The following is a 60,948-nucleotide window of genomic DNA, read 5'->3' on the forward strand; positions in this document are numbered from 1 at the left end:
GAGAAGTATAGACAAAGTCCCTGGATGGGAGGCTGGTTTCCATGATGTGCTGGGCCGTGTCTACAACTCTCTGCAGTTTCTTGTGGTCCTGTGGTTTCTTGCCGTACCAAGCTGTGATGCATCCAGATAGGATGCTTTCTATGGTGCATCGATAAAAGTTGGTGAGTGTCAAAGGGGACATGCCAAATTTCTTTAGCCTTCTGAGGAAGTAGAGGCGCTGGTGAACTGGTGAGACTATGCTATTCTGAAGTGGGTGACATAACATACATAGTACGATACATCGGAATTTTGTTTAATAGTGTTATATCTTAGATTGAACTTGAGCTGGAACAATTCCTTTTTAATTATGGTTATCTGAAATTCTCTGAACATTCCCTAAATAGAATTGCTTCTCTGTAATATGTGAAAGCATATTTATAAGCTAAGTCTATTGAAGTAAATGATTCATAGTCCCTTTTAGGATCTAATCTTTAACTAGCAAAGTGGCAGTTCATTATAACAACATGTTATAGTATAATAAACAATTAAATCTACTGGACACAAGACAACAACCAGGCCTTCAATTCAGTATTGAGGAGGTGGTACGTGCCCTCACACTCCTGTCCAGGTGGGTCATTCTCTCTTGAAATGAAACGTTAAAACAAAGAACATAAGAAATAGGAGCAGGAGGAGGCCATCTGGCCCATCGAGCCTGCTCCGCCATTCAATAAGATCGTGGCTGACGTGGTTGTGAACTCAGATCCACCTACCTGCCTTTTCCCCATAACCCTTAATTCCCCTACAATGCAAAAAAGAAATATTTCCTTTCACAGATAAAGCTTTGGCACTCTTCTGTGTTTCTTTTTCACACTTTGTTATTTTTTTGAAAATAAAGCTTTATCGTTGTAAGCCAACCCTCCCCGGAGTCTCTGCTTACTTTGTCCGATTATGGTAAAGCCTTTTCAGACTCTGCACTAAGTGCTGACTGCATCACTTGTTTCTGGAAAACATGTTTAAAGGTCAGGTCTTCTCTGGGATCTCATGGATCAACTTGAAGAATGAAATTCTGACTGGGCAAAAATTAGCCCTCATCAACGCCACTGAAGCAAGTTTCCATATTTCATTTCAATATTGAACGAAGCCATTTGGCCCATCATATCTGTGCTGACTCACAGAACAACCCATCCCCAGTAACCTATTTGCCCTACATTCCCAGCACTCCCCAGATTCTATCATCCATCTACACTAGGGGCAATGCACCATGCCCAATTAGCCTATAAACCCAACAATCTTTGGGGTGTGGGAGGAAACCAGAGCACTTAGGGGAAACCCACATGGTCACGGGGAGAACATGCAGACTCCACACAGACAGCACCCAAGGTCAGGATTGAACCCAGGTTACTGGAACTTTGAGGCAGCAGCTCTACCAGATGGACCACAGTGCTGCCCAAAGATTGGCCCAGAAATTCAATCAAGTGGTTGCTGTCTTATTTCAGAGTACAAGCATAAGAATCAATGTTTCCCAGTACACAATGTGCCAGTGAGGAATTCTGGTCAAATCAAGTTAATGCATAAATTCTCCAGAGAACAAATTGTCCAAATTCTGGTAATGTAGATCATCTTTTCTTTGCAAAGGAAATTCTCTTGATGTCATTCCAGTACAGGAGTGTTGCCAGCAGAAATGAGTAATTGTGGTTCTAAGCCTGTCTGTCCTTGAGCAATCACTGCCCAATCAAGTTTAATGGGGCTGCTTATTTGGTTAAATTGGGCCTTCCTAAACAGGAACCTGACTCATTTAGATGCTCTGTAATTTATTAAATTGCCTCCTCTTCATTTGACCTTGCTGCAAACCACCAAGGAAGGATGTTAATGTGTTGGGAACAGTTCAGTGAATGTTTATTGGACTAATGCCTCAAATGGGTAGATTGCCTTAAGAGGAAAGGTTGGACACATCTACACTGGAATGGAGGGCCTTGATTGAAACATCCTGAGTGGTTTTGATAGCATGAATAAGGGGAAGATATTTCCTCGTGAGAGAATCTAAAACTTGGGATCGCTGTTTAAAAATAAGGGATCATTGAAGCACAGGTGAGGCAAAATACTTTCTCTCAGAGACCTGTGAAACTCCCTTCCACAAGGGAGGAGGAAGCAGAACATTTGTATATTTATTGAGGCAGAAGTAGATAGATACTTGAAAAGCAAGCAAGGGATGAAAGGTTGCTGAGGTGAATGGGAATGTGCAATTGATGTCACAATCACCAAATCACATTCTTATTAAATGGTGGAGCAGGCTTGAGAGGCCAGGTGGCCTATTCCTGCTCTGGTCTGTATGTTCATGTCTTCCACTGTTCCAATTGTGAAGCTCAGGTACACTGCCCAACCATACCCACCCAACCAACCTCTAGATCTTGATCACGCCTCAACCCATCCCCAACAGAATTGACACCTGTTGACCACCGCTCACTGGATCTCAACCACCAATCAAAGGCCTCTGACTCACCATATTCTCATACTTGACCCTTGCTTCAAACCAATCCACCATACAACCTGACATCCCAGGCCTCTCACCCCTTGACGGCAGCAGTGATTGGCTGCATACTCTCCCTAGTAAAGCAGTGATTGGCCAAGTGGCACCCCAGTGAAGCAGTATTTTGCTGTACACCCTCCCTAGTCAAGCAATGATTGGCTGAGTGGTCCCCCTAGATGAAGCAGTGATTGGCTGAGTGGTCCCCCTAGATGAAGCAGTGATTGGCTGAGTGGTCCCCCTAGATGAAGCAGTGATTGGCTGAGTGGTCCCCCTAGATGAAGCAATGATTGGCTGAGTGGTCCCCCTAGATGAAGCAGTGATTGGCTGAGTGGTCCCCCTAGATGAAGCAGTGGTTGGCTGAGTGCCCACACAAGTGAAACAGTGATTGGTTGACAGACCCACCCCTAGTGAAACAATGCCCCGCAACCCCTACTGAAGCAGGGATTGGTTGAATGCCCACTTAGTCAAGCAGTGATTGGCTAAATGCTCTGCTCTCCTCTCCCCATTCAAGCAGTGATTGGCTGAGTGGACCCCAAGGTAAAGCAGTGATTGGCTGAATGTTCTGCCCCCCCCCCCAATGAAGCAGTGAGAGGGTGAATGCTCCCCTCGTGAAGCAGTGATTGGTGGAATCCCTCCTCTCCCAGTGATTGGTTGAACCCCTCCTCTCCCAGTGATTGGTTGAACCTCTCCTCTCCCAGTGATTGGTTGAACCCCTCCTCTCCCAGTGATTGGTTGAACCTCTCCTCTCCCAGTGATTGGTTGAGTCCCTCCTCTCCCAGTGATTGGTTGAACCTTCCCCCTCCCGGTGAAGCAGCGGGCGGCTGGGTGGCGCCCCCTGGCGATGCAGGGGGTGGGCGAGGAGCTCCCCCTGGTGGCGCCCGCGCCACATCGGCGGCGCGCCTCGGCGGTCGGGAGCGCGCAGGGTCGGCGGCTGGCAGTTTGAGGCGAGCTCTCACCCCGGCGTTGCTATGAGCTCCGAGCGGTCAGCGCCGGCCGGCTCTCCCGCTCCTCCCTGCTCGGAGCCCGAAGGAGGGGCCGCCGACTACCGCGACTGGGTGCGGCGCAGCTACCTGGAGCTGGTGTCCTCCAACCATCACTCGGTGCAGGCGCTGTCCTGGAGGAAGCTCTACCTCAGCCGGGCCAAGCTGAAGGCGTCGAGCCGGACCTCCGCGCTCCTCTCCGGCTTCGCCATGGTGAGTGAGTCCCGGGGGCTCAACCCAGGCACACGGGCTGCCCGGCAGCATCCACTGATGGCGCCGTGACCCGACACCTTGGACCACGGCTCCTGCTCGGGGGGAGGGGGGGGGTGGAGGGAAGGCGGCGTGAAGGAGGAGCGGGGGGATGGGGGGAGGAGGGGGAGGAGGGGGAGGGGGGAGGAGGGTGAAGGAGGAGTGGGGGGAGGAGGGGGAGGAGGGGGAGGGGGGAGGAGGGTGAAGGAGGAGTGGGGGGAGGGGGGAGGGAGGAGGGGGAGGAGAAGGAGGGGAGGGGGGAGGGGGAGGAGGGGGAGGAGAAGGAGGAGTGGGGGGAGGGGGAGGAGAAGGAGGAGTGGGGGGAGGGGGGAGGGGGAGGGGGAGGAGAAGGAGGAGTGGGGGGAGGGGGAGGAGAAGGAGGAGTGGGGGGAGGGGGAGGAGAAGGAGGAGTGGGGGGAGGGGGGAGGGGGAGGAGGGGGAGGAGAAGGAGGAGTGGGGGGAGGGGGGAGGGGGAGGAGGGGGAGGAGAAGGAGGAGTGGGGGGAGGGGGAGGAGGAGGAGGAGTGGGGGGAGGGGGAGGAGGAGGAGGAGTGGGGGGAGGGGGAGGAGGAGTGGGGGGAGGGGGAGGAGAAGGAGGAGTGGGGGGAGGGGGAGGAGAAGGAGGAGTGGGGGGAGGGGGAGGAGAAGGAGGAGTGGGGGGAGGGGGGAGGGGGAGGAGTGGGGGGAGTGGGGGGAGGGGGAGGAGGGAGAGGGAGGAGGGAGAGGGGGAGGAGGGGGAGGGGGGATAGGGAGGCAGAGAGATGGGATGGGGAGGCACAGAGGGGGGGAGGAGGGGATGGGGGAGGCAGAAGGGGGGATGGGGAGGCACAGAGAGGGGGAGGCACGGGGGGAGGAGGGGATGTGGAGGCACGGGGGGGTAGTGGAGGCACGGGGGGGTAGGGGAGGTACAGAGAGGGGGGGAGGAGGGGACGGGGAGGCACAGAGAGGGGGGGAGGAGGGGAGGAGGGGACGGGGGAGGCACAGAGAGGGGGGGAGGAGGGGACGGGGGAGGCACAGAGAGGGGGGGAGGAGGGGACGGGGAGGCACAGAGAGGGGGGGAGGAGGGGACGGGGAGGCACAGAGAGGGGGGGAGGAGGGGACGGGGAGGCACAGAGGGGGGAGGAGGGGACGGGGAGGCACAGAGAGGGGGGGAGGAGGGGACGGGGGAGGCACAGAGGGGGGGAGGAGGGGACGGGGGAGGCACAGAGAGGGGGGGGAGGAGGGGACGGGGGAGGCACAGAGGGGGTGAGGAGGGGACGGGGGAGGCACAGAGGGGGTGAGGAGGGGACGGGGAGGCACAGAGAGGGGGGGAGGAGGGGACGGGGAGGCACAGAGAGGGGGGGAGGAGGGGACGGGGGAGGCACAGAGGGGGTGAGGAGGGGACGGGGAGGCACAGAGAGGGGGGGAGGAGGGGACGGGGGAGGCACAGAGGGGGGGAGGAGGGGACGGGGGAGGCACAGAGAGGGGGGGGAGGAGGGGACGGGGAGGCACAGAGGGGGTGAGGAGGGGACGGGGGAGGCACAGAGGGGGTGAGGAGGGGACGGGGGAGGCACAGAGAGGGGGGAGGAGGGGACGGGGGAGGCACAGAGAGGGGGGAGGAGGGGACGGGGGAGGCACAGAGAGGGGGGAGGAGGGGACGGGGGAGGCACAGAGAGGGGGGAGGAGGGGACGGGGGAGGCACAGAGGGGGGGAGGAGGGGACGGGGGAGGCAGAAGGGGGGATGGGGAGGCACAGAGGGGGAGGGGATGGGGAGGCACAGAGAGGGGGAGGGGATGGGGAGGCACAGAGAGGGGGAGGGGATGGGGAGGCACAGAGAGGGGGAGGGGATGGGGGAGGCACAGAGGGGGGAGGCACAGGGATGGGGGGAGGCACGGGGGGAGGAGGGGATGTGGAGGCACGGGGGGGTAGGGGAGGCACAGAGAGGGGGGAGGAGGGGACGGGGGAGGCACAGAGAGGGGGGGAGGAGGGGACGGGGAGGCACAGAGAGGGGGGGAGGAGGGGACGGGGAGGCACAGAGGGGGGAGGAGGGGACGGGGGAGGCACAGAGGGGGGAAGAGGGGACGGGGGAGGCACAGAGAGGGGGGGAGGAGGGGACGGGGGAGGCACAGAGAGGGGGGGAGGAGGGGACGGGGGGGGCACAGAGAGGGGGGAGGAGGGGACGGGGAGGCACAGAGAGGGGGGAGGAGGGGACGGGGGAGGCACAGAGGGGGGAGGAGGGGACGGGGGAGGCACAGAGGGGGGGGAGGAGGGGACGGGGGAGGGGGGGATGGGGGAGGCACAGAAGGGGGGAGGGGGGGACGGGGAGGCACAGCAGGGGGGAGGAGGGGACGGGGAGGCACAGAGAAGGGGGGAGGAGGGGACGGGGGGGCACAGAGAAGGGGGGAGGAGGGGACGGGGGGGCACAGAGAAGGGGGGAGGAGGGGACGGGGGGGCACAGAGAAGGGGGGAGGAGGGGACGGGGGAGGCACAGAGAGGGGGGGAGGCACAGAGAGGGGGGGAGGAGGGGACGGGGGGAGGCACAGAGAGGGGGGGAGGCACAGAGAGGGGGGGAGGAGGGGACGGGGGGAGGCACAGAGAGGGGGGGAGGATGGGACGGGGGGAGGCACAGAGAGGGGGGGAGGAGGGGACGGGGGGAGGACAGGATGGGGGGAGGACGGGACGGGAGGAGGGGATGGGGGAAGCACAGAGGGGGGGGAGGAGGGGATGGGGGAAAAAGGGGAGATGGGGGCCAGATGGTTGGGTTGAGGAGGGGGAGTCTGGAGCCAGACAGTTTGGGGATATGAGGGGTCGGGACCCTTTGAAACAAATGGAAGCCAGGGTTGTCCAGACATTTGGGGTTGAAGGGAAGCCTTGCCAGACATTTTGGGATAGTAAGAAGATGGGGGTGGCGGTGGTTAGACATTCTGGAGTGAAGGGTAGGCAGTTGGGGCTTATGGGGAGGCAGGATCACATTTGAAGAGAGGGAATGGAGTTAGACTATTGCAGGATGAAGAAAAATTGCAGACATTTGAGGGATGTGGGGTGTGATGTGGGAGCAGACATTTTATGATGGCTGGAGATGTGGGGCCAGACCTTTAATTGAGGGAGGAGTAAGCAATGGAAGGCAGAAGGTGAAGTGTACCTGACACAGTTTGGGATTGACTGTGTTTACCATGTGAATGTTATTTACTAGCAGGTGAATTATGCTCTAATAGGTTTCTCCTTAGCAGAGAGCACAGCAGAATTTGTGCCTGCGAAAAGTGGAAATATTTTCTTTAAAAGAAGCTGTTATCTTGTAGACATGTGCACCAAGAGTGTCTGAGCTCCTATCAGTAATCTAATGAGAGAGATCACGTTAACCCTTCTAGTGTTCTATAATTTGTGGATCAACATGATTTTATCTGTTGTGATATAGCACAATCATTTTTAACTCTTTATTAGTAAGGGTGTCAAAGGTTACGGGGAGAAGGTAGGAGAATGGAATGAGAGGGAAAAATAAATCAACCAGGATTGAATAGTGGATCAGACTCAATGGGCCAAATGGCCTAATTCTGCTCCTGTGTCTTATGGTCTTAGCTCTGTTCTGTTGCACTGGTATCTCCTGTGATGCTTGCTGCCAATAACATGATAAGCTATACTCAAAACAAAACTGTTAATCTGATAAAAGACCAAATGAGTTAAAGTTTGCGGTCTTGCAAGTGGCTTGGATCTTGACTGAAATGAGATTTATCCTTGCCTGTTGACATGTGGGGCCTAAGAGAGCTGCGATGTGTTCCAAGCTTTGCTTAATGCTGTTGCATTGAAGGAATGTATCCAGCCACTTCCATGTTAATCAATCATTTTAATTTGCTTTTACTTTGAATTGTATTCAAGCAACCTCATGGTTCTAGCTTTGTAAGGGAAACATGGTATATGAGCAACATTTTCTCATTTCTACCTTTGTCAGGCTGCAACTGTACTTGAAGCCTGGTTCAGAATTCTTTTGCTTAATTTACACTAGAAGTCTGAAAAGTTTGGGGAAGTGAGCAGGGACTGTTGCTATTTCTATTTCCTCCCGCACCCCCCCCCCTCCCCCGACACCACCCCACCACCACCACACTCTCTCCCTCTTCCTGGAGCCCCCCTCCCTCCATCTTGGTTGCCAGACTATCTGCCTTTGTTCATTCCGACCTGTTCAGTCTTGGAATGTTTAAAGTTGTGTTGGCAGGTGACATTTGATTTTAATTGCTTTTCCATTCTGAGGTGCTTTAGTGATCCTACTTCCAAGGTGCAGATTTTGTGCACCAATGGGTCACTTTGTAATGGCTTGCCTTGGCAGCCAAGTGGGTTTGCTCTGAGATTGTCTTGCAATGACTTTTTCAGAGCATATAAAATGATCGGTCGTTCGGCTCTTGTGCCTGTTCTGCTATTCAATAAGGTTATGGCTGATGTTTGACTCAACAAAACTTTCCAAAGTCAAAATACGGTTTATTGCCATAAACTTGTATAAATGCTGGAGGGGACTCTGAGGGACAGGATCTACCAACGTCTGGAGAGACAGGGTCTGATTTGGGGCAGTCAGCATGGCTTTGTGCGTGGGCAGTCATGTCTGACAAGCCTCCAAGTTCTTTCAGGAGGTAACCAAGAGGGTAGGTGAGGGTAGGGCAGTGGATGTTTTCTATATAGACTTTAGCAAGGCCTTTGACAAGGTCCCTCATGGCAGGCTGGTCTGGAAAGTTGGATTACATGGGATTCAGGGGAAGGTAGCGGATTGGATTTCTAATTCGCTCAGTGGTAGGAAGCAGAGGGTGATGGTCAAGAGTTGTTTCTCAGACTGGAGGCCTGTGTCTAGACCTGTGCCCCAGGGTTCATTGCTGGGATCTCTGTTCGTAATTTATTTAAATGATTTGGATGTGAACGTACGCGGCACGGTTAGTAAGTTTGCAGGTGATACTAAAATAGGCAGTGTTGTAGATAGTGTAGAAAGTTATGAAATATTACAGGGGGATTTTGATCAGCTGGGTATGTGGGCTGAGGATTGGCAAATGGCCTTCAAACGAGATAAATGTGAGGTGTTGGATTTTGGGAGATCAAACCAGGGTAGGACTTATACAGTGAATGGTAGGGCTCTGGGGAGTGTTATGGAACAGAGGGACCTTGGAGTGCAAGTGCATAGTTCACTGAAAGCGGCATCACAGGTAGATACGGTGGTGAAGAAGGCATTTAGCAAGCTGATTTTCACCAGTCAGGGCACTGAGTATAGGAATGGGAAGTCATGTTGCAGTTATACAAGACATTGGTGAGCCCGCACTTGGAGTATTGTGTACAATTTTGGTCACCCTGTTATAGGAAAGATGATATTAAACTAGAAAGAGTGCAGAAAAGATTTACCAGGATGTTGCTTGGGCCTGAGTTACAAGGAGAGGTTGCATAGACTAAGACTTTATCTCCTGGAACGTAGGAGATTGAGTAGTGACCTGATGGAGATATATAAGATCTTGAGGGGCATAGGTGGTGAAAGCGCACAGTCTTTTTTTTTCCCCCAGGGAGGGGCTGCTAAAAACAAGAGGGCATAGCTTTAAGGTCAGAGGCAAGAGATTTAAAAGGGACATCAGGGGCAGCAGCTTCACGCAAAGGGCGGTGCGTATTTGGAATGAGCTGCCAGAAATAGTGGTTGAGGCGGGCACATTGGCAACGTTTAAATGCCACCTAAATGAGTACATGGATAGGAGAGGTTTGGAGGGCTGTGGGCCAAAGGCAGGCAGATGGGACTAGCTCGCTGAGCAACACAGTCGACGTGGACCAGTTAGGCCGTAGGACCTGTTTCTTTGCTGTGTGAGTCTATGCACAAGTACATGTGTGCACAGGTGCAATGCAAAGCTTACTTGCAGCAACATCACAGGCACCTATGAGCAGCATTCACAAGAAAAATATCAACTGTACGCAATTTTTTACAAGAAAGAATACAATTAGAACAAATAAAACACTAGTATACTAATCCTATACTGATCCCATTTTCCTTAGTTCCCATAATATCTAAAAATCAAGTCAAACCCTGCTTTGAAAATAGTACCTGTGTCTCCACAAGTGGAGAATTTCAGTGATTCGATGCCCTCCGGATGAAGAAATGTTATCACATCTCAGTCCTTAATGGTCAACCTCTAATTGTATTATTGTGACCTCTGGCTCTAGACAACCCAAGCAGGGAGACATTATCCTTGGATTTTCCCTGTCGAGCCCGGTAAGAATGTTGTTCGTTCACAAGGTCACCTCTCGTGCTACTTGTTTTCAGAGCATGAGGGCCCAGCCTGCTTAATTTTTCCTTGTATGACAAGCTTGCTATTCCAAGAAACAACTTGGTAAACCTTTGTTATACTCCCTCTATTGCAAATATATCTCAGGTTGCAGCTCTACCTACTGGGGCAAGACACCTTGATTCCTGTATCCTAATCCTTTTGTGATGAAGACCAACATACCTGCCTAATTGCTTGCTGTATCTGCATGTTAATTTCATTGATTAGTGTACAAGGACACCCAGGTCACCAGAACCATTCAGTCGTGCATCATTTAAAAAATACAACCCCTTTCTATTTTCTCACATTACGTTCCCTCTGCCACATCCTCATCAATTCACTTAACCTGTCTAAAGCATTATAAATGCAGCTTTAATTCTTCACTATGACCACATCAGATCTGACCTTGGTTTAGTAATGTTGACTCCCATAGGCCCTTCATTGAGTGGGCTTGGTCAATCAGAAGCCAATGAAAATATTTGGTTGCATTCAACATGCCACATCATCACCTTTGTTGCCAGAAACTCTAAATGTGATGTGCTTTCATGCAGACAGTAGGGCAGTAATGCAATCCACAGCCTCACTTCACTTGTATCCTTTATAACCTGCAGGTAATATGTGAAATTTAGCTTTCATCTGTCTTAATCTAAGAATGTGTGCTTTCGTTACAAGGAAATTTGGCAAGTGAATTATTAATTTGTGTATTTTTTTAGTAACCACAGTATTAAGAAATCCTGCTTGTACATCTTGGACAATTTCTGTCTTGTGATAAATCTGGCAAAGTTTTAAACAGGTAGAAAAAAATACATTGAGTTTATTGTACAAGTTCTTACAATTAGTGTCTGTTGAACAAAAATTGCTTTCTCATATTCTGAGGTGACCTAAAGTGCTTTGCAATGTTCATCACTTAAAATGTACTCACTTCTATAATGTGGACAAGCATTTATGCACAATGTGGTTCTACAAATGATGATAGTGATGAATAAGTGGTTTCCGTGGTGCCTGGAGAATTCCTCTTCAGATTTTTTTTGCATCTGAGTGGCCTTGGTTTTGCATCTCATTGGAAATCCGCTTGGCAACAGTAAGTCAATCTGGATAGTCTGAAGAGTTCATCCATCTCTTAGCAGCAAGTGGTTTCTATATATTGGCATCAGGTGCTGAATCACGATTCCTTTTGAGAGAAATGCATAGTAAGCTAAATTGCTTAGAGATTTAATTCTCCCTAAAGGTGTAGTGGAATGGTGTTAATCATAGACTCCTGGGGCATTGCCTAAGGGAGAGATTGTAGTGGAACAGTGACAGCTTAGGTCACTGCCTGACTACATGAAAAAATCATTTGCCACTGAGACCTTGGTTGCCACCAACTTAGTGTCACTTGTGCTTTGCAATAGAAAATGTGCCATCTAGACCTCTCTCCCAGTCATGGACCTGATTGGGAGCATTTTATCTGTCTTTAAGATTTTCTTGAACCATGAACAATGAAGGCTTAATTTTTCTAATTATTGTCAGAGCAGTGGAATTGGTACGATGTGGAGAAGAACAAAGCAGTTTAATATTTGGAGAAAATGTTCATAGACAGTAATATTTAAGTATTATCAATGATTACCCTACTCTGTGCCCATTCTGCTTGGTTCTCAAAGTTGAGTTTATTGTCAGATGCACAAGTACATGTATTCGCAGATGCAATGAAGAACTTGCAGCAGCGTCACAGCTACATAGCAGCAGCTAAGCAGCATTCACAAGAAAAATGTAAATTAAACATAAAATATACACAATTTTTACAAGAAAGAACACAATTAGAACAAAAAAAATGTCCATTGCAGTGCAAAGTGGTCAAAGTGTTGCTATACTGAGGTAGCAATTAAGGTTGTGCCAGTAGAATATTTGAAAGGAAGTAGCTATTCTTGAACCTGGTGGTGTGGGACTTCAGGCTTCTGTACCTCCTGCCCCGTGGTAGCTGTGAGAAGATGGCATGGCCTGGATGGTGGGGATGTTTGATCTAACACAAAGCAGCGATTTGTTCTTGTGAAGTGACGCTTAGGAGGTTCAGTTGAGATACCTTAGTAATCTCCAAATTTAAGCCAAATGTTAGGTATTTGAGTAAAAGGGAATGTGAAAAGAGGCTCCCAATAGCACAGGTGCTGTGAGAAATAGTTAGCATAACTGGAGAACTGAAAAACTCTGGAAGATAAATGAGCATGGAGGGAAGTTATTTTCACAAGGTGAGAGAGAATGGAATTTTGATGGTGTTAAGTAATTTCAGCTTCATATTAATGCAAGCTTTTAACCTTGCATGAATTGAATTAGGCAAGCTGTAGGAGCAGGCCCAGTTTTGTGTAATGGCTGCCAAAGGTTTCGCCATTTGCTGAGAAATGGCTTGCATGTCTCTCATCTCTTCACCTTAACAGTTCTTCAGCTGTGCCTTGTTCTGCATCAAGATCTTTTACCTTGCAGTCCTCTAAACTGATATTCAGTGCCAGAATATTAAATATCTGTAAACAACCTGGGATGATTTCTTTCTATGGATTGTGTTGATGTTAGTTTGTGAAAGCTTAGGGCTACCTAGTTTATGACCCATGAATAAACTCATCTGGAAACTCATAAGCAACTTCCCTGTGCGTGATTTGGAATTAAAAGTCTCGGTTTTCCAAATGGTTTTATTTTAGCGGCAGTAGCAACACACTGTTTGCCAGCAGTTGCACATTTAAGCTAAATTGGATACAGTTGATCAGATGATCTTTGCTGGTGTTTCCACAGAGCCTTTTCTGTGTCCACCAATCTGAACCCGCCTCAGGATATTTAACTATATTTTAGGAATTAAAATGTTGAAAGCAGATGAAAACTTGCTTAATGAACATCTTTTCATGGGAGTTTTCAGACCCAAGTGGAGTCATGGTACCTCACAGCACAAGACTTTTGAGTCTTTGGAAAAAGGGCCCAATTTAGTCTGATGCTCCAGCTTTCTCCCCCTAATCCTGCATTTAAGTACAGGTCCTCCCTAGGTGATGCATGGCCAACTAATGTACAGTTTGTACATAAGACTGGGCCTTTGGGAGACTGCAGGATGGATTTGCCAGCTGCTGTGGGTCTGCAGGCGTCTTCTGCTGCCTGGGAACTTGGATCATTGCCGCATTACTGACTTGCGAACACTTCACAGGAACAGAACCCTGCCGTAACTCGGAGAGGACCTGTAATTGCTAAGTATTCTGGAATTCCATGCGAATGATTTAATTGTCCTAATTTAAATCTACTGCATAAAGTGACTGTGGTGCCAGTCGATTGTTTGAGCTTTCACGGGCCAGATTGTCAGGGTACCTAGTTTGTCAATGATTCGGGTAGAAACAGAAGTTGTCAGATCTTTCAATTTATTAACCTGAGAGGTACAAAGTGCTCAAAATGTGATCAAATGAAATGGAGCTCAGTCAGTAATTGAAAGTGGGGAAAAAATAGAAATGTTTTTGATTCCAGAAAATTTACAATGGCAGTGCTAAGTTGTAAGAATATTTGAATTGCACACATGTCTCTCTCTCCCCCCCCACCTTTTCTAAATATCCATTACACTCCTGAGTATGTACAGTTATTCCCAACAGATCCAGTCTTGTAGCTGATGCAACCAATGTAACTTCACCACGATTCCCATTTTCTGAAAATATTGACTCATGCTTGGCTGCAGTTCACTGGAACTGGATCCGTTGCAACACATCACCATTTAATCTCTCCAGTGCGCAGCCACATACAAATTGCTTACCTTGACAGTCTGCTCTGTAAAAGCCCAAACAACCTAGAGGATTGGAAAAGATTGTTATTTGTAATGTTGGCTTTTCGGTGGGTATGAACTATACGTTAAGATGATGGAAACACTGAGACAATTATTTAGTCAGAATAACTAGATTTGAATGGAAATAATTTAGACAAGGATTAGGCTTTATACATGGACATTACTTTTATTTCTAAGTACTTTTTATGATAGGTTTGTTTGGCTCTCATGGATGAGACTAACTCCACAAACCTTTGAGTGTACTGTCAACTTATAATCAGTTTTGGTTTTGTGCCTCAGTTAGCAAACAGCAGACTTTGTTTGACAACAGCTGATTCATACCAAAAGCTTCTTTACAGTCTAGGGTGGACTAACATGAAACCTAGTTTAAAGTGTAAAATATGAAGCAAATACATTAACTTTCAAGCAGGCTCATTTGGCAGCTACTTCTGTTCATATGTTCTAATGTTTAAGTAACTAACCTAAAGATATTAAAAGGAAGTGTTTCTGTGAAATGAGGAAACAAACTGAATATGTCTAATTTAAGCAATTGTTAAATAAATGTATCTATATTGATCAGTTTGTAACTTTATACTGTCAAGTTCTTTGTTATGTGATCTCTTGCCATGATTGCCAGAGCAAGTATTAATTGTTTCTTTGCAATGTCCAAACTGAAAAATTATTGTTTGGTCATAGGTGTGGCTGTGGTAACACCATGCACTAATTTTAATAGTAAAAGTACGTTGCTTGCCTATTTGGTTTAAAAACAATCTTTCTAAGTGATCAAGAAAGGCACATACACTCTTCTTGTATTAATATTTTACCAACAATTGCACAAAGTGCTGAAATCATAACTTCAAAGATATGGTATGTTCTTCACTTAATTACTAATTGGAAATATTACTAATTGGAAATGTGTTTATCCACAATGGGAATCCCAATTAGGCATTTATTTAGTGTGTAGGACTACATCTCTTTAACATAATGTTCGGCAGCCCATTCTTGTACAGAATTTCTACCTGCTCTAGCACGTAGACTTTCCTACTGCCCTTCTTTACTGAATATTGCTAATTTTTTTTTTGAGTAGAGGTACAAGATCCACGCTGCTCTTTAAGAAGAGCACAAACATTTCCTAGTGTCCAGGCAACACGCTTCCCATAAGCAACGCCACCAAATGTCATCGTAACCCACCCATTTCACTGAAGTCATCTGGGGAAGGATGTCTTCCATGCTTGCCTGGTGTGGCCAAGTGTGATGCCTCGGCGATATAACTGGCAACTGAATGACCTGGCAAAGTTGTGACGTGCTGTTTGCAGTTTAGATTTCAGTCAAACATCACCATTCCTAGCTAAGTAGGACTTAAATTATCATAGTGTCATGACAAAAGGTCACAGTTTTTATAAAATGTCAAAGGTAGTGAATGAGTTGTTTTCTCAGCACATAAAGAAATGAAGACACTATAAATCATAGAATCATGACAATTTACAGAACCGAAGGAAACCAGTGTGCCCATAGTGGCACTGCTGATTCTTTAAAAGGGAATCTAAATTTCCCATCCTTAAATAGCTGTCTAGCTCACTTCCATACTCATATTTTGGCTCAGCTTAGCTTTTCAAGTACTGTGTTCTAGATCTCAGCTACTTAATGAACAGAAATTTTATCCCCTCCTGTCCTGGTCATTTGACACTGATTTTTATTCTGTGACCTAAAGTTATTGAGCTAATTGCTAGAGGCATTTTTTTCTTTATTTACTCTCAACGTCTCTGATGTTAACTTCTCAAACTTTGATCCAAGGAGAACTGTCCTAGTGCTTTGAAATGCTCCTTGTGATTAAAGCCTACCATCCCTGGTAACATCCGAATAAGGTCCCTTTGCATAATTCTTCAACTGGGCTACAGACACAGGTTTGTTACAATAATTATCAGTCAGTGAAGATCCTTTGGGTGTGAAGGTTGGGATCCCTGTAAGTGAATTGCTCAATTAATATGGTTTTTGATATGTAACTATCAATAGTTCACCCTAGCTTTTTAAATCTCAATATGTTCTCCAGACACAACCCAAGTTTGGCAGGGTAGGATCTATGCTTGTATTAAGGGAGGTTTCATAGTTTGTGGATATTGCACATGAAGCCATTAGATTTCTTCTCTTGATAGAAGCTAGATGGATTGTGGAGCCTATTTAGAATAACAGTGTGAAGAAGTGGGATGTAAACGCTACTTATCTCTGACACAGGCAGCCAGTAGAACTGAGCAACAATTGCATTTGGCATTTCTAAGACATAGGTGCAGAAATTAGGTCAGTGGTGAGCTGTTCTTGCATATTACATGGCTGCCCTGGTAGTAATTTGCTGTAAAAAGCTGGCTTAGTCCTCAGCAGTGAGGCCTCGCTCAGCGACAGGGCCTTCAGTAATGTAAACGCTAGCACATATGTTCGGGCAGTGGGGGCCCAGAACAAGCCCTGTCCACAACAATCTGACTGCGGCTCTCAGAAGCTTTGCTCAAAAGCATTCAGAGACCAATAAAAATTAAAACAAAATGGAAAATGTTGGATGTACTTGATAGGTTGGGCAGAATTGCTGACTTGATATAGGCGTGGCTGTCATAAATCATGCACTGATTTTAGTTGGAAATGCATCATGCATGTTGTAGGTTAAAGATACGTGTGTATTTGGTTAACACATTTAAGTAAAACAATCATACTGACTTTTTTTTTAAAGTGCACAATCAGCTTTTTCTTATGAATTTTCTAAAAAAAAAATGTGCAGTGTATAAACCTGATCTATGTGCCCCAGGTTTCAAAATCACAATAGAATTAAAGGGACAGTTAAAAATCCTTCCCTATTTAGCTGTCAGGTCAAGCTATCTCATAACAACGAGCTTGACACTTTAAATTAGAGAAAGAGTTGATGTTTCATCTTGATTGTTCATTAAAAAGGATAACTCTTTGTTTCTGTGTCCAGAGATGCTACCAGACCTGTTGAGTATTTGCACCACTTTGTTTTATTTCAGATTTCCAGTATCAGCAGTATTTTGCTTTGGTGGTGGACGGTCTTTATAACTTTGTGCCCCTATTTTGACTACGTGAATCTAATTCTGGGCTCCATTTGTGAAAAATACCACAAGTGGCTGACAGCAACTTTAGGATTTCTGCAGATGCAGCTGTCAATATTTCTCTGCAAAGTCTGAGACAAAGTGATTTTATTAGCATTCACAATTTTCAGTATAATTGCTAAGATGTGTTAGTTGTAAGGACAAGCTGCAATTAGCACACTGCTATGTAATGAGATTCTACTGTTCCGGTTTAGCTGCAGTTCTTAAAGTCACTCTTAATTAACACAAGTAGTGTTATTTGTAGTAAAAGATAATTCAGAGGTGCAAAGCAACAGTCAAAATATAGCACCAAACCCCATTTGCGTAAATCTGTGGTTTTATTTCAAAAATATACTTTATGCACAATAATACATGCAAGACATCAGAACAGGTCTTCCTCGACATTCATTGTACCGTCAGATCAATATATTCTCTTACAGTGCATTAATACCACTCATGTTTCATCCTTAAGCAAAATGTTCTTGAAATGTTGAGAGGCTGCTGGACAGGCCCAGCCCCTCAGTGTCCAGTGGCAGCAGGACCCTTGACTGTGGTCCTTCCCCACAAAGCCTTTGCAGTGGCTGCACCGAGCTTCCATGCATCTCTCAGCCCGAGCTCCTGCACCCTAGAATGTGCCATCTTCCAGCAGCGGTTGATGTTTGTCTCGATGTGCGTCAACCCTGGGAGCCACCCTTGGATCAGAGTCCTCTTGTCCTTGTCAAAGACCACTGTGCCTTTTTTCAGGCCGCCTTGCATACAGTCCACAAAGAGGTGGATGATTGGTCCCATCCTTGCCACAGGCATCTCAAGGGCAGCATGCGGTGAGAGAGAGATTCCGGCTGAACAGAAAGGATCTGACAGGGAGGGCCCTCTCTGCCAGCCAAGAGAGGTCTTGGTGCTTGTTTGAGAGTTCTGGCTATAAAGTAGTCTGCTAAATGACTAACAGTCTGCTTGGGAAACCATCCCACAGGATTTAGTGTGTCCATCTCCTGCAGGACATTCAGAGCTGACCTCTGCCTGATGGATGTGATCAGAGGTTTTTTTTATTGCAGAAATTTTTGTATGAAGGACAGGCAGTGTGGCAAAGTTCAACCGAATGGAACATTGTGCAGCAACAAGACAACGCCTGACCTTCAAGTCTGGGGACAGGTAGAACCTTAGCACGTAGTGGCACCTGGTGTTTGCATATTTTGGTTCTACGCACAGCTCGATGCAGCCATACACCAAGGTGGCCATGAGGACGAGAGCCATGTTCTGTGGAGAGTTGTTCATCCCTACCCAACATATGCGGTGCCCTCTGGATCTCCGGATGAAACGAAAGATGGCAAAGGAGGCTAGCACAGCACAGGTGTGGGGTAATGGCCACACCTGTGCCTCGCACCTGATGACCAGGTCCTTGCCTGCCGTTGGGACAGACTAGCAATTCCATGTTCCCATTTTCTGTTTCACCTCAGCTATTTGTTCCAGCCGTCTCTAGCCACGCGCCCTGGCTCCACTAAGCCTAATTCCCAGCACCTTCAGCTAGCTGGACCTGACAGTGAAGGGAACAGAGGATCAGTTGGGCCATTTGCCAAACAACATGACCTCACTCATGCTGCAATTGACTGTGGCCCCTGAGGCCAGTTCAAACTGGTCGCAGATGCCGATCAATCTCCGGACCGATTGTGGGTCTGAGCAGAAGACACTGGTGTTGTTCATCTACAGGGAGGCTTTGATCTGTGTGTCCCCACTGCTTTGGATCATCATGCTGCTTATACCCATGTCCTTCCTGATGGATGTGGCAAAAGGCTCAATACAACACATAAACAAGACAGAGGAGAGCGGCAGCCTTGCCTGACTCCAGATTTGATGGTGATGTTTTCTTTTCCTGCTCCCCCACTGACTGCACCATTGATGTCTGTGCAGAGAGGTTATAATGCAATATATGTTTTACAATACAGTCAGTACTTGTCTTTCTTTACATTCGTGATCAAGTCAATACATTCATTGTTCCATCAAATTAATACATTCTATTTATAAAGCATCAATGCCACTCGTGTTTCCTCTTTAAACACTTTACCCATCAAGCGTTTGAGAGGATGTTACACAGGATCCAGTCGCTCAGTGGTGGCAGTACACTAGACTGCGGTCCTTCCCCACAAAACCTTTGCAGTGGCTGCACTGAGGTTCATTGTGTCCCCAGCACGTGCTCCTGCATCCTGTCATTTTTCACTTATTTCAGAAATAAACTTTATTCCTAAAAATATATATACAAGAAATACAAAAGGAGTTCATCGCTTTCTTTACATTCATTCTGCTGTCTGGTCTACACATTTGTTAACCATCTAGTTAACGTATTCTATGTACAAAGCACCAATGCCACTCATGAGGTCCCTTTGGACAATATACACCAAATGTTTGTGGGACTATTACACAGGACACAGCTCCTCAGTGTCTAGCAGTGGCAGGACCTTGAATTGCAGTCCTTCCCCACAAAGCCTCTGTGTTGGCTGAACCGAGCTTCAGTGCATCCCTTGGCACATACTCCTGTAGCCTGGAATGTGTCAGTTGGCAGCATTCCCTTACGGACATCTCATTGTGTTGGAAGACCAACGAGTTTCAGGCAGATCAAAGTGCATCTTTCACTCAGTTGATGGTGTCCCGGCAGCACTTGATGTTTGTCTTGGTATGCGTCCCTGGGAACAGCCCATAGATCAGAGAGTCCTCTGTTACCCAGCTACTCAAGATGAACCTCAAAAAGGACGCTTGCATCTTGCACCCTGGAATGTGCCAATCGGCAGCAACATAAATGACAAGCTTGGGTGGTGTGTGTGGACTTGCTGTTTCCCACACTTAATAGTATATGTGAACAGCAGACATTTTAAGAACAAGCTAGAAGTATGTTAGTTGTGGCTATTATACTCACTTCTGACTTGGTGTTGTGGATTTAATTATCATTTAAGAGACTTGGGCACAGTATCTCATCTATACTTTTGAGATACTAGGCTGCAAATGCAACAAAACTGGCAAAGTATGCCCTTGGGTGGGTACAGCATTATTTCAAAGATGTACTTCCTAACTCAACACCTTTAAAGCCATTTACAGTATCTAGTTAGTGCCTCACTGGTGGGTCCAAATTAACCATTGGTATTATAGTACTTTCCTGTCATTATAGGTACTATAATTTGATTTGTAGATTTGATCTTTGTTTTAACAAGGTGTTTTTCCTTAAATTCAAGTAATCAACTAATTGGGCAACTTGTGTTGAGCCTTGAAATCTTGCAACTGCAATGTTTCCTGTCAGCGCTGCCTTCCTATTTTAGTCATTAATTGTCAGAACTTACATTTCCTTCAGATACAAGTTGCATGTATTAACATTTCAATCCAGCTGCTTCCTCAAGGGGTCCTCTATTAGGAAATCCTGCCTGTTTCATCTAGAGTAAGTGTAGCTACTTCATGTTTGAAGCACTGTGAAAGGATCAACACCAGTTTTAGACCACTGAAATATGATTTGTTAACAGAAATCACTATTTCTGTTCAATTGTACGGTTTAATGAATATTTCATTGTACTCGCATTGCTGCAATTTTAATTTCAGTTGGATGTATGTTTGAACCTCGTACTTCACTTCAGTTACTTTTATTGTAGCAGCTTAAAATTGCTGATCAGATGGTCATTCAGCCCACCTCATCCGTACTAGTCGAAAAAGAGCTATTTGACCTAATGCCACCTTCCAATGCTTGATCTGTAGTTATGTAGGTTGGGGTCCTGCAAGTATACGGTCAGGCACTTCTTAAATGTGCCTCTATTACCCCTTCAGGCAGTGACAGCCAGGCCCCCAACTGCCTTTGAGGTTGGTTTTTGATCCTTCTGTTTGGAGAAATTCTTCTTTCTCTCTGTCCATAATTGGACATAACTAAGTTAAGTATTGCTTCAATCTGTCAGTTCCTAAAAAAAAAAATGACCCCAGCCTATCTAGTCTTTCTTCATAGCTAAATTTTTTCAGTCCTGCCAATGCTTCATTAATCTCCCCTGCTTCTGCTCCAGTGCTATCACATTTTTTTGTAATGTCTTGACTGGTAAGCTGAAGGCATACAAATGTTGCACATGATTCTAGCATAACCTTCCTGCTCTTGTTTTCTATGCCTCAGCCATTATGGAAGGTATCCCAAATGCACCTTTAAACACTCTATATGCCTGCTACCTTTAAAGATCTGTGGCTGTACATTCAAGGTCCTTCTGTTCCTCCACACTTATCAATATCTTCCCATTTGTTTATATTTCCATGCCTTTTCATACCTTCCCAAATGTATTACCTCAGATCTTTCTGTATTAAATTTCCTTTTTCTCAGACTAGACCATCTCTATCCTCATGGAATCAAAAGCTTTTCTCCTCACTGTAAACTACATAGCTAATTCTTGCATTGTTTGCAGACTTATTTATCATATCTCCTACATTTCAATCTTAAGTAATAAAGGTGTACAACAAAAAAAGGAATCAAGTACCGAGCCTCGTGGATCCGACTGGTAACCACTTTCCTGTCATAAAAACATCTAATGACCATTACCCTTTGTTTCTTACCACTGAGTCAGTTTTGCAACCAATTTGCCACTCTCCCTCAGATTTCATGAGCTTCTATGTTTTTGACCAGCCTGTCATGTGAGACCTTATCAAAAACCTTGCTAAAATCCACAAACTGCTTCAAATGCACTACTGTTCCCCAACCCTACTGGTTACTTCCTCAAAAATTCAAATTAGTCAGATATGACCTTCCTTTACCATATCCATTCACACAGGCCTTGATTAATCTCTTTCTCAATGGTTTATAGTGTTCTCTTAGAATTGATTCCAATAATTTGCCCACCACTAATGTTAAACCGTCATTATGGCTTAACAAAATGATCTGTTTAAAGGACTCAATGTATGGAGCTATTCCTTACTTTATCAGGTAGTAACTTTACTGATTGAGCCATTAAGAGGAACTTTATTGCTCACAGTTTGCCCCCTCCATGCCTCCTGTGGAAAGCTTCATTTCATATCCAACATGCTCTCCTCTCCAGTAAGCCAACTAAGAAAGTGAAATAAAATGATCCAAGAAATTTTCAGTACAGCTTGATGTGGTCTCTGCCATCCTGTGGTACTGTAAATTATCTTTTATGTACAGTTATAGTGCAATAAAGTCATGTATTTAACAGGGACCCCTATCAAGAAATCATCTTCATGCTGAATATCTGATACAGAAGTTTCACTTTGGTTGAATTGCAGTGGTGAAGGAAGTTATTTATTTCTATAAAGTGAGATTAACAGGTGGCTATGTTAAACAGAGCTAAGATGTGTGATTATGTTCTCTCACTTCTATAAGTAGTCATTTTCAAATAGTGAAGATATACAGAATTTGGTTGAATGGATCCCATTTTGTAATATTTTCTCTCTCTGTGGTTTTGGGTCACTATTGAACAGTTCAAGAACTTCCAATGCTTTTAAGGTTAGGTAGCAAGCACTGCTTCACCTCGTCTCTCTTTCCCCAAAATGTGGATCTCCAGAAAATTGAGATTCTTAACATTTCCATTAAGAATGCCAGCTCAGTCATTAATAAATGAATTGTCATTCTTAACAGTGATGAATAATTGAGTTAAAGGAATAGCTATGAGAAAACTTAGTTCTTAATTAGTTCAAGTGCTTGACCCCAGTGACGCACTAGGATTAATCTGATTTTGTGTGACACAACCTTTTCAATACTAAGTTTTGTTTAACACTATTATCTAGCTGTGTTGGCAAGCCCAACTCCACTTAGTCTTTGAGCACTGACCATCCACATTCCCACCTTACTTGCTACTGCTAAAGCCTAAACAAAGTTTCCATCATCCTGAGGACTGATGTGCTTAACTTGCTGCCTAATAATTTTCACTTGTAGCTTTCATCAACTTGTTCACACTTCTATGATACACCTGAATTGTTACACATCCGTCACCTTGTTCTTGCCTGGATGGGCATCCTGTAAAATATATTTGACTTAATCACACCACTGACATCTGCTCCAGAAAAACAACTTTAACTTTTTTTTTTACTTTGTTTTCAGATCTGTCCATGGCCTTGAGTGATTTTCTGTGGTAATATTTCCCCTACAGTCACCTTCCGTTCCCCTAATACCAGGTTACCTGTATTCCCAGCTTCCTCCACCCCTTACAACAGTGGACATTGTTCTGTCAGTCAATATCTCTTTGCCATTTGGAGCTCAGTAGCCTATTTACCTTCAAAAGTTCCTTTGACCATGTCTTTAATGTCTTCCCTTGTTAAAATATTTTATTTCATTGCACAATATTGAATATTTTAAACCTTGAGAGTTCTAAAGCATTTTCTTGAGAGGAAGAATATGCTACAATTGCAATGGTGTTTTGCTTTCAAGATGAATTCAGGTATCTGTGTGTTACGGGGTGCTCTGTATAGTGCACTTCTACGTGCCTACACCATTGAAAAGCTATTCAGGAAAGATCAGCAACCTGGAATGTTAACTGTTTAAATCTCCACAGACACAGCTTGTTGAGTATTTCCAGCACTTTCTGTTTCTATATAAGATTTCTAGCATAAGTGGTTTGCTATTATGCAGGGTACCTTCCTGCTTTTTCAGTTTTAATGTTTAGCTGTCCCAACAGCTGGTTGCATATGACGTGGGTTTGACATATAGTGGCATAGCTAGTGGAGCTGCTGCCTCAAAGCTCCGGTGATCTGGTGTTTTGAGGCAGCAATCCTGCCCTCTGGTGCTGTCTGTCTGCAGTTTTCACTCACTGGGAGTTTCCTCCCACATCCCAAAGACTTGCAGCTTGTTAGGTTAACTGGCTGAATTGCCTGAGTGTGTTTGTAAGTGAGAGGTTCTGGGGGAGTTGATGGGAATGTGGGGAGAGTAAAATGTAATTAGTGGATGGGGATGCTTAATGGTTGGTGCCTACTTCATAAAACAGAGGGCCTGTTTCTATGCTGTGGACTCTATGATCTTTATGATGTTACATGAACAGTGCAATTGCAGTACGTACATTGGTAAAGGATGTACTTAAACAGATATGTCCTGGCATGCTTAACTCTACAAAAAAAAATTATCAACATTTCTTACTAAATCCAATTCTGGTTTAACTTAATGAGATTCTCACTTTGTCCTATTTCTCTCACTTGGGTTGAGTCTTGTTGGGTTGCTATCCCATGAGTTGGTATTTTACCCTCAGCTGGTCACCCTTTGTGTGTAAACCTCAGAACTCGCACATGAAGAATGTGAACAGTCTTCTCATCCAGAGAGGGCAGCACTGTTGGGGCCTGATTGTGATCCAACCCAGTAACCAGTTGACACAATGAGAATATTAGCTGACATATTTTGAAGGAGGTTAGATCTGTACAGCACAGAAACGGGCCCTTCAGCCCAACTCATCCATGCCAAGTGTGATGCCTATCTATGCTAATCCCATTTGCCTGCATTCGGCCAGTAACCCTCTTCTCTTTTCCTATTCAAATGCCTTTTAAACATAAATGTGCCGGCCTCTACCACTTCCTCTGCCAGCTCCTTACGTATAAACGCCACTCTCTGTGGGGGAGAAACTAGCCCCTTGTCTCTCCTTATAACTACAGCTGTCCATTCTAGACAATATCCTGGTGACTATCTTCTGCACTGTTTCTAAAGCTACCACATCCTTCCTGTAGTGTGGCAACCAGAACTGTACACAATATTTCAAGTGCAGCCTGACCGATGTTTTGAATAGCTGTAACATGATATCCCGACTCTTATACTTAATGCCTTGGCCTGTCAAGGCAAACATGCCAAATGCCACCTTCAGTACCCTATCCACCTGTGTTGCCATTTTCAAGGAGCTATGTACTTGTACCCCAAGGTCCCTCTGTACATCAACACTCCTGACATCCCCGCCATTTACTCCATATGTTCTGTTAGTATTTGATGTCGCAAAATGCATCATCTCTCACTTGTCTGGATTAAGTTCAGTCTGTTGCTGCTCTGCCCAACTTTCCAATTGATCTAAATCTCTCAATCTTTTTACAACCTTCACTGTTCACTATTCCACCACTTTAGTGTCTTCAGTGTACTTATCAGTCCACCTACATTCTCATCCAAGTCATATATATAAATGACAAACCACAACGGTCCCAGCACTGATCCCTGCAGTACACCATTGGTTACAGACTTCCAGTCAGAAAAACACCCCTTAATCATTACCCTCTGCCTCCTATCACCAAGGCAATTTTGGATCCAGTTTGCCAACACACCTTGGATCCCACGTACCCTAACTTTCTGGACCAGCCTACTGTGGAGGATTTTGTCAAAAGCCTTGCTAAAGTCCATGTGCACCGCATCAATTTTCTTTCTTATCTCAAAAAAATTCAGATCTGTGAGACAGGAATTCACCTGCACAAAAACCACGTTGACTCTTTCTAATCAGTCCCCGAAGTTCAAAGTGAACATAAATCCTGTCCCTTAGATTTTTTTCCAATAATTTCCCTACTATTGTTGTAAGTTTTATGGGCCTGTAGTTTCTTGGCTTATCCCTACTCTCCTTTTTGAGTAAGGCACAACATTAGCTATGTTCTAGTGTTCTGGTACCTCACCCGTGGCTAATAAAGATGCAAAAATGCCTTTCAGAGCCCCAGAAATCTCTTCCTTTGCTTCCCATAGCATTCTGGGGTAGGTCCTGTCAGGCCCTGTAACACTTCCTCCGTCCTAACCCAGACATGTTCCAGAATATCAGCGTTTCTATTCCCTAACTCTCCAATCTCCACATCCTGCCTGGTGATCCCTTGGCTCCACACATCCTGCGGAGTCCCTCAAGGGACCTACTGTTTCCCTAGTTACTCTCTTGCTTCTGATATACTTGTAAAAGGGACTCTCCTTAATCCTGATTGCCAAGGCCATTTCATGTCCTCTTTTGGCCTTCCTCATTTCTTAAGTTCTTTCCAACATCCCTGACAATCCTCAAAAGGCTTGCTTGCTACCAAATGCCTTTATCTGACGTGTGCTTCTGTATTTCTGATCAAACCTTCAATTTGCTTTGTTAATCAAAGTTCCCTAAACTTGCCATCTTTGCTTCTTGCCCTTGCAGGGACATGCTGACTCTGAGATCTTACTATTTCAACTTCAAACACCTCCCACTTATCGGATGTTGTTTTTCCCCTCTTGCAGCTGCTTCCAATCTATTCTCGCCAGGTTCTGCCTTGTACTGTTGAAATCAGCCCTCCCCCAAATTAAGACCTTAACTCTAGGACCAATCTTAATTTTTTTTTCCATCACTACCTTGAAACTTGCCAAACTATGGTTGCTGTTTGCAAAGGGCTCCTCCACAGACACTTCCACCACTTGCCCATTCTCATTCCCTAAGGTCACGTACAGCCCCCTTCCCCGGTAGGACTCTGTACATACTGCTTTAAAAAAACATTTTGAATGCATTTTGTGAATTCCACCCCATTTGATGCCTTACACCAGGCAATCCCGGTCAATATTGGGAAAGTTAGAATTCACTACTACTAGAACCCTATTGTTTTTACACCCTACTGCAATTTGCCTACACTTCTGTTCTTCTAATTCATGCTGACTACTGGGAGGTCTATAGTATAACCCCATCGCCCTTTTCTTATTTCTAAATTCTGCCCATATAGCCTCCTTGAGTGCTGCCTTAATGCCCTCCCCGAACAGCAGTGCAACACTCCTTCCCCTTTTGTGCCTCCCCCATCACACCTGAAACTTCTATACCCGAGAACATTGTTGCTAGTTCTGTCCTTCCCTTAACCACATTTCTGTGAATGCAACGACATCATCATCCCATGTGCTGATCCATGCTGTCAGCTCATCTGTTTTACCTGTGAGGCTCCTTGTTTTAAAGTAAACTGCCTACCAGCCCCCTCGTGCTTCCCCACCTGTTTCTGTCTGCTCTGCCCACCGGACTTCTATTTTCTACATATGATTTTAACTCCTCACCTGCTGTACAATCATTCTGGGTCCTAGCCCCTGCCTCACTAGTTTAAATCCTCCTGAGTAGCACTAGCAAACCTCCCTGCAAGGATATTGGTCCCCCTCGAGTTTAAGTGCAACCCATCCTTTTTGTCCAGGTCACCCCTGCCTCGGAAGGAATCCCAATGATCCAAATACCTGAAGCCCTCTCTCCACCTCCCCCCTCTCCCCCTCCCCCAGCTCCTTAGCCATACATTCAGCTCTGCTATTATCCTATATAGCACATGGGACAAGGAATAAGATATCTTTATTAGTCACATGTACATCGAAACACACAGTGAAATGCATCTTTGCATAGAATGTGCTGGGGGCAGCCTGCAAGTGTTGCCACGTTTCCGGCGCCAACGTAGCATGCCCACAACTTCCTAACCTGTATGTCTTTGGAATGTGGGACGAAACCAGAGCACCCGGAGGAAACCCACGCAGACACGGGAAGAACGTACAAACTCCTTACAGCGGCTGGAATTGAACCTGGGTCTCTGGCGCTGTAATAACGCTACGCTAACCGCTACACTACCGTGCCTGCCCCAATAGTCCTGAGATTACAACCCTAGAGGTCCAACTTTATAAATTTGTACCTAACTCCCTAAAGTTCTCTTTACAGGACCCCATCTCTCTTCTTACCTGAGTCCTTAGTACCAACATGAACTATGACCCCTGGCTGCTCACCCTCCCCTTTCAGAATGTTCTACACCCACTCTGAGACGTCCTTGATCCTGGCACAGGGGAGGTGACACTCCATCCTGGAAACTCACTCACGGCCACAGAAACACCTATCTTTCTTCCTGACTGTTGAGTCCCCTATCACCACTGCATGTCTAGACTTTGTCCTTCCCTGCTGTATAACTGATTTGGCTGCTGCAGCTATCCCCTGACATGCCATTCCCCCAACAGCATCCAAAGTAGTATACCAGTAAGGGGAATAGCTACAGGGGATTCCTGCACCTCTTGCTTACCTCTCCTGGCAGTCACCTGCCTGCTGTCTGGCTGCACATATGATGTGACCACCTCCTTGAAGCTTCTATCCATAACACTTTCTGCCTTCTGTATGTTCCTCAGTGAGTCTAACTGCTGCTCCAGCCGATCCATGTGGTCTGAGAGGAGTTACAGTTAGCTGCACGTCCTGCAAATTTAGACGTCAGGGACATTTGACCTCTCCCTGATCTCCCACATTTCACAGGAGGAGCATACCAGTTCACTACCCCTCAAGTTGCTACTGGGCTTCAAAGAAAGGGAAAGACCTTACCTTGGCTCGCCTTGTCATCACTCAGCCTTCTCACCAAAGATTCCCTCGGCAAAGCCTCTGCACTTGCACCTCAAACTCAGTACTGTGACCTCAAAACAGTCCTCCTCAAATTAGCTACTTCAGAGTGACCATTCCCACTAGAGCTTGCCCTCCTTTTGTATGCTTTTCCTTCACACTAAGTAGGAAAAATAACTTTGCTTTGCCTTACACTGTCTTTTTAAACTCACTCCTTGAACTCAACGTTAGGAAAAAAGATGCAGGGTTGCCAAAGCTAATTGTAGCGCTCCAAACTAGGCTGACTACTTTTCAAAAAGAAAATGGAGAATGTAATTTTTTTGTCTAGCCAGCAGTGACTAGGGTAAGTTGTGACTGCCTGCATGGAGCAGGAGAAACTCTCAATGCAAGAGGCCTTGCCACAAATGATCGAGCTGGCTTTGAACCCTAAGTTCTAATTCTAGCAAATACATGTTATTTTTGCAAATGAAAGCTTTTTTCCTCCTCAGTGCTGCTTAACACTGGCCACATGGAAACGATGTCACACAGCTGCTGTGTGTGGGTGCTGATAGCTCATCTCCCCAACCTCTGTTGCCTTGCCACTGTAATTCAATCCACGTGCAACGTCACAAGCCAGGTTCCAAAACATTTAGCTGCAGACTTGAATTTGCATTGGCCGCGCTGGATTTTGCAGGAAAATCATCAACAAACCTATTCATTGACAATGTTCTGCATAACTAAGAACAGTGCCTGCATTTCTATGCGTGGAGCCAAAAGAGATGGGGGAGATCTTAAATGAATCTTTTTTGTCTGTATTTACTCGAGACAGACACAGTCTATAGAACTGAGGGAAAAAGAGTAGTGAGATCATGGACCGTATCCGGATTACGGAAGAGGAGGTGCTTGCTGTCTTGAGGCGAATTAGGGTGGATAGATCCCCGGGGCCTGACAAGGTGTCCCCTCGGACCTTGTGGGAGGCTAGTGCAGAAATTGCAAGGGCCCTCGCAGAGATATTTAGAATGTCCTTAGCCACAGGTGAGGTGTCGGAGGATAGCTAATGTTGTTCCGTTGTTTAAGAAAGGCTCTTAAGAATAAGTTGAGAAATTATAGGCTGGTGAGCCTGACGTCAGTTGTGGGTATATTATTGGAAGGTATTTTGAGGGACAGGATGTTTGGATAGACAAGGCCTGATTAGGGATAGTCAACATGGCTTTGTGCATGGCAGGTCATGTCTAACCAATCTTAAGAGTCTTCCGAGGAGGTTACCAGGAAGGCTGATTAGGGAAAGGCGATGGACATTGTCTACATGGACTTTAGCTAGGCCTTTGACAAATTCCCACATGGGAGACTGGTCCAAAAGGTTAAGTCGCTTGGCATTCAGGATGAAGTAGTCAATTTGATTCAACGTTGGCTTAGCGGGAGAAGCCAGAGAGTGGTAGTAGATGGTTGTCTCTCTGAAGGCCTGTGACCAGTGCTGCAGGGATCGGTGCTGGGCCTGTTGTTTATCATCCATATTAATGATTTAGATGATAATGTGGTAAACTTGATCAGCAAATTTGAGGATGACACCAAGATTGAGGTCGTAGTGGACAGCGAGGAAGGCTATCAAAGCTGCAAAGTGATCTGGATTAACTGGGAAAATGGGCTGAAAAATGGCTGATGGAATTTAATGTAGACAAGTGTGAGGTGATGCACTTTGGGAGGACAAACCAGGGTAAGACTTACACAGTGAATGGTAGGGCACTGAGGTGTGCAGTGTAACAGGGATCTGGTAATACAGATCCATAATTCCTTGAAAGTGACATCACGGGTAAATAGGGTCGTAAAGAGAGCTTTTGGCACTTTGGCATTCATAAATCAGGGCATTGAGTACAGGAGTTGGGATGTTATGTTGATGTTGGTAAGGCCAAGCTTAGGAGTATTGTGTGCAGTTCTGGTCACATACCTACAGGAGAGTATCAAAAAGCTTGAAAGAGTGCAGAGAAAATTTACATGGATGTTGCCGGGACTTGAGTTATAGGGAAAGTTTGTATAGGTTAGGACTTCATTCCCTGGAGCGCAGGAAAATGAGGAGAGATCGTTGAGGTATACAAAATTATGTGGGGTATAGATAGGGTGAATGCATGCAGGCTTTTCCCCCTAAGGTTGGGTGAGACTAGAACTAGACGTGATAGGATTAGGGTGAAAGGTGAAATATTTAAGGGGAATCTGAGGGGGAACTACACTCAGAGGGTGTTGCTAGTGTTGAATGAGCTGCCAGTGGAAGTGGTAGATGCAGGTTCAATTGTAACATTTAAGAGAAGTTTGGATAGGTACATGGATGGGAGAGGTATGGAGGGTTATGGTCTGGGTGCAGGTGGGTGGGACTAGGCAGAAAACTAGGCTGGTGTGGACTAGATGGGCCGAAAGGCCTTGTTCTGTACTGTAATGCTCTGACTCTATTTCTGTGCAATCACAAGTGAGAGGAACGGTGCCAGTTATAGTAGGTGTTTGTGGTTGTTCCTAGCTGTGCTCCTGGAGTTGGAATCGAGTGAGGGACTCCACTGTTAAGACACTTTCCCAGCAATTACAGCAGAAAATCCACACGAACAACCTATGCAGGTCGGATATGACACAGCAGCATTTTAGTTCATTTCACTGGAGGGCAACAGCTGCAGCCAGCTGAGGTCAACAAGTAGTTCATTTAAATTATTTTAAAATTGTTTTGACTTTTTTTTAAATTTTTAAATGTTTTTGTGTATTTGATTGTTTGAGTCTTTTTTAACGAGCCAAACTTTTTGAAATTTTACTAGTTTTTAGTATTTATAAGTTTTTAAAGTCAGAAATGATCATATTGTTTGGACGGACAAGGGGTGTGGATTTGTCAGCTGGTGAAACTTTCCAATCTGTTGTGGGCAGCTGGTTCTGGCCCACCCATGTGAGTGTGATGTGTTGTGGTAGGCCTGCCAATAATTAAGGCTCTTCCACAACCCACTGCTGACCAAATATTTCTGGGGCAAGATGACTCCAGGATGCATACTGTGGGTCATTTACAGCAGTACAGCTAGATCTTTTACAGTCTGAACACTTCCAACCAACGATAGCTGGGTGGCTACACTACTCTCAATGCAACTATAAACTAGCTGATACAATCTGCACCAAGTCTTGGTTCCAAGATCATTTAAAAAAAAGAATGGAAATGTGCAGTAGATAGTATCCTTTGAGAGAGGAAAAAATGTTTTGGGCCTGTGATTTCATTAGATGAAAAATTGATGATCTGGAATGTTAACAAAGATTCTACCTCAACAGATGTTGTCTATGCCACAGGATATATGTAGAATTTTCTATCTTTATTTCATATTTTCACTATATGCATAACACACGTTTTGTATTATTGAACGTAATAGAAAGCAGGAGTAGGCCACTCGGCCCCTCAAGCCTGCCCTGCCATTCAAAATGATCTTGGCTGATTTGCCTTGGGCCTTAACTCACCTTTCATGCCAATTCCATGTAGCCCTCAATTCCACGATCTTTCCTAAATGAATCTACTTCCTCTTTAAATATCCTCATTGATCGAGCTCCATAGCCTTCTAGGGTAAAGAATTCCAGAGACTCACCACCCTCCATGAGAAGTTGTTCCCACACATCTGTTTTAAATATCCACTTCCTAATCTTTTAACTATGTCCCCTCATTCCTTTTCCCATTTGTGGAAACATCTCAACATGTACCTTCTCAATAAGATCACCCCTCATTCTTCTAAATGCCAAAGAATCTAGATCTAATTTCTTTAGCTGCTTGTAAAAGAAATAGGACCCATTCATTCCAGGAATAAGCCTAGTGAATCTCTTGTGTGAATTTAGAGAGTTCTGGTGACCATGACCTCCGTTATCATCAACTTCCACATCAGGTATGGAGGCTCAGTGATTTCTTTGGTTCCAAGTGACAGGTCACTGGATGCTTTCTCGTTGTTCTTTCATACCTATACTAGACCAATGAATGATGTCTCTTAGCCTAGTCCTTCCCCACAACGTTATTCTATTGTCATCTTGTTAACTTCTACCTTTTATCCACCAGCCCTTCTCCAATCTTTCCTCAGGGCTTTCAAAAGCATTATTACCACTAAATATAAACCTACATCTTCCTGTTTTAATCCCTTGCTTTCTGTTCCATTCACACCAAGACCCTCCTGGTCAGAGATGTCTTTACGTGAAAAGAACAGCAATAGTACCGCAATGTGGCTTAATACTGAAAATTCCCTGAGCTCAGCACTAAATAAATTACAACTTTTGTAAAAGCCCCTACTTTGCCTCCTTCCTCCTCTCCTTTGACTGTTGAGGTGATAGAGAGGGCATTTTGAGACGAGCTCTGCTGTTTTCTGCAGCGTCTCCCACAGCAAAGGAGTTGTTTAACAATGGTTTTTGTTGACAGGTGGAAGTGGTAATTGGTTCACTATTGCCACATGTACCGAGATATAGAGAAAAGCTTTGTATGGAATGATCTGATCACTTCATACATAAGTACATCGAGGTAGTACAAAAGGAAAAAAACAATAACAGAATGTAGTGTTACATTTACAGAGAAAGTGTGGTGCAGGTAGACAATAAGGTGCAAGGGCCATGGTGAGGTAGATTGAGCAATCAGGAGTGTTTTTATGCTTTCTATGGTGCATTTGTAAAAACTGGTGAGGTTCATTGTGGTCGTACTGAATTTCCTGAGCCTTCTGAAAAAGTAGAAGTGCTAGTGAGCATTCTTTGCCATAACGTCTGTGGTCGGACCAAAACAGGCTATTGGTGCTAGGAACTTGAAGCTCTCAACTGTGACCAGTGGTAAACCATATTATCCTGATGCATCGGTGGCACATTGGAATAAAATGAGAAATGGTCAGAGAATAGCTATCCTTTGACACATAGGTGTCTTGTGTATAAGAGGACTGCAGCTGGGACAAAACAGAAGTAATACAACTGCTGCTTGGTTATCAGATATGTTTCTCCAAAGACATTGGTGTAAAAGTGATGACCAGCACGACTTGATCATCAATGGGCAACAAGGTTCTGATCCTACTCTGAACTGTGGTTGTGATTGCAGTGTGCGGCAATTTTTATTAGGACGCCCTTAATGAAGTGAAGTCTCTAATGCATTGCTCCTTGATGAGGTACAATGGGCAGCTTTGTTCCCTGAAGATCCTATGAGGGTCTTTCTCCTCCCAGTGTTGCTCAATATCCCCTCACCACTCATGCTGTATTCCTTAAGGAAGATGTACGATACACCCTTCTGGTACCTGTAAAGAATTTGTAATCTGCCACAAAATCTGGAAACACCAAATGATTCCTCAGTTAATACACCAATCAGTAACTAATATAATTTAGCAGCATCAACATCAAATCAGCATGGAAACACTGATCTATGTCCTGCTCTGCCATCTCTGCATACTTCCAGCTTGCCAGTGTGCTGCATGTAATAATGCCCTTCCTGGTATGGTGGTCAGTGTGGCTTGCACTACAATTGCTTGCATGTTCTGGCCAGAAACTATTAGAACCAAATCAGTATCCACTGCATCAAACAATCTGTGTAATGCAGCTGAATCTTGCAGGCATTGTGTTTAAAGAAATTTCTAGACCTTCTAGCAATCTATATTTACATGTTCGTCCAGTACAGATGAAATCAAATTGAACAAATTGCAAAATATTACAGATGCTGGGAATCTGAAATGAAAACAATATTCTGGAAAAGCAAAATGTTGCACAGTTGAAAGATTAATCATTTGTCTCCTTCTTCAAACGAGTCTTCCCAGAGTTGTCTGTTTATATTTTAGGTCAAAAAGAGTATTGTGCAAGTGTTTGCAACTTAAGAGAACTTCCTTCCTTGCATTATACAAAATATATAAACAGTGGTTAATAAGGTCTGCATGTACATGATTGTGTGTTTTTGTATACTCAACAGAAACGTATTCACTTCTTTCTGAAAAGAGAAATTCCACTGACAGATATGATGGGAACAGTCTTTGGACCCTCTTGTTTCCGACTCCAAATAAATTAATTTAGAAATTCCAACATTTTGCTCCCTCCCATCACAGCATTTCTCGTCACCATTCCTTTGGCATTACCAGTACCAACAATTTGCACTTACATTGCACTTTCAATGAAGCAAAAACATCCCAAGGCACTCCACAGGTCTTTCAAACAAAATAAGCTTCCAGCCTTTCAAGCTTAGATCTCAATCTTTTCTGGCTCCAAATGTGCCATTCTACATGTTTTTCATTGGCCAGAAAACTCTACCGTCTCTGACAATGTTGAGCTCATCTTTTCCCAGAACCTCAAGTCTATGGCACTCAATCTTCTTCTCTAGCAGATTTTAAAACTTAAGTTTTGTGTCATCTCACCTATTATAATTATTTTAAAAGTGTTTTGACTGTACTTGTCCCTTTTATTCTAAGTTATGTTGGTGTAAATGCCTCTTCATGTTACTACCATCAGGGAGGAGGTACAGGAGCCTGAAGACCCACACTCAGGGTTTCAGGAACAGCTTCTTCCCTTCTGAATGGTCCATGAACACTGCCTCATTATTCCTCTTTTGCGCTATTTATTTGTTTTTGTAACTTGTAGTAACTTTGTCTTTGTCTTGCACTGTACTGCTGTTGCAAAACAATAAATTTTACAACATATCAGTGATAATAAACCTGATTCTGATTCTAAAAACAATTTTGGATGTTTCTTTTTGAATATCAGATAAGGTGATTAATGACTATGGCTTGTCAGTAGGTTCTTTCAATTTTCAGCACCTCCTGGTAATTACCATCTGTACTGATAACAGATCTCCACTGGTTACCTTCTTTAGTCTCTTGGAGTACAGACTATTGGAATTTGAATATTTTGGGCTATTTGTCATAAAACTACAAATACTTCTACTATCTAACTATATTGAGTCCACTGTATACATGACTTTGTATTTGTGGATTTAGTGCAAGCCATAAACACTGCAATTTAGATTGTGGGTTGTAACTTCTAAGTGTGTTGTGGTCAGTTGGGTATAATGTCCTTTTGTGATCAGCAGAGGCCTCTGCCTTTACAGAAGCTTTTGACAAAATGTAGGATAGCTTTGAAATGCTGTACAATGGCCTATGCCATCTGACACAAGGAATCCTTAGTTTTGCAATATAGACATATGGGGAACATATCTGCAATTAAGTATCAAAACTAAAACATCATAATTTGAAACCTATTTCACCATAAAACAAGAGGATGTATTTACCTTTCAGTTTTCTCTCCTCGTTTGTTGATGCATGGTGGTGTCAGTTTCCCACAGTCCAGCCAATCTCCAGTAACTCATTCACGAGTTCCACCTTTTTTTTACCAAGTGTGGTTAAACAAGTGGATGTTGTTCACCAGTCACATCATGTGTATGCAGTTTCCAGCTGGATAAAAATCTGTACTGGATGTTTTCCCCTTTCTCTGTGCACCCAGTCCAAACAATACTTCAATTCCACCTTGAGTAGTTCCTTTATTTTTAAGTTATTATAAGATGTAGCTTCTTAAGTAGGATAAGAATAAGATGGTGAAACTAAAGTGATAATTCTGAATCTACCTTTCATACATGGCTGTATTGCATTTCATGTACCGTACAGAATGATTGAGGTTTGTAAACTTGTGAAAAAAAGAGTTGTAAAATCTATTGGCCTTGAAGAGGACACCTTTTCAGTCTATATTCTGCCAGGTTTGTGCTGTTGAATTCAGTGTTTGCTGAAGGTTCTGCACTGATGCTGAAATGATTGCACTGCTTAACTGAGAAAAGTCCACTTAAATGCTGGGGAAATTGGGTGAACATATGTTGGTTCAAACCCAAGGTGTTTTCTCCTTCATCTTACAGGATTAAATAATTGTGTACATATAAATAGTATAACTCTGTTTATATGCTCTCCTGGTGGGACCCCCCCCCCCCCCCCCCGCGCGGGTACACTCACTCACTCACTCACTCTCTCTCCCTCTCTCTCTCTCTCTCGCTCTCTCTTTTCCAGCTTATATAAACATGCTGTTATCTTTATCATAATTCACAGCAAGTCCTGTTCACCTGTCACCCTGGGTTTCTGCAACTACATTAACTCTTGATCCTCGTTTTCAAATCTCTCCTAGGTAATTCCCCTCCCTATCTCTAACTCTGCAACCCTCTGAACCGGCTCCATTCCTCAAAACTTGACCAGGCCCAAATTTAATAGCTGTCATTTTCGATCAAATTGCTGTAAATGCAATGGCTTAGAAAACAAACTTCCCTAAATCTCTCTCAGCTTCATTCGTCATTGAAGACCCAACTAGAAAGCATCAGTGTTTAACCATCTGCTCTAGTACGTCCTGTGTTGCTCAATATCAACTTGAGCTTGTTTGTGAACCTGTGGAAAACTTTGTGAAGTTTGCTATGTTAAAGGTGTTGCATAAATACAAGTAGCTGATGATTGTAATTTGTTTGATCACTTTAGGGATTAAGTTGTCTTGGGTGTTCATTTGCATGTAAGTGATGCAGAAAAGCAGACAAAAGAAATCAGCATAACCCACATATTTTATAACACTGTTTTGAAATGATCCACAGTTTAAGATTTTTTTGGCAAATAATGATTGAGGAGGGTGTAAGGAATGCTGGAATATTTGTGTGTTCCCTTTTCTATGTATCAGCATGATTTAGATGAAGAATACAGGGTTATCCTTTGCAGATTGGGTTCATTCTTAATAGCAGTACTTATTTTATTGAGAAGAATAGTAATAAGCTGTTACCCATTGTAATAATCATAAACCACAGTCATAATGGTTCTGTTTCTTTAATTGTTGTGGAGATGAAGTGCCACAGCTATCCTAACAATGAATTAATCAACATAACAGCACATACCTATTGCAGTACCAGTTTAGAACAATATACTGTATATCTGTGTAGCATTCACAAATTCAGCGCAAAAAAAACCCTTTCTCTTTCAAAAGAGACTGATTCAAGGTTAGAGGTACCTAAATAATTAAGGAAAATTTTTGATGCTGTGCTTTGAGTTCCCATCTGTTATTAGCATTTTATAATGCATATAGAAGACTCTCAGTAAAAAGTGTAATCTTAAAACCTTTTATGTCTACAGCACTTTTTTTAAAATTCTGATGTAAGGTTCAATTTTGTTTGTCTCCACAGCTACCAAATGACCTGATACTTCCAGAATATTCTGTTGATATTTAAAATTCCCAGCATCACTGTTGTTTCCCTTTTTATACAATATATTAATATCTTTCATTGGGTGAAAATGCTAGTTCCACATGGGTTCTGATAAAGGGTCAGCCCTAAAATGTTAAATGTCTTCCTCTTCTGAATGATTTCAACTTTTATTGCACATTTCCATTTTGTTTTTGTGGTCACTCCTTTCAAGAGACAATGAAATTTGGGTTCATAGTGTCTGTTTGGATGCCACAGGTGCCAGTTTAGATTGAATTTGCTTAATTACTAATCATGTTACAGAAGGGAGCAATTTGGCTCATTGGCTCCCAGCAGAGCAATCCCATCAGTTCCACTTATTCCTGTAGCCTTGCAGTTTATCGTCTTTTCCATCAACTCCCCTTTTGATCCTTTTGCCACCTACCTACTATATGGCATAATATATAGTAACCAGTATATCTCTGCTGGATGATATATGTGTGTGCACGTGAATTTGTAGCACATTCTTGTGTAGTCTGTCATATTGTGAAGGATATTAGCATAGCAGACATATTGTGACATCAATCCTTGTGAAACACAGCACAAGCCATGCCTGGGTAATGAATAGGTTCTGTTTTAACAGATGACTGTATATTGATTGTGTGTGCAAGTTGGAAAATATACAAAAATCACTGTAGTAACCATACCTCCACAGTATTGTAATGAATGGCATCAAAAGCAAAAAGACCGATAAGTAACAATTACTAAAAGTAGAAAGAGAAAAAACTTTTGCCATTCATAGAAACAAACATATGTGCATACGTCGGACTTTTGAATTTAATAACGTTATGGGAGCTTGTTCATGTATAGGGCTGTCCATAAGTTGGGCGTTTGCATCTGGGGATTGTATTGTTTTAGCACTAGCAAATTGAACTTCAAAGTTATAATTAAATACTGGAGCAACAGTTATTAAACGTGCACTGTGGATCCAATATTCAGCAACAAGAAGGGCCCAAACCCGTGCCATCAGATTAGTTGCTAAGTGATTTGTTCGGTTGTTTTTGGTTCATGTTTGCAGATGTTTTCTGCAAGTTTCTGAAGTCTATAATGGGATTGTAGAAGTAAGAATAATGTCCTAATTTCATCCAAGCCCTGTTAGCCACAAAAATTAGAGCCTTGGTGACCATTCCTCTTAGTGCTGCATGATAGGAAGAATGCAGAGAATACACAGAGCAGCACACCCACATCACACCTACATTGGACAGAGAATTCCAGTGAAACTCCTCCTCTGGGTGAAGAAATTTCTTCAGGTCTCAGACCTAAATGGCTGACCCCTTGTTGAGACTTTGACCTTTGGTTCTAGACATCACTGCCAACAAAGGAAATATCAGCCCTGCATTTACCCTGTCAAACCCCATCTGAATTTTGTGTTCCAATGAGTTCACCCCTCATTCTTTGAAATTCTACCAGAGTATAGACTCAGTCTGCTTAATCTCTCCTCTATGACAAACCCAGGACCCAATCTGTTGAAACTTCACTCCCTCTTTTGCAAGTATATCCTTCCCAAAGTAGGGAGACCAGACTTGTAAACAGTATTCCAAGTGAAATCTCACCGGGGCTGTAATAATTTCAGTAAGGTGTTTCTTGCACTTGGATCATCTTGTAAAGCCCAACATTCCCTTTGCTCTCCTAATTGCTTGTTGTACCTCTGTGTTAACTTTGTGATTTGTGTAAGGAACACCCAACTACCTCTGAACACACAATTTTCAGTCTTTCATTATTTAAAAAAAAGTTTTTCTGTTTTTTTTCCAAAGTAGATGACCTCACATTTTTTCATGTTGCATCTGCCATGTTTAGCCAAGTCATCTACTGTTTAGCCTGTCTGTATCCCCTGTGTATTGCATGTTTGTTGCTTGGTATCATTGCAAGAAGATGAGGCTGTGATAAGGCATATGAATGTTGGGTCCAAGTCCTGATTGGTAGAGATTGTTGATGGCTGAGTGATATGTGTCTGCTACATTGTGCAGCGTTTGATGTGCAGATAAAGGGAGGTGCGATTTGAAGATGTATTCGTGGAGACATGAGACTTTAGAGGCTGGAATCTGGAACAACAATCAATCTGCTGGAGGAACTCAGCAAGTCAAGCAGCATCTGTGGGAGGAAAGGAATTGTCACCATTAGACCGTTATTCATCGACCTTGACCATGTGTGTGAGGGTATTTCTCTTTGACTTTGACAGCTGTCTTCACCACTTTCACTTTAGCATTAGCCTGGAGGTCTTCCTGCACCTCTGCAACCGGAGGACCCCTCTCCTTCTCTCTACTTCATCTGTTGAGCTGTCCAGTGCAACATCTTGATAGTCTAGCTGTTGACTCTTGTCACATTTGGCCACAGTTCCAGCAAGTTTCAAAGATCTCCACAATGACTTCCAACTCCAGTTTTTTTTAAGAGGTGCAAGCTGAATTTACTCAGCTTGTTGGCTTGAACTGGTGCCAGGCATTCTCAAAATTGAGTCCCATGGACTAAGGCAATAAACGACACGAATAAACTTGATTGTCATTGGTATCCTGCAGTTCAGTGGGTGAGGATTATTGTCGCCCATGATCCTAGTGCTATTTTCAACCATGACCCATTTAGCCCCCAGTTTGTTTACATCATTTCAGCTACTAATCTGAGGGAAGATTTCCTCTGTGAGCTGTATGTGGCTAGTGAAAATGTAAACAATTCCTTCTGCATGCTTCTGTTTTATTTTCGTATGGCTGCCTGGTGTATAAACTTTGACAGTGTCAGCCCAAGCTATTTACAATGTGGACTAGAGTTGAGCCTGATATGGTTCATGTCATCATGTCCCCACACATACTTTAGAGCTGGAAGCAGTGGTAACAGGAATCCGAATAAATTTCCATTCTCTGAGGTAGCTGATTGTTGTCCCTAAGGGTTTTCCAGCCACTGGGTCAGTTGTATCCCTTCTGCACAGACTGAGAATTAAACAGGAATTTTCATTCCATGTTAGACTTTGACTTGAATTTAATAATATTCAAAGGTCTAACAGGATCAGACAGAGTGGATGTGTGGAGAGTGTTAGTCCTGGCTCGGGAGGGGGAAGGCAGAAGTGGCCCAGAACGAGGGGTCACAGTGTCAGGTGGATAAGGGACTGGGATGAGGAGTGACTTTTCCCCCACTGAGTGGCGGACCTCCAGAATCCTTGCCCATGCAGGGCAGTGGAGACGAGTCGCTGAATATTTTTAAAAAGAAGGTAGGTAGATTTCTACACCAAGACATTAATGAGTATGGGGAGAGAGTGGAAAAAGGTTCAGCAAAATGATTGTACTGAGTGCCGAAGCAGGATTGAAGAACTGAATGGCTTGCTTCTCCCACTTAATTTCTATACTTGCCCACACAATCACACTTTCACAGACCTCCCCCCCCCCCCCCCCCCCCCCACCCCACCGACATGCACTTTCACACACTGATCCTTTAGCACCTTTCTTAAATGGGGCTACAGAGGTTTTGATAACATGCAAAAACATGCAGTTCACTTGATTCTATAATGTGCAGCTTAGCTATTTGTCATGGTCTATGACGTGACCATTCTTTCCATCTGACTTTATCATGCTTTGTTGACACATGATCCATGTCAGACTGATTACCCACAGAAGCTTTATAGTTGATTAACGGATACCTTGTTATAGCAAAACATCTTATAGGCTATCATTTTCAAAAGGGCCCTCTGACAAAATGGTGACTGACTTTGTAATCCAACGTTGGTTGGTATTTTGCAATGGTTATATGTGGCGCTATTTCCTGAATTTTACAATGCCTTTTCAAGAAATTGTAATGTCTTCCCAGAATGAGATCAATGGTTACTACACTTTTATATGGAGCAGTGTGTATTTTTTTGCCGTGGCACTTGAAATTAGTGAAGAGCGATGAGAGGAATAGGATGTAAACTTAATTTTTTTGGTCTAAATTGTATTTAATTATTTTGCAGCATCCACCCTCACAAGCTTCAAGTCTCCTGCAATTCTCTACCTTCAAAGCCAGAATTTATGTTCTGGAAAGATTACAGATATATGAAGTACTAACATTGTTAAAATTGACCTTTTGCTTTTTGTACAATGGAAGGTTACACAGGGTTGGTATGGAATAACACATGCTTGGTCTCTATACTTGAACATTTTTGGTGAGACCCTCCAATACTTTTAAATAGTTGTATTATTTATTAATGTTGATTAAGTCAGCAACAATAAGGAAAATGTAGCCTTATTATAATTGTACTTCTTCATCATGTACATCATAGGCAACTCCCTGCCCAACGGCACTTATGAGAATCTTCACTTGAAAGAGTGCAGCAGAAAGATGGGTCACCGTCACCAACCATGCCAAGAGCAATCAGAGATGAGCAATAAATGCTGGCCTTTGGCATGTCACACAACATCCCATTAGTGAACCAAAATGGATTAGACAATCTCTTTTGGAAACTATGCAATGAAGAAACTGTGTGAATAAAGATTTGCAAGAGACATTGAGCCAGGAAATGTTGGGAAATGCCAGGATTGCCCTATAAGATTCAGGATGTTTGGGTTTCCTTGCCGGCTGAGTGAATTTCCGGCTGTGTATTCTTCTGGATAGTTTCTTGGAATTATCCAGTGGCAGAGCACAAACTACTGCAGCTCCCCAGCAATTATGCTGCATCTGTACCAAGTCAGACCTGACACAATAAAGTTGGTGTTTATTGTAAAGGGAATGGTGTAGAAAAGTAATTAAGTCTTGTTACAATTGTTCAGTGTGCCTGTGAGATCATATTTGGAGTATCTGGTACAATTTTGGTTGTATTATTTAAGGAGGGATTTGCTTGTATTATAGGCGGCTCAGAGCAGGTTCATTGAAAGGGTTATCTTTTGAAGAAAGGTTGAGCAGATTGGACCTATGCTCATTGGAATTTAGAAAAATGAAAGCCATCTTATTAAAACACAAGATTCTGAAGGGATTTGACGGGGTAAATCTAAAGTAAGGAGGCATGGTTTCAGAATAAACCATCACCCACAAGCTGGAAGAGATGAAATACTTCTCTCAGAGAGCTGTGAGCGCTGTGTTGATGAATGGATTCAAAGCCGAGATAGACTTTGGCTCTTTAGGGAAGTCGAGGGTTGTGGGGAACAGACACAAGTGCCAGGTAGTGACAATCTCCAACTGGCCAACATCAGATCAACAGCTAGCAGAGCAGGTTTGATGGGTCAAGTGGCCTATTGCTGTTTCTTACATTCATTTTCTCTTGAATAGAGGAACAGCTGCGAAGGAGGAGAATAAGTAGATGGTTTACATTTTTTGAATAACTTGAGTATGTTTTAATTTTTATAAGTATTTTGGAGTGAGTTTTGTTAAAAAATCATGAATATTTTTAATTGGGTTAATTGATTATCATTATGTTTTGAATATTTCTAAATGTTAAGGATATGCAGAAGTCTCCAAATCAGGAGGTTTGACTTGACTATCGTGAAAGCTTCTTTCAGCTGTTTTATTGGCAAGGCTTGTTCTGCCTTCTCCTCCCACCCCTCTACCCTATCCAAAAAATGACCGTAGGATCTCACCACTTGAATCAGGACAACACTTACTAAGACACCAATGTCAGATCCAGAAAATATCAACAGCGACTGCCAGTGGCACACCATTGGTACCAATTTTTGGCCCGAAGTGGCCTTTGGAATGGGTGAGAATAGAATTGTCCTGTGGTAATTTGCCCAAAGAGACTACAGAACATGAACTTGCACTGACAGTTACACTGCTGCCTTTTTAAGAGGTGTAAGTAAGGTTGCATTATCTTCTGAAATAGTAAATAATAGGGACAGACACAGTAGCGTAGCGGTTAGTGTAATGCTATTACACTGCCAGTTACCCGGGTTCAATTCCCGCCACTGTCTGTAAGGAGTTTGTACGTTCTCCCCGTGTCTGCGTGGGTTTCCTCCGGGTGCTCCGGTTTCCTCCCACAAGACGTACGGGTTAGGAAGTCGTGGGCGTGCTATGTTGGCGCCAGAAGCATGGCAACACTTGCGGGCTGCCCCCAGAAGACTCCATGCAAAGGATGCATTTCACTGTGTGTTTTGACGTACATGTGATGAATAAAGATATCTTTAAAAAAAATTAGGCTTTAAACCGGGAACCAGTGAATCCACTTTTGCCCCAGCCCCTCCCACCACCGCCCATGTTCTAACCATATTCATCCACGTTGGAGTCTAAGTTGGACGTATCAGAACGTGCTTGCTGTATGATAGATTTATCTCCATTTTATTAAATTCTTGTCCCAGGAAGGAATTGTTTTGGGTTTCTCTAATATATCAAATTAATCAATATCAAGACAATTTTCCATGGATTGAGTAAGCCACTAACTTGGGTTAGACCACACTGGATATGTTTCTCCTGTCTATTTAAAAGGCAATCTGCCTTATTCTTCTGGAGGTTCAAACCTGAGACAGAGGTTTGAACAATTACTTAAAACCAGTTGTGTAAACACCACAATAATCAAACTGATTAGCTTTGTCACACACACACCATTTATCTCCACATGATGAGCATTGATCCTGTGCCTAGCTGTAAAATCTTGGTGTTTCACCTTTTTATTATAGTTTTTAAACTTTGTTTTATTGGCTTGGTCTTGCCATAGACTTGCCAGGGAATAATTCCATGAATAACTCCATTATGCATTTCTCTTTCTATGAGTTTTGTCTTTTTTAAAAAAAGGACATTGAACTCTCTGGTGGAACATACCAAGAGTGAGCACTCCAGCAATTTATTCACCTAAATAAAAAGCTGGAGTTAGTCCACATCTCGACATCGTTGGTCTAATTCAGAGTTCTATCAGCATCTTTAATTTTAGCTCCAGAATTTTGCTGACAAAAATGAGCTAAAATAAACCAGACCCTGTAATATTATCTAGCTAAGAGTACTGTACAGTGAAGGGACCAGCTTGGCAAAGTTAAAATTCTAACAGTGGATCTGGTTACATTAATCTGAAATATCTCATCATCATTCTTCACAATTTTGTGAAAGGTTTAACATGGTCTTTGCTGCATTTGCAAAGCTATTTTGGGTTGCTGAGCAGCAGTGTAAATAACCATAGTAAGTTGCCCTATTGCCAGTATTGATTCACATTGATAATGCACCTTATGTTTAATCATGTTAATGACACAGTGCCCTGTTCATAGGGAACCCTGCTCCTTCTGTTCATAGTTTTGTAATAACGCAGCATTAATCAGTCTTTCTGCTTTCTGTGAGCAGGTCTTCATTTTGCTGTGTGTACAATAGGCTACATTTGTTGTATTTTCATCCATTGCTTGCAACTAATAATTATGTGGTCTGTACTTGTATCTAGAGCCTGTTTTTTTTAATATACTGTATATAAATTTATGCCCTTCCATTAAATGAAATAATATAAAACATTTATTTCTAAAGTTTATGTTGGAGAAGGGGTTGCCCTCCATATGAAACACCCAGTAACAGTATCTAAGACAAAATATATCCTTCCACACTGCCCCAGCACAATAGAGCGCCCCCTACCACACAGATGTAATATTGCCCATATTAATTATGTGGTTTTCATGTGAAAATTTAACAGTTTAACTTTATTTCTTGCAGGTAGCCATGGTTGAGGTTCAGTTGGAGATGGACTACACCTATCCCAAGTTCCTGCTCATTGCCTTCAGTGCCTGCACAACAGTGTTGGTAGCTGTCCACCTCTTCGCTCTCTTGATCAGCACTTGCATCCTCCCCAATGTCGAGGCAGTCAGCAACATACACAATCTCAACTCTGTCAATGAGTCACCCCACGAGCGCATGCATTACTACATCGAGCTGGCCTGGGGCTTCTCAACAGCTCTAGGCATCATCCTTTTCCTCATGGAAGTAGTCCTGCTTTGTTGGATTAAGTTCCTCCCAGTTGACAGCAATCAGAGGAAGCACAAGGAGACTGTTGCAGCCCAGCCTGGAGAGGGACACACCGGGAGGGATGCAGCTTTGACATCTACTATTATCATGGCACCAGTGGGCCTTATTTTTGTGATATTTACCATACATTTTTACCGATCACTGGTAGGGCACAAAACAGAGCGTCACAATCAGGAAATTGAAGAACTGCACAAGCTGAAAGTACAGCTGGATGGTCACGACCGGACCCTGCAAGTGGTTTGAAAAGTCAACGAGGAGGAAAAGAAATTAGTCAGAATCATCCTGAAATTCCGAGCTTCTGCGGCCCGTTGCAGAAATCAAATGGGCTCTCCTGTCATTTCCAGGAATTTGAGTTTACAAATATGGCTTTTAAGTGGCTTTGTGGTTACAGTATTTTCTGCATTGTCTTAAAAGAAAACCACCTTTCTCTTTGTTACGGAATCAGGTGTAAGCTGGAATTTGTAAGCATGTACTAAAATGGTTCAGGTTGCTCTGATACCATGCTAGTCATCAGCACACCGTCACTTCAACAGAGACCGTTTCTGAGGACACGAGACTGCAGATGCTGGAATCTGGAGCAACAAGCAATCTGCTGGAGGAACTCAGTGGGTCAAGGAGCATCTGTGGGAGGCAAAGAATCGTTGACTGATGCAGGGTTTCGACCCAAAACGTCGACAATTTCTTTTCTCCCACAGATGCTGCAGAGTCATTTTATCACAGGGCTAAACTCTTCAGAGGAACCAGTCCAGATTAAACTGGACAACCAGGACATGGATTAATTCCAGTTTTTCTCTAGTCAGCTGTGTTGTTGCAGTGCAGGTGTAACTATCTGTCAGGGATCTTGGTAAATAGCTTAACCTGCCTGGTACAAAGAGTGAAGGACTGATCAGACCAATATTGAAAAGGTGTAATGGAATAGATGCTGTTATTACTGAGTTTAAACAAGATTGGTGTTTGGTATGGTTCTGGATGGTCAGTGTTTACTGTAGATCCCTCCACTCACTACTGTAACTGCCAAAAATTATATTAAAAAAAAAACCTAAAACTTGTTCCTACCAGGTCCAAATTGTAGTTAGCCCTGTACCCATTTGTTACATAATATTCCTCATGACCTGTAGCACTGCTGCCCTGGGCTGAAGCCATCAGGAACCCAGTGATGTGTGGCTTAACCTGTGACACTCCATTCTGTACTGTCAGATATTGATACTCCAGTTCAAGCGACACCATATTTATGGTAAGCGATTAAAATTCTGATCGGTATAACCCCGTTTAATGCCCTACATCCATGTGTGTTGTCCAATTTATTCTGACCTCATTTGATGTTGGTTAAAACAGATTTGATGTAGTCATTCTCTGTTCAATTTCTCAGACTTGAAAAGGAGAACTCGTGTGAAAAGAGGAAGCGATTTTTTTCAATGTAATGTTAAAACCATGCCTTTGTGCTATCTGAACAACAGGATTTATCATGTCCTCACTTCTCTTTTTCTCTTCAGCCACAGTACTGTCCTGCTGTGTGGAGTTTGGCCTTTCTCCTTTACCTGTTACAGCTTCAGTACTTTGATTTACCGAATCTTAATAATGGAGCGATCGTTTATCACAATGCTAATTTAGCTGCTAAATTTTAGGTAGCCCTTAAAATATCAGCTATTAAAGATTTAAAAAATTCTTGTTTGGGACCTGAAGTAAACAAATGATCATAACTGAGCCAATTCTGATAATGAAATGCAAAACATGGAATTTTGGATCCCATTCGTATGACCAGACTCTGGAAAGGATTATGAAGACTGGTGGCGGCTTTTTATACCTAATTATTTTCACTGTTATGTTTTGGGGAATTCTGTGTTTAAAATGTTTAATTCCTGATGAACAGCTTTTTTGGGGTTTGGGAATGATGTCCTTCCTGTGTTGCCTTCAGATGTTTACCAGTTGAAGAGGAGATTTTACTATCACAACCACAGATGGTGAGGGGACTAAGAATTTACTGCAGAGTGCACTCATTGGTTTGCAGGATTTATAAAATACTAATTTTGAGGGCTACCAATTCAGACAAATTTGCATCTGCTACTCTGACACACAAGATGTGATCCTAACAAGTCCAGCACAGATGGAACCTCGGTGTCAGACAGGACTCAAACAAGGCTGTGTCATTGCACCAACCCTCTTAATCTTCCTCACTGCAATACAGCATCTCTCCTTCAACAAGCCTCCCACTGGAGTGGAGTTAATCTACAGAAGAAATGCCTTCACTTCAGAACTTGTATCATCCCAACTGCTGTCATCAGTTTACAATATGCAGACAACAGTTATGTCCATGCACATTCAGAAGCTGAGCTCTAAGGCTTGGTTGACTGCTTTGTCAAAGTATATGAAGGAGAGGGCCTTATACTGACCAACTAGAAGACAAAGGTCATCTAGCAACCTGCACCATATTGCCCCAAACATTCAGACTCCACAGTGGGGCTCTGGAAAACATAGATCATGTTTGTCTTATCCTGGGGATGGAGCTCCTGGTCAACTGAATCCCTCCACTCCTGTATGCTTTGGAGACATGAGAAACCACAAAGTGCAGGAGAGGTTCTATCAGCACTGTCTCCTCAAATCTACTGGCAGAGTCTCAGTGCTGGATATGTTTTCCTGAGAGGACACTGACATTGTTAACTTACCTTGCCAGTGGATTTTGCAGAGACAAAGCAAACCAATGTCAGCACCCTCTCCCAGACAAACATCCTAGTAACAACACTTTGATCACGTTCCTCCAGCTCTGGTGCATTCCATATTGTTGTCTTGCCTGGCACCAGAGTCTTGAAAGAAGTGCCCTACTCAAAGGTCTCCAAGAAGTTTTCAGGAATACAGGGAAAACACTTCAGAGGCATTCCTGAAGTCTCTTGGAAGAAGTGTGACAATGTCAGTGAGTTGTGGTAATCCCTGGCCCAATACTGCTCAAAATGGGGGAAGAGAATTGGGAAAGCAGTGATTAACTCTAGTCTGTATGACAAGAGCACGTGAGGACCATGCACTAAAAGCAGCCTTAATACCCATCCATCTCCCCTGCCTTCATCGCCTATTCCACATGGCAGAGCTTGTAGGTCCCACACAAGACTCTTCAGCCACATCAGAACTTGAGTGGGAGTAAGTTATCCTTGAGGGACTGCCTAAGAAGAAGATTACACATACCAATTACCAGAGCAGTTGTTGCATGTTTTGACACAAGTGTAATTGTGGCCTTGTTACTGAAACCAGTGACCTAGAATTGCTTCAGTATGCAATTATAGGTGTTTCATTTAACCACATTATTGTCCGATTGTACTTGAATCAGGCAATGTGTAGTCTTAAGCTTTCCCATGTATGGTGTATGCCAGCCTACTGTGTTTTATATTTTGAACACATAATTGTCTTAATCTTTGAGTTTGTATACTTCTGTGGCTTGATACCAGGATGTAGTATTTATTCCCTGTGCACCATTACAAACCTACAGCTACAGGAACTTGGAAGAGGGGCAACAATTGTTATGTTATTTTTAATTTTGTAAAACAAAGCCCTGGGTTATTAAGATGTTGCTGTTTTTTGAAATGCAAATCTTTACTGGTATTTTGAACAGTATTTTCTGCTTGTGAACCCTGTATGTATACTGTGTATAGCACCATTTAATCTTTTATTAGTTTGTTGTGTCGCTGTTGAAGAAATGGAAGTTGCATTTGAAATAAAGTATTGTCAAACATATTTTGTAACATCAGCAGCTTGATAACTTTGTTTCCTGAATGTTGGGCTTTTGTACAGTAATATTGCATAATGTGATTTCTTCCATGTCATCTTCTTGAATTATTCTCTGCTATTGCATTGCAACTGTGCTAAGACAACAGTATTTTTAAGATTCTGCCCAGCCTGTCACCAGACACCAAATTAGCTCTCACTTCCCACAAAATGCCAAAGGCCTACTTCCTCAGCCATTCCCTGGTGCTGAATTCTTCATTTGAGCCAAGGCATTTGGGTGGGGAGCACTGGTGCCTGAAGATACACACAGCTTGACAATATTAGGATGAAAGTAGTTTTTGTTTTGCATTGTGAATTCAGTTTGCTGCATCCCGACCAAATGGCCCAGAGCATTTAACTGGTTACCTTACTCAAAGGTTTTAGCAAAGCTTGTGTGAGAAATGGGATATTGTCAGATCGATACAACAGCGGGAGCTGCACTTTGATTCTGGGTTGGTCGATGAAGAGAAGAAATGAGAATGCCATTTTTGCAAACTATTAACCTTCAGGTTTGATTGAAGATGTACACGCAATTCACAAACGAAATTAGTGTGATGGGTGATGCACCCATTGGTAACTATCTCAGCAACAGTTGAGGACCCTTCAGGCATCAGCACAAAAAAAAGGCAGACCTGGTTAAATTGCACCTAAGAAGGTTGATTTTAATAAGGAAATGAGACTGAAACATTGTGGTGAAAATCCATACTATTTAAATGAAACTATTTATCATTCCTGAAACTTCAACTCGGGTCTTTTCAGAAAGAACTGAAGGAAGGGTTTGTTCTATTGAGGTTCTCTCCGATTCCTGGTGTTCTTTCATTCTGCAATATCAGTTCATTCTGCAAGTTCCAGGAAAGCCCTTTTAGGGAAAAGAATGAAGTGTTTTACTCCCACACCCCCTCTCCTTAAACTCAAAACTATGAAAAGGTCGGCTAGCAGACTGGTATACAGCTAGTGGAATTATTTTGTTTGTGCTAATCCACATCCTATCTGTAATAAAAGGGGATGTAGTCAGTGATATGGCACTGTAGCAATGGTGCTGCTTGTGCAGATATTTTAATACATGAAAAGAGCAAATGTCTTGGATAATGCTGTCAGATTCAGATTTAATGTCACTGACACGATGTGAAATTTGTTTTGCACCAGCAGTACAGTACAAAGATACAAACATCAATAAATTACAAAAATAGTGCAAAAAAAAGGAATAATGAGGTAGTGTTCATGGACTGTTCAGAAACCTGATGGCAGAGGGGAAGAAGCTGTTCCTGAATTGAGTTTGGGTTTACAGGCTCCTGTACCACCTCCCTGATGCTGTTTAATTTTTAAATGGACTGTGACTTGAACAACTAATTTCAGAATAAAATGGTGAAAATAGTTTGTAATGTTCTGCTGAGCAATCGCATCCCAAATTTTGCATTCAGAGAGGCAACATTACAAACTCCTGAGATTTAATCACTACTCGATGGAACAAGCTGTGCAGGGAAGCAAACAATGCAGAAACATTTGAAAGAGAACTGAATGGCCATTTGAGGAAGTGGGTGATTGAGGAGAAGTGGTTGAGACTGCCCAGATGCCCAGTTCTTTCCTGCTTCCCATGTTGACATGCTGTGTGTGTTCCAGACTTCTTTGTTCTGCTTAAGTTCTAACATGGTCAGTAGAGAATGGGTTGGTTCCAAGTGTACTGTAAATACTTGAGTACAGACAGGTTACAAATATCATTGTTTCAATATTCCAAAGATTGAAACCTAATTTACATTTTAAAAGGTTTTACTGCTGCTCAAATGATGTTGTCCCCAAAGAATAAAATGAATTTTGTCCTGAGCTGCCAGTCTCCTGCACCATACCATATATGGTGCAGATGCCACAGCCCTGGATTTGATAGCCTCGAGTTTAGGTATTGTCCTTCTATTGCATCGAGGTGTCATTTCCATTTCCTGCTGCAACCTTGGAATAAGATTACAAGTCCATACCAAAGTAAAGGCATTTTAAAATAGGAACTGACTTGAATTTTACTTGGATTGGATGGGCAGGAGTTGATATCTTCCCTTCTAATGGCCATTTGAATTTTTTCAGTTCTGTAACTTGTTGGATCAAAATATTCTGTCTGATTTTTAACCTCGCCTATTCGCTTAGCATGTCTGACAGGGAAAATGTTGAAATCTATATATAAGGGCAATTAGAGAATAAGTGTAATGACTGGCAGAGGCATCATGGATCTATAAAAGGGAAATTATCTTCAGCAAATCTGACAGGAGATTTGAGGTTGGAATTAGCAGAAGAGATAAAAGGAAACCAGTTGAGATATGCTTGGACTTCCAGGTGTTCATGGTGCCACACAAGAGATTAAACAAACTTAGATTGCACAGTATTGAATTGAGAATGGGTTAACAGCAGTGTGAAAATACGTGGGTAGTTTTCAGAGAGACATGAGACTGCAGACGCTGGAATCTGGAGCAACAAAGTGCTGCAGCATCTATGGAGGGAAATGGAGTGTCGACGTTTCGGGTCGAGACCCTTCATCTGGACTGGAGTCCAGATGGAGGATCTCTGGGTAATTTTCATATTGGGAACCTGTGACCACTGGAATGCCACAGGTCTCGGTGCTAGCGTCCCAGCTGTTCACAGTCTGTAAGCAGATCAGGTGTTACATATCCACAAGTCTGCTGATGCCACAAAGCTAAGTGGCAGTCTGGATTGTGAGGTAAAGCAGGCTATAGTCAGGTTAGGTGAATGGGTGAGGATATGGTAGATAGAATGTAACGGAAAAGATGTGAAGTGATATACTTTGGTGAGAAAAATAGAAAAGCGCGATACTTTTTATGTGGTGAGAAATTGAATGGTATTGATGTTCAGTGGGACTTGGGTGTCCTTACAGATGAAGCATTGAAAGTTAACATGCAGCTGTAGCAAGCAATTATAAGACAAATATTAACCTTTACTCGAGAGGTTTTTGAGTTCAAAAGAGACATCTTACTAAAATTTTATATAGGGCCTTGGTGAGCTCATACTTGGAATGTTGTGCACAGTCGGGTCTCCTTATCTCAGTAGAGAGAGTGTGGCAAAGATTAATTTGATTCCTGGGATGGTAGGTTGGTTGCACAAGGAGAAATGAAGCAGATTAACCTACACTGCCATGAGAGGCAGCTTCAATGAAAGATTCAAAATATTGTATCCAAAAGGTCTCTAAGGGCTCAGTCACTGTATTCAAAACAGCGATCAGTAGATCTTTAGTTTTAATGGAAAACGAGCGATGTGGAATTAATGCAGGAAAGTGGTGCTTAGTAAAATAAGCCATGGTCTTAGTGAATGCTGGAGCTGGCATAAGGGGTGAAATGACCCACTCCAGATTCTTTTAGGTTCTCTAGCCCTCTAAAAGCTCTCTGCATTCTCCTCATGACTCAATGCTACTCAGTTGTAAGACCCCACCCACCCAGGACATTCTCTCTTCTCTTCCATCGGGTAGAAAATACAGGTGCCTGAGGGCACGTACCACCAGACTTAAGGATAGCTTCCACCCCACTGTGATAAGACTATTGAACGGTTCCCTTATACAATGAGATGAACTATGACCTCACAATCTACCTTGTTGTGACCTTGCACCTGATTGCACTGCACTTTCTCTGTGGCTGTGACACCTTACTTTGTACCGTCACTGTTTTTACCTGTACTACATCAATGCACTTTGTACTAACTCAATGTAACGGCACTGTGTAATGAATTGACCTGTACGATCGGTTTGTAAGACCAGCTTTTCACTGTACCTCTGTACAAGTGACAATAATAAACCAATACCAATACCAAAATACCATCAGCAATAAAAATGAAAAACGTTGGAAACAGTCGGTAGGTAAGGCAGCATCTGTGGAGAGAGAAGCATCAGAGTTCTAACAAAGGGTCTTCCACCTGAAATATTACCACTGTTTCTCTACTGTTGCTGCCTGACCTGAGTGTTTCCAGCATTTTCTGTTTGTTTTATTATTTCAGACTTCCAGCATCTTTTTTTATTTTTCACTTGTATCATCAGCAAAAATAATGTAAAGCACATGTTCCTCCCATTCAAAGTATTAATTTAAATTGTGAACCTTCGGAGCCCCAGATCCAATGCTGGGGGCATTCCCCTGGCCACAGATTCCCACCCTCAAAATGACCCACTTATTTCTACTGTTTTCTGTCTGTTACCTAATCCTCAAACCATGCCAAAATATTGTCCTCCTGTAATCTAAGGACTTCCAGAAGTCCATAGATATCACTTCTATTGGTTTGCTAGTTACAGTCTCCGAAAGTTGGAACAGTTTTGCCAAACACCATTTCCATTTCAGAAATCCACGTTGACTCCGTTTTCAGAGTGCCTGTCACCACTTCATTAATAGATGTCAGTATTTTCCCTACTACTGATGCCTGATTAACTGGTCTGTTTGTTTCCCTCTCCCTGCCCCTAAACAGTGAAAACCATATAATAGAATCGGAGAGGCCAGCTCTAGAACCGGTGGAGTTTTGGAACCTGGATAAACAGTGCATTCGCTATCTCAAAACCCACCTCTGTTAAAACTTTGGGATTCAGTTCATCAGGTCCTGGGGATTTATCAGCTTTTGGTCCCATTAAATCCTCCAATACCTCTCTATGACCAATGCAAATATTTTTTCAGTTCATTTACTTTAAACCTGTTGTTTGCTAATACTTCTCGGAGGTGCTTAGTCCACTGCTCTGCTCTCTCTACACTCATGACTGTGTGGCTAGGCACAGCTCAAATGCCATCTATAAATTTGCCGATGACACCACTGTTGTTGGCAGATCTCAGATGGCAATGAGGAGGCGTACAGGAATGAGATAGATCTGCTGGTTGAGTGGTGTCGCACAACAACCTCGCACTCAATGTCAGCAAGACCAAGGAGTTGATTGTGGAATTCAGGAAGGGGAAGTCGGGAGAACACGCACCAGTCTTCAGTGAGAGGTCAGCGGTGGAAAAGGTGAGCAGCTTCAATCTCCTGCATGTCAACATCTTGGGAGATCTATCTTGGGATTGATGCAATCATGAAGAAGGCATGCCAGCAGCTCTACTTAAGTAGGAGTTTAAGGAGATTTAGTATGTCACCAACGACGCTTGCAAATTTCTACAGATGCACGGTGGAGAGCATTCTGACTGGTTGCATCACAGCCTGGTGTGGCTGCAATGTGTAGGATCAAAAGAGGCTGCAGAGGGTTGTAAACTCAGCCAGCTCCATCATGGGCACAACCCTCCCCACCACAGAGGACATCTTCAAGGGGCAGTGCCTCGAGAAGGTAGTATCCATTATTAAGGACCCTCACTACCTGAGGCATGCCCTCTTCATGTTACTACCATCAGGGAGGAGGTACAGGAGCCTTAAGACCCACACTTATCATTTCAGGAACAGTTTCTTCCCTTCCACCATCAGATTTCTCTGTCCTTCCTGACGCAGTACAGTTATCATTACCTATTTTGCTACCCTGTGCTTATTGCATTGTCCTTTCTCCTTCCAATTTTCCCTTCCCCAGAACCCCCTCTCCCAGACTTTAGTTTAAAGTTTTATTTATAGTGCAGGTTACTCTGTTTGATATCTCTATCATAGCCAACTCATACCTTTATATCTTTGTGGTTTGCTTTATTTACAGCTAAGATCCTGGTTTCAGATTGAAGTAAATCACTTTCAATATTAATATAAAATACTATCATACTATAATTGTTCTTCTTTAAAGACCTCTTAACTACAAAGTTATTACTTAATCCTCTCTCTTGCACAATATCACATGTAAAAAGGCCTGTTTCCTCCTGAACACACACACCTGGAAAAACATCTAATTTCAGTATTCATCCTTCACGTTATTAGTTCCCCTGACAATATGTAGATTAAAATTCCACAATTATTGTATTGACCTTGCTACATAAATCTCTAATTTCCTGATTTGTATTGTGTCTTGCATTACCATTAATGTTTTTGGGGTCTATTGTGAATACACCTCAATATTTTCTGCCTTTCTGTGTCTTAGTTCCATCCAAACTGATTCAATTTCTTGAGTTTCTGAGCTAAGATCCTTTCTCTCTACTGCCTTGATCTCCTTTATTACATAGAGTGGTTCATGTCTGGAACGTGCTCCCAGAGGAGGAGGTGGAATCAGATACTGTTACTAGGTTTAAGAGGCATTTAGATAGACACTTAAATAGGCAAGGCGTAGAAGGATATGGTCCTAATGCAGGCAAACAGGATTAGTGTAGCTGGGCAAAGTGGTCGGCCTGGATGTGGTGGGCTGCAGAGCTTGTTTCCGTGCTGTACACCTCTGTGACTGTATGACTGTTATCAAGATCCATTCCACTACCTTGGACTATTGCCTTGTCCTTTCTCTGTAACTTTCCAAATTTCCCTTTGACAGAACCTCCCCTCCCATTATTCAATTTAAAGCCTCATTTGTAGTACTAGTTACTCAATCTGATAGGATACTGCCCCCCAGCTTCATTCAAGTGAAGTCTGTCCCAATTGAATGGCTCCCTCTTTTCCCCTGTACAAGCGCCCCACGAATTGGAATGTATTTTTTCCCACATGAGTCTTTGAGCCTATATTCAATCTTCTGATCCTATTGACCACATACTAATTTGCACATGGATCAGGTAGTATTCATTCCAGTATTTATTACCTTTTTATTCTACTTTTTAAATTAAACCTGAGCTGCTCATATTCCTTCAGAAGAACCTCATCCTTATCCCTATCTGTGTCATTGGTTCCCATGTGGACCACAACAAGATCTGTCCTGTCCCACTCCAAGTTCCCAATCCTGGCAAAAAACAGGTACACAGCCTTCAGAACTCTTGTTTGCTGCTGCACAATACCTTATATATACTTTCCCCTGTCGCTCCTCCCCTTGTGTGTGGCCCCTGTACCATGGTGCCGTGGTCACTTCACTCAGCTCCTTGCATTTTTCACCCTTGTCTCTATAGCTGTGTTAGGTGGGGCATCCATCAGGAATTACATGGATAGCAGCCATTAATACAAAGAAGAACCAATCTTCAAAAAAACCCTGTTCAAATGTAAACTACAAGCAGCCATCAGTTTTGAAATTAAAAGGACAGCTTTGTAAACCAACGATACTGTCTACAGAGTACGGGCTACTGGCCTGCAACAGGAGGCCTCTTAAGAGATAATGGTTCCTCGAAGGCATTGGCCAAACATAAGACAATGAGGGTATGTTAATCAGCCTACGTCAAATCAGGCTTTTGACAGCTTCAGCTAAGATATTTTACATCATTGTGACCAGACTGATTATTTTGTCATTTAGCACATCAAACATGGAGATAGGCATATTTCTGCTGTCAATCAATTATTGGTGTTTACACAGAGAGTCGGCCCTTGCAGCATTAAACATGAGTGTCTGGGGTTTCTGTCCTCAGAAGCTTTTAGACCTTTCATGAGAATTACTTTGTCCTAGCAGAAGTGTTTGGATATTCAGGATGTCTCGAGTGTTGAGATGTGCTCCCATGGTAAAAAATATAATTTAATGGAACCGTCTGTCTAAACCCAAAATAATGAAGTAAACTGTGCCACACTGAACCATCACCTCTGATTGGTCTGTTCTGTCAGTGGAATGGGAGGTACTTAGAAACTATGATGGAGGAACTTTGACACATTACTTTCAGGTACGATTCTGAGCAGGACTACATTCAGCTGTTCTTGACTGGTCTATGGGCCAGCTCTCAATTCAGACAGCAGTCTCCAAATATTAGTAAGGTGGATATTAGTGCCTAGGTTGATGGTGGGTGGTCCATTCTCTTTCTCTGTTATGGTGCAAATGAGTGGCTTGCTAAACCATTTCAGAGGGCAGTTAGAGTCAGTTACCTGGATACCTTCTTCTAAAGGGTGTTGCCCTTTGGAACAAGTACTGTGGAACTGGTCAGATATCCAAATATCTACTGCTATCTTTGTTCTTAACACTATAAAAACTCCAAGTACTTTTGAGTTCAGTGAGATTCTTCAGTTGCTGCTTGTTTTGCTGAATAAAGACCTTTTACACCTACAACTCCAGCCTCCATGTGGCTTTTTCAAAGTCACAACAGCTACAAGAATGTTGTATCTGCTGAACAAGCGCAAGGGCTGAGGCTTTTCCAACATTATCTTCTGGATTCATTCATCTACCTCTCCTTGCACTTTCCTATACTCTTGACTGACCAGTTCCACAGTACTTGTTCCAAAGGGCAACACCCTTTAGAAGAAGGTATCCAGGTAACTGACTCTAACTGCCCTCTGAAATGGTTTAGCAAGCCACTCATTTGCACCATAACAGAGAAAGAGAATGGACCACCCACCATCAACCTAGGCACTAATATCCACCTTACTAATATTTGGAGACTGCTGTCTGAATTGAGAGCTGGCCCATAGACCAGTCAAGAACAGCTGAATGTAGTCCTGCTCAGAATCGTACCTGAAAGTAATGTGTCAAAGTTCCTCCATCATAGTTTCTAAGTACCTCCCATTCCACTGACAGAACAGACCAATCAGAGGTGATGGTTCAGTGTGGACAGGCAGGAGCTAGTAGACTTGGGAATCCTCAATATAAGCTCAAGATCTCATGCTCCAAGTCATACATCAGGTCAAATTTAGGGCAAGGAAACCTTATCACCACTTTCCATCTACCCTCAACTGATGAATTAATGCTCTTCCATGTTGAATAACACTTGGAAGAAGTACTGAAAGTACTAAGGGCAGGAACTTCAATGCCTGTCACCAAGATTAGTTTGGTAACAACACCACTGACTGAGCTGGCCGAGTCCTGCAGATTAGGTCTGTGACAGAAGGGATCAATCTACAACTTCATCCTCCCCAGCCTGTGGCGGATGCCTCTGTCCATGACAGCATTTGTAAAAGTCACTGCGCATCCCCTTTGGAGATAAAGTTCCACCTTCACACTGAGGACAATTGTGCTACATGGATAGACTCAGAACAAAGCCAGCAGTTCAAACTGGGTATCTACTAGGCAGTGTGGACCATCAACAATGGCACAACAGTACACAGCAAAGTCAATCTGGTAATATCCCCCTTACAAATATCTGGAGGATATTACAAGATTGACTTTGTAAAGCTGGTTGTAACCTCACAGAGGTTAAGGCTACAATCTACAAACTTATAGCCCGGCATATTCCTCCCTCTACCTTTTCTATCGAGATAGAAGGAACAACCATTGTTCAATGAGGAGGTCAGAAGGACATGTTGGGAGCAGTAACAAGAGTACATAAAACTAAGGCGCCAATCTGGTGTTAAATAGCATGCAAGAGATAGAACAATGTGAGCTAACAACCAAAGGATCAGATCAAAGATCTGCTGCCTGCCGCATCCAGTTGTGAGCGGTGGTGGACGATTAAACAGCTGTGGGGAGAAGGCTTTGAGAACATCCTTGCCCTCAGTGATGGTGGGGCTAGCACATGAGTGCTAAAGGCACAGCTGAAGCAGTTTCAACCATGTCCAGCCAGAAGGGCACAGTGAATATTCCATCTCAATTTCCTCCTCAGAACCCCACTATCACAGGCTTTAGCCAATTCGAATCACTCTGTGTGACAGCAAGAAACTGCTGAGAGCACCGAATGCACCAAGGTCTATGTGTTCCAGAACTAGCTGCACCTCCAGCCATGCTGTTACAATATAGTTGCAACAATGGTGAATACCCAACAATGTGGAAAATCCAGTCTGGCTAATCATTGCCTAGTCTCACCCATCAACAAAGTGATAGAAGGTACCATCTAGTATCAAGTGGCACCTACCAATAACCTGCTCACCAATGCCCAGTTTGTGTCTCGCTAGGCATATTTGGCTCTGGACCTCATCGCAGCTTGATTCCACACAGGAACCAAAGAGCTGAGCTTCAGAAGTGCTGTGCAGGGCAGAATTTGACTCACTGTGACATCATGAATCTGTGGTAAAGCTTGTCAATGGGCATCAAGGTGAAAACACTGCATTGGTTGGAGTCATAACTTGAAGAAGGGAAGATGGCTGTGGTTGTTGGAGGTCAGTTATTCTGGCCACTGGACACCATTGCTGGAATTCCTCCGGGCAGTATCCAATGGTCCTTCAATGACTGTCCTTCCATCGTAAGGTCAGAAGTGGGGATGTTCTTAAATGATTGTGTAGTGTACAATTCCATTCATTACTGCTCAGCAAATGAACCAGTGCATCCCTACATGTAGGAAGACCTTGATAACAATTAATCATGGACTGACAATGACAAGTAATGTTCACGTTGAAGGAGTGCCGGGCAGTGGCCATCTCCAGCAAGAAAGAATCTAACCACCTTCTCTTGACATTCAATGGCCGAGACCCCCACCACCGACATCCTGGGGGTCACCACTGATCAGAAATTCAATCAAACCTGCCACATAAAAGTTGCAGCTGGAAGAGCAGGTCAGAGGTTGGGTGTCCTACAGTGACTTTCTCACTTCCTGATGTTCTAAAACCTCTCCACCATCTTCAGGGCCACAAGTCAGAGTGTGGTGGAATATTTTCTGCTTGTCTGGATGAGTCCAGAATTAAAAGCAGAGAGTTGTGGTGGATGGCTGATTTTCAGTCTGAACTGCTGTGTTTGAGGGCACTGTTCAAATTTGACATTTGCAGATGACGTGGCATCTTCACGAGGCCATGGATGTGAAATACAAAGTAAGAAAGTGTGAATTAATCAGCTGCATTTGTTGTGTTTTTCCTGACAGTTCTGCATTCTCAGAATTAAATGCCCTTAGGCTTCAGTACACATGCAAAAATGTGGAAGTCCTGAACTACCATGTTTGGCCAGTGATTATCCAACTGTAGTCTGCGGCTGTACTCCCCACAGAATCCAGCAATGGAGCAGGAACTTGAATCCCCAGCACTTCCACTGGGCATTATCGGATCTGCAGGACAAGAGACCTAACACAGCCCCTGGGCATTTGTCTGGAGACTATAAGACTGCAGGGGAGAAACATAGGTAAAAGAAGTTACATTTTTATCAGCTTCTGCTTGGTTTAATGTTCTAATTATTAAAAAAAAGTTGATTTCATTTTTCAGAGTCATCGAGACGTAGACACCAAGGACCCAGGCCCACTGTGTCCATGCCAGCCATCAACCATCCATTTACACTCATCCTACATTCTATTAACTCCCCCAAATTTAGTACTCATCTACACACCAGGGCCAATTTACAGCAGCCAATTAACCTACCAACCTGCACATCTTTGGTTTGTGGGAGGAAACTGGATCACCCAGAGGAAACCCACGCACAGAGAGAATGCGCAAACTCCACACAGACAGCACAGGTCGGGATTGAACCTGCTGGCGCTGTGAAACTGTGACTCTATTAGCTGTGCCACCATGTCTTCAGTTAATATGAACATACAAATTAGGACCAGGAATTAGGACCTTGAGCCTGCTCCACCATTTAATTGGATCATGCCTAATCTTTACTTCACATTCCCAGCTACCCTCAGTAACCTTTTACCCCTTGCTAATCAAGTATCTACCTGCTTCTGCCTTAAAAGCATTCAAAGATTCTGCTTCCACTGCCCTCTGAGGAGGTTCCAAAAACTCACAACCCTCTGAGAGAAAAAAAATCCCTCATTTCTTCCTTAAATGGGTGATGCCTTATTTTTAAACAGAGACCTTCAGTTCTAGATTGTCCCACTACAAGAAACATCCTCTCCACGTCAAGACCCCTGAGGATCTTAAATGTTTCATTCAAATCACCTCTCATTCTTCTAAACACCATTGGACTCAACCCCAGTCTATCCAACATTTCCTCATAAGATGGCCTCCCCATTCCAATAATTAGTCCAGTAAACATTCTCTGAGCTGCTTCCGACACTTTAACATCCTTCTTTAAGGAGACCATTACTGTATAGAGTACTCCAGATGTAGTCTCGCTGATGCCCTATACAACTGATGCATAACATCCCTACTTTTAATTTCAATTCGCCTATCAATAAACAATTTTTAGCTTTCCTAGTAACCTGCTGTACCTGCACACTAGCCTTTTGTGAATCATGCATTGGGACACCAGATGTCTCTGCATCTTGGAGCTCTGCAATCTCTTACCATTTTAATAATATGCT

General features: G+C 43.4%; 1 protein-coding gene across 1 annotated transcript; it reads left to right on the forward strand.

Moving 5' to 3' along the window:
• Positions 1 to 3,365: 3,365 nt before the first annotated feature.
• On the forward strand, positions 3,366 to 48,860 carry orai2 (ORAI calcium release-activated calcium modulator 2). The gene is made up of 2 exons (XM_052035812.1): positions 3,366 to 3,699; positions 44,816 to 48,860. Exons 1-2 carry the CDS (start codon positions 3,475 to 3,477, stop codon positions 45,365 to 45,367), a joined length of 777 nt encoding a protein of 258 aa, XP_051891772.1. The 5' UTR covers positions 3,366 to 3,474; the 3' UTR covers positions 45,368 to 48,860.
• The last annotated feature ends 12,088 nt before the right edge of the window (positions 48,861 to 60,948 follow it).

This window comes from Pristis pectinata, chromosome 21, assembly GCF_009764475.1.
Source record: "Pristis pectinata isolate sPriPec2 chromosome 21, sPriPec2.1.pri, whole genome shotgun sequence".
Taxonomy (NCBI): Eukaryota; Metazoa; Chordata; class Chondrichthyes; order Rhinopristiformes; family Pristidae; genus Pristis; species Pristis pectinata.

What these genes read in the sequence shown, in the direction of transcription:
- orai2 (XM_052035812.1), top strand. Translation starts at nt 3,475, where the DNA reads ATGAGCTCCGAGCGGTCAGCGCCGGCCGGCTCTCCCGCTCCTCCCTGC. An exon ending in TCCTCTCCGGCTTCGCCATG is followed by an intron (nt 3,700 to 44,815) that starts GTGAGTGAGTCC and finishes TATTTCTTGCAG; the next exon opens with GTAGCCATGGTTGAGGTTCA.